At 36.9% G+C, this 57,891-nt stretch overlaps 2 protein-coding genes across 3 annotated transcripts; one reads left to right on the plus strand and one right to left on the minus strand.

The window, feature by feature from the left end:
* The first annotated feature begins 32,417 nt into the window (after positions 1-32,417).
* On the plus strand, positions 32,418-36,155 carry LOC141299307 (uncharacterized). Its single transcript, XM_073829662.1, has one exon. The coding sequence runs from the start codon at positions 32,608-32,610 to the stop codon at positions 33,466-33,468; it is 861 nt and encodes a 286-aa protein (XP_073685763.1). The 5' UTR covers positions 32,418-32,607; the 3' UTR covers positions 33,469-36,155.
* Positions 36,156-42,234: 6,079 nt separating this feature from the next.
* Positions 42,235-56,551, minus strand: LOC141299309 (transcription factor aptf-4). Of its 2 annotated transcripts, none has more exons than XM_073829664.1 (7): positions 56,490-56,551; positions 55,724-55,961; positions 47,324-47,378; positions 46,906-47,096; positions 46,439-46,568; positions 42,922-43,091; positions 42,235-42,406 (listed from the first exon to the last, which is right to left on the minus strand). In XM_073829664.1, exons 2-6 carry the CDS (start codon positions 55,887-55,889, stop codon positions 42,923-42,925), a joined length of 711 nt encoding a protein of 236 aa, XP_073685765.1. In that variant the 5' UTR covers positions 55,890-55,961; positions 56,490-56,551; the 3' UTR covers positions 42,235-42,406; position 42,922. The 2 variants fall into 2 exon arrangements, with proteins under 2 accessions (XP_073685765.1, XP_073685766.1); XM_073829665.1 differs by lacking the exons at positions 42,235-42,406; positions 42,922-43,091 and adding exons at positions 44,301-44,946; positions 45,176-45,245.
* Positions 56,552-57,891: the final 1,340 nt, after the last annotated feature.

Genomic DNA, 57,891 nt, shown 5'->3' on the forward strand with positions numbered 1-57,891 from the left:
GTGTCATATCTAGTCCAAAAATACTTGCTTGGTGAATAAAATTTAAGTTTAAGTCAGAATTTGCCAGGGGTATGAATAATTTTGGGCTTGACTGTAATTGTCACATTACCTCAGTTTCACAGTTTTAATCCTTTTTTTTTTTTTTTTTTTTTTTAGTTTTATCTGTTAAAAGAATGAAACAAAAAAAATACATATTTAAAATCCTGGCTGATATTACTTCTGTTTTTTTTTTTTTTTTTTTACAATGGAAATGAAAGGTCATGTCAAGTGCATTTGATTGTGGGATATTTCATCTGTTCTATACTGCATATTTTAAAAATGTATAAGGTCGTTAAGTTATTTCAAGCAATCCACATACTGTGCACAGCATAAATTCTACATCCAGCAGAAAGAGTAGTATGGTAGTGTGCTATTTGAGTGTTTGCAGTCAGTCTGTGCATCTGAAGGCATACAGCATGAAGTGATGTGCAAACACACACACACACACACACACACACACACACACACACACACACACACACACACACACACACACACACACACACACCCTTCTTTATTTAATGGCAATTCCTCCAGTGCATTTTCCCGTCTTTGTCACCATAGCAACGGAATCTAGCCGGCTGACATTCCCGTCTCCAGAGGACTGGCCTTGTTCTCCAGTTCACATGCAACACAGCTGTTTCATCCCTCAACAAAGCAATTAACACACAGGGTCAAATCGGAATCCCTCCTCCAAATATCAGCCCGGGCTCTGTCTGAGGAAATGTTTTGCACTCTGTGGTAAACACACTCCCTCAGGCCATCCGCTCCCATTAGAGGGCTGGTGGAAGGACATAGACTGTGGGGGTGCAAATGAGATTAAGCAAATTAGGAATATGATCAAATGTTCATATTATCCTGAGCAACAGAACGGCAACAGAAAGGCCATGATACTTAGGAAATCAATACATAATCACCTGTATAACAGTGATAATGGGATCATTTTTCCAATCAAGCACCATTCATCCTTTTTCACGTTATAGTGACCTCTTTTTCCATTGGAATAAATCTAAAGGAGAGCTAATGCAATATTTATCATAATCAGAGCTGATTATGTAATCAGATTCTAAAAAATTAAGTACTTGTAAATAGCATTTTTTTTTAAATAATGTAAATGAAAATGCTTTTTCAAACAGGATCCCCAAACACTTTCCCCTTTTGCCATTGGTCAGCCAATCAGATAACCACGCCCCAAACTCACGCCATTGGTTGGGCAGTCAGTCACTAGTTAGTTACTACTGTTTCTCAAAACTGTAACTTTGTTGCACATTTGAACTACATTGGTTTAACAACAGAACTTTTGTTTTGTTGCAGCATTATGTTAAACTGAATTAAATTAGTTTTTCCCCACATCAATTTACACTTATTTTGTAATAGGTACTCCATCTACATTTTGATTATCATCAATACTTTTTTTAGCTTTTTGTTCAAAATGTTGTTTATAAACAACATTTTGAACAAAAAGCTAAAAAAAGTATTGATGATAATCAAAATGTAGATGGAGTTGATTAACACCCCAAAGCTTAATGATGTTTTATAAACAAGGTTCGGGAGGAGCACGATCAGATAATCAATCCATTCGGCACAGGTGCAACTCGTTTAAACCAATCATTCAATTAGCGCATCACCAATATATTGCCAGCCGTCTTACCTCCATCCAGCGACAGTTTCTTGGCATCAAGCTCCTCTGAAAGCCGAAATGTCCGATACCGAGCTTTCGTCATCCGACAACGAGCAGGACGCTCCACCACAAACCACCAACGCGAAGACACCTATTTCTGCTGGCTCCAATGTACTCCCTCCTCAGCTGAGCCCCAGGCCCCGGCGTGCGGGCGGAGGCCCACGAAGCCGTCTTCCCACACTCTTAGGCCACGAAGACGCCGTTCACCTCCACCATCAAGACCGCAGTCATCATCGTCTTCATACACCTCGGCTTCACCTTCTATCCCTCCCATCGGGAAATGGACAGTTGCAGGGGTTAAGACAAGCATTGGCAAATGCAGAAATTAAGTTTTCCCGAAACATGAGCAAAGCTCAACTCCACGATCTTTACGCGACAATGGGAAAAAACGCCTCACCCTCATCCAAGAAGGTAGTTAAATCCCGCAAGACAAAGCTTCATCATGACTCTACTTCTCTTTCTTCCAAGTCAAATTCTAGCTCTCCTCGGACGACAAGACGCAGCAAACCGTCAGCAAACATGGGCCGCGCTCCAAACTCAGACGCTCTTCTCTCCGCTCCGCCTCCGTCCTGTTCTCATCCAATCACCGAGGCGCCTCCAGCTACCGCGCTACAAGCAACTTTGCCCGCTAGAGTGGTACAATTAAACCCTATCCTTCCTACTCCCTTCTTTCCGTCTCAGGCAGCTGACGCTAGCGTCAGTTAGCGTCAAGCTCAGTTGCCTGTCTATCACTCTTCCTCTGCTCCTTTTCCATACCAGTGGCCAGCAGCCGCCACTGCAGCTGGCCGAACAGAGCATTATCAGCCAACCATGCATTCTCACTTGCTTCCTCCCTCTTTTCCCTCCACTTCTTCTTACGTGCTTCCCCAAGCACCGGAGGCTATTCCGTGCGTGAAAACCGCAAACGGTTACGGCTTCTTCTTCTCTTTCTTCCAACCCTTCTCTCCAAGCAAAATCTCAGTACTCACAGTATTCACAGCAGTCCCTTTAGCCATTCCTTCAAATGCCGCCGTACTGGAACCACCCCCCGTACCGAATTCCATCAAATCCCAGATCCTGGCAGGTGCGGACGTCGATCTTTCATCTCTTCTTTCATTACTCCCTCCCGCAGAAACGCATCGGCAAATAGATTGCGGAGATTTTTCCGTAACCCTGAAAAATCCAGCTTCCAATACATCCCGCATACTCTCATTTTCTGAATTTACCATCGCATTCGGCCGTTACACAGAAATAGTTTGCTCCGTTTTTCCCCATAGACGGCGCAAACTTAATGATTATCTTGCGATCATCGCAGAACTCGCACTGTCTTATGGGGGATCTCATTTCCTCACATATCACAAATTATTTTCAGCCAAATGCGCCGTGCGCATTGCCCAATGGAATCAGTGCCCCTATTGGGGTGCATTAGATCCCGATCTCCACAATCGAGTGTTTTTTAGCTGCCGCAATATTTCTTGCGCCGTTTGCAGGTCAGTAGCTCACTCAACCCTCACATGCCCCCAGATCAATCCCGGCATAATACCCTGCCCAGAGCCATCTCCAATTAAATCTACCAGCTACGTCCCTCGTCCCGCACCATCTAAGCCGACTTCGTTTTCCGAGAAAAGATTCAGCACATTCTCCGGCAAACAACAAGTCTGCGATAATTTCAACAGAGCAAGATGCACGAGGCACCAATGCAAATATCTTCACGTCTGTAATTATTGTGGCGGGGCTCATTCCCGTATTGTATGTCCAGTCTTGAAAGCTAACAATAAAAAATCTGGAAATTACTTATCGACTCCAGTCAATATCTCTCGTCTTTTCTCCGAGCTTTCCCATCACCCAGACTCAAACTTCACCCACTATCTACTTTCCGGCCTCAAATACGGATTTAACCCCGGAAACTCATGTCCACTCTCCCAGACCATTATCTGTAACAATCTCCAGTCTGCGCTCGCTGAGCCTGATACAGTAGACCATCTAATTAAAAAGGAAGTCGAGTCTGGTTTTATGATCGGTCCTTTTGATACTTCCCCCTTCGAAATTTTTCGCATCAGCCCTATCGGAGTGGCTACGAGGAAATTCTCGGGAAAAAAGCGTTTGATAATCGATCTATCAGCTCCACGCAATTCCCCGTTCTCTAGCATAAACAGCATCATACCCCACGAAGAGTATTCTCTGCGCTACCATGATATAGAGCAAGCGATAACCATGATAAAAAACGTAGGTAGCGGCGCATGGCTGGCTAAAGTAGACATCACTTCTGCTTTTAAAGTGATGCCTATCCACCCAGATTCATGGCACTTATTCGGAATTCGCTGGCGCGAAAAATTTTATTTTTCGGTACGCTTAACTTTCGGATGCAAAAGTAGCCCAAAAATCTTCGACATGTTGTCAGAAGCAATTTGCTGGATTCTGTCTAACAATTACTCAATCCCCCACCTAATCCACCTGCTAGACGACTTTCTTATTATTTCACCTCCCGACGCAATTCCAGCCGCAGATATCTCTACAGTACATAGAGTTTTCTCAGAGCTCGGAATCCCCATTGCGCAAGAGAAATCCCTAGGACCAACCCAGTTTATCGAATTCCTCGCCATCAACCTAGACTCAGCCAAATTTCAAGCTTCACTGCCAAAAGAAAAAATTGACAGAATAATCTTAATAGCTTCTTCCTTGGCAGATAGCCAAAATTGCTCAAAACACGATCTCCTATCCTTGCTCGGTCACTTTAATTTTGCAATGCGCATAACTCCTCAAGGCAGCCCTTTTATCGCTCATCTCCTCCTACTCGCATCTTCCGTGCATGCTTTAGACGATCAAATTGTCATAAACCAAACATGCCGTAATGAACTCAATCTATGGATTTCCTTCCTTAAACAATGGAACGGCTTAACCTTCTTCTATAATGATCTCGTTTCTCGCCCCGATGATATCCAACTGTTTACCGACGCAGCTCCATCCGTCGGTTTCGGAGGATTTTATCAAGGGCACTGGTTTGCGTCTTCATGGCCCCCTCAAATGCTCGACTCCTCCCAGTCCTCAGCTTTATTCGAGCTCTACCCCCTGGTCGTTGCGGCTTTTTTGTGGGGAAAAAACTGGACGTCAAGCAGCATTGTAGTTTACTGCGACAACGAAGCAACCGTTCACTGTATAAATAAAGGCCGTTCTCATTCCCCTGCTCTCATGCCATTACTAAGACGTTTAATCTGGATTTCAGCATGCAATCAATTTATAATAACTGCTAGACACGTTCCAGCATCAAAAAACCAAATCTCTCTCGTTTTATGTTTCAGAAATTCAGAACGCTGGCTCCGGAGGCGGACCCATCGCCAACTCCAGTACCTCCCTATTCGCAACTAATATTCCCATAACGCACCCCTTAAAACCTCTCCTCGAGGCGTCACTTGATTCGATCCTCCAAGCAGTCTCACCTAGAACCATCCAGTCATATCTAACAGCCTGGAGATGTTTTAAAACATTTCATGTCTCCTATAACCTACCATTTCCCGATTTTTCTCTCCTCTCAGTCACTTCATTCATTTCCTATCTTAATTCCGTTAAGAGCCTTCAAGCTGGATCTATCAAAGGTTACTTAAGCGGGGTTCAGTTTTTTCACAAACTAATCTTCGGCTTCCCGTCTCCCGAAATAAATAATTCTCAAACCTCTCTTTTAATTAAAGGAATTCAACGCTCTCAACCATCAAGCCCAGATCCTAGACAACCTATAACATTCAATATCCTTTCAAAATGCATCCAATGTCTCCGCACGGGGTACCATTCATCTCACACCGCTCATACCCTCGACGCTATGTTTCTGTTGGCTTTCTTCGGCTTTCTGAGATGCTCAGAAATTGCAATAACTGCTAAATTTAACCCCAAAATTCATCCGACCATCTCTGATTTGTCCATACTCGATAAAGAAACAATTGCTTACTTCATCAAACAAAGCAAAACAGACCAAGAAAGGAAAGGGCACTACATATACGTTTTTAACCTCCCATCTCCTATTCAACCATTTCAGACTCTTCTTTCCTACTTTCAAAGAAGGAATGCCCAAGCTAAAACCTCGCTGGATCCGCTCTTCGTCGATGATTTTAACCAACCCGTGACACGTTTTTGGTTCCAAAAACATCTAAGACTGGTTCTCGCTCAATCAGGCCTACCCGCAGAAAAAATTTCCAGTCACTCATTCCGCATCGGAGAAGCAACCACTGCAGCACAAAAAGGCCTCTCACAACAACAGATTCAAACCCTCGGTCGATGGTCGTCAGGAGCTTTTAAAAGCTACATTAGATGTAACCATATCCACATTAAGGAAGCCCATCTAGCTCTGATCAGCAGGGGTCCCTCCATCAACCGCCTTATACTTTTGCCTATTCAGAGTCGGACAGGGCTCTCCCAGCCGGTGCAGCAGGGCCGTGGCTCCCTTCGGTCGCAGTGTGAGCCCTCCGTCTGTCACACGAGTTACGCTGCGTACTCGATGGCGGACGGGCTCTCCCTCCCGGTGCAGCAGAGTCGCGGCCCCCTTCAGTTGCAGTGGGAGCCCTCCATCCGACGCGCCAACCCTCACCTCGCAAGGGGGACTCTTCCTTCCGGCGCAGCAGAGCCGCAGCTCCCTTCGGAAGCAGCAAGGGTCCCTCCATCAATCGCTTTATTTTTCATATTCAGCATCGGAATGGGCTCCCCCTCCCGGTGCAGCAGGGCCGCGGCTCCCTTCAGTCGCAGTGTGGGCCTTCCGTCTGTCACACGAGTTACGCTGCGTACTCGGCAGCGGACAGACTCTCCCTCCCGGTGCAGCAGAGTCGCGGCTCCCTTCGGTAGTTTGGGGGCTCTCCATCCGACGCACCTCGCAAGGGGGACTCTCCCTTCCGGTGCAGCAGAGCCGCAGCTCCCTTCGGAAGCAGTAAGGATCCCTCCACCAATCGGAGAAAAAAAAAAAAAACCCGCCTCGCAAGGGGGACTCTCCCTTCCGGTGCAGCAGAGCCGCAGCTCCCTTCGGAAGCAGCGAGGGTCCCTCCATCAATCGCCTCATCTTATTGCCTATTCAGCATCGGACTGGGTTCCGGTGCAGCAGGGCCGTGGCTCCCTTCGGTCGCTGTGCGAGCCCTCCGTCCGTCATCCTAGTTACGCTGCGTACTCTACAGCGGACGGGCTCTCCCCACCGGTGCAGCAGAGTCACGGCTCCCTTCGGTCGCAGTGGGAGCCCTCCAGCCGAGGCACCTCGCAAGGGAGACCCTCCCTTCCGGTGCAGCAGAGCCGCAGCTCCCTTCGGAAGCAGTGAGGGTCCCTCCACCAATCGCCTCATATTTTGCCCATTTCAGGGTCGGACTAGGCCCCCCCCCTTCCGGTGCAGCAGAGTCGTGGCTCCCTTCGGTCGCAGTGTGAGCCCTCTATCCGTCGCTTGAGTTACGCTGCGTACTCGACGACGGGTGGGCTTTCCCTCCTGGTGCAGCAGAGTCGCGGCTCCCTTCGGTCGCAGCTGGGGGGGGGCCACATCCGACACATCGAATCGTTTAAAAAAAAAAAAAGATTTCCGGCACTCTCCTCCTTTTCTTTACATAAATTTAGTTCAACGCATATTTTGGGGGGCTACCAAAAATTCTTGCTTCGCGGCAGCTGTCCTATGCATAAAAGCTTCTTTTGGGGAGTTCTCTGGGTCCGGCCTGTATTCCGGCCCGGAGCCTTCCCCAGGACAGCACGCCAAAATATGCTTATTACTCGCTCAAGCAGATTGGATGTAAGGGCGAACTCGTGAAATGATGTTTTATAAACAAGGTTCGGGAGGAGCACAATCAGATAGTCAATCCATTCGGCACAGGTGCAACTCGTTTAAACCAATCATTCAATTAGCGCATCACCAATATATTGCCAGCCGTCTTACCTCCATCCAGCGACAGTTTCTTGGCATCCCTCCTCCACCCCTACTCCCCACTTCTAATCTGTTTCTATCCTAAACTAGCAGGGGGAGTTCTCTGGGTCCGGCCTGTATTCCGGCCCGGAACCCTTCCCCAGGACAGCACGCCAAAATATGCTTATTACTCGCTCAAGCAGATTGGATGTAAGGGCGAACTCGTGAAACAGTCATTATTACCTCTTCATGGGTCGACATTTTATTCCATAATGTTACACAGTTTTCCATATCTATGGTTTTGATGCTGTTTTCTGTCTGACAATTATGTTAGATTATATTTGGACGCATCTGTTGTTTCGGTTTCTTCTTCACTTGTGGTGTGCAATAGTGCCCCTAGCATTTAACAATGAAAACTCAGATTCTCAGAGCACAAGCGGAGCTCAAATATATTTAGACTTTTTCTAGTATAAGTATAAGTTAAGTATACTGAAATGTCATTTAAAGTATATTTCTGAGAAGTATATAAAGCACATTTCCTATATACTTTCCTATTTTTAGTTTAAAAGAAGTATACTGATAGCACACTTGAATGAACTTCTTTATCGTAAGGGATAGCCACAGAACCACAACATTTACACATTTCAGTGAAATCAAATTATGAACATCTTACACATAGTTATCTCTAGATTTTAAGCTGATAGAAAGCATAGAAAAAATACACACTTCGTCTTTGCCTAAAGGGATCAAATTTGAATCCTGTCAGAATCAAATCAGATTCTGCTGGATAAATGGTTTTGGTTATTTTGTCAGATTTTCAGTCGGATTTTATTTAATTTGTATTTGATCTATTAAGGATTGCTTCCAAATGAGAGATATTCCATTTTTAATCCGTTACCATTCCTTGAGGATTTTTTGACTAGACATGATTCAGTTAGTATGTATTAAGATATCAAATAACGATAATATGTTCATTTGGCTACTGAAGTTTGCCTCACCCCCTGTCATGTTTTATCCTAGAGTTTCTTTGATTTCAAGATTTCATGAGATGAAGAAAATGCTGCAATTGCAACACAAGTTTTAGAAATGAAAAAAGACTTTATAACTTTATATTCTCAGAAATCAAGGCAAAAGATACTAATATGTATCATTTGGGTAATAATATGTAACATTGAGGTACTAATATACTAATGAAGTTACTTTTGAAAGTAATGTATTACAGTATTGTGTTAATCCCTAAAAAAGCAACTACTTGTGTTAATTACTTTTGTATGGAAAGTAATGTGTTACATTACTTTGCGTTACTTTTTCTCATCTGGGCTGGGCTTGCTTGTTTGTTTTTAATATAAAAACTCTTTACTCTAAGGACATTGGTTAATAAAATGGGATTAAATGCATAAAGGTTTTGTGTGTTAACATATTTAATTATTGCAGGTTTGCGTCATATTCTGAGATTGCATCTCACTGTTTTTATTTTTTATTATTTTAAGGAACACTGAGTCTGTTTTTGTTCAAGTGAGACATATAGTCTAAAACTATAGTAAAATCATGTTGTCCCTAGTGAACAATAAATATACTAAAATGTATTTAAAATACATTCATTTCATGCTAAGTGTATTACAAAAACATTTACATATTATGTACTTTAATAAAAATACCTTGGAATTGTATTTTTAGTATACTAAACTGGTATATTCGATGTCTGAACAATTTTGTACTTAATGCATTTTAATTGTGTGGAAGTAGTGCTGAAGTTCAACTAAAGATATATTTAGGTATATCTGATTAGGTATATCTGGCTTTGAATTAAGAAGTGTGCATTGTGCACAAGTAGTACTCCAAAATGTAATTATGATTTTTTTTTTTTTTTTAATCAGTAAGTCAGTGAACCTAACACAGTCAAGCTCCAACCACAGAGGAAGAACACTTGTCCCAGTTTTGCTCACTACAAGGTCCATCTTTGTCTAGTGTGCACTATTTCTCTTCAGAAGTTACAACAAATAAAATGTCTTAAAACGCATTTGAACAAGAGTTGCCTGTATGTATACCAATCATAAAACGAGAAAAGTAGAGAAGAGAAAAGAAAGAGAAAACTACTATAGAATACAAATTATTTGTATTATCCAGCAGTATTTGATTTCTTAGCCAATTAAAAGTAGGAGATGCAGTAAAAAGAAGATAAAGAAATTCTGCCCCCCTCACTTCTGAAATAATGGCTATGCCCCTGCAAATCCTTATGATTGTTCACATTCATCATGATAATTTGAACAACTGAACACAACCTTTATGAAAACCTTAATACAATGATGATAAGTAAAAACCACAACAAATAAACTATGCCACGGTTGCATGACTGGTTACGTCACCCCCTGCAGTCCTGTATTGTTGTTGCATTCCCAGCAGTTGTTGCTGTTATTGTTAACTAATTAGTGCTTATTAGTGCAAAAAAGGCCCATGTGGGAGCTAAGAATACAGACCATGCATGGTTAAAACCATCCAGCTGCTCAAGTCTGATGACAAAATTTACTTCACCAGCATTGAAAATCCTAATCTTCCTTTTCTTTTTATTTTTGATGTTTACTTTACAATCCTAGCTGTTGAATTCGTGGCTGTCTTCCTCACCTGTGCTGTCGGCATCTCAGAGATTTCTGAAAGATATCCAAAACAGTTCAGACAGGCTCAGATCAAAGTCTTTTGCTCAAATAAATTATAAGTAGCACATCTTAACGGAGGCCTTGTGGTGAACAAAGTCTTACATCACACTGGCTGAATTATTCAAACATGGTGATTGACAAACGCTCCTTTCTTCCTGAGCTACTACATGTTTTTGAAGGCGGGACACTTTTGAACCTGCAGCCAGAGTGGGTTTGATGACTACATGATACACCTGCGTTGCCAATCCTCAAAAAGAATGTGAAATATGAGGCAAAACATGAGGCTTGAATGTTCATCAGATTGTTTCTCAGAACACTTTTCAACATTATGAGAATAAGGTAATAAGGACGTTCCTTAAAGGAGAACTCCGGTGTGATATTGACCTAAAGTGTATTGAATCATGATACCAAGTGTGAACGTACCTTGCATATTTCATCTCGGTTTGTGTCCAGCTGTCCGAAATCTGGGGTCAGTTAGCCGATGCTCACAACAGCTTGTCAATGAAAGTCAATCGGGCATCGAAGGAGCCATGTAAATAAATCACTGTTTTACGCCATTTACGAGGCACAAAGTAGCTCCACACTTCATCGGTAGACTTCCTAGGGCCCTGACATTTAAAACGAGACATTGAGAACTCAGAAAAAGCACCGGTAGTCTATTTACTAGAAGATTTATACAGACATCTTCCACCAGGAACAGAGCAGTCGCCGCCATCTTAAATGTAGTCACGATAAGTCGAGTGTCGAGCACGAAGGTATCATGATTCAATACACTTTAGGTCAATATCACACCGGAGTTCTCCTTTAACCCATTTAAGCCCACTGGCAACTATAGTTGCTGCAGTTTATAGCTGTCATTTTCCTTTTGTAAGTATTTTTCTAGATGTTTTCAATGATTTATGTCTCAATGACATGCAAGCAAACAGCCAAATACAGGATTTTAAGAAAAAAAAAGGTATTGATTTCTTTCCTGTCACATGAGGCTGACAACTTCCTTCCCCTACTTCCAGGAAGCATGTCAAGGGCAAACCAAGTGCCACCAAAGTCCCTTTAAGGCAAGTCATGTCACTCAGCAGCCATCTTTGAAACGTCTCTCGGGCAGGCAAGTGCAGCTCCTATCTCTTTGAATGGGGAAACATCAAATTCTCCAAAACTGTTAACCAAGCTCACAGTTAAATTTAATATTTTAAATCACCAAAGAAATCCGACAAGAACTGCCTCATAAATATGATTCATGCAGCTGCAGTGACGCGCTGATTTACCAATCAACGATTGGCTCTTTCATTGAGAAGGCGGGGCTTTGCAGCCATAATGAACATTTCATTTTTCCCCATTCAAAACTATACAAGTGACATGTCTTGGGTATTCTATAGTGTTTGGCGCCACTCACATTTTCTTCAGAAAATATATGTATTTATTTTTATGTAGTTATTTTCATTTTAGATTTATTACCTAAGCTGGTTTTAGCTGGTCATAGCTGGTTAGCAGGCTGGTTTTAGAGGGGTTTTGGTCACGTTCTTAGCTGGTCAGACCAGCTGGAACAACCAGCTAAAACTAGCCTGACCAGCCAAAACCAGCTACTTCCAGCTTAAACCAGCTAAGACCAGCCAATCAGTTTAGGCTGGTTTTAGCTGGTCTTCCAGTCTGGTCTTAGCTGGTCAGCAGGCTGATTTTAGAGGGGGTTTGGCCACTTTCTTAGCTGGACTGGCTGGAAGACCAGCTGGAACATCCCGCTAAAACAAGCTACTTCCAGCTTAAACCAGCTAAGACCAGCCAATCAGCTTAGGCTGGTTTTAGCTAATCATCCAGCCTGGTCTTGGCTGGTCAGCAGTCTGGTTTAAGAGGGGGTTTGGCCACTTCCTTAGCTGGTCTGACTGGAAGACCAGCTGGATCAACCCGCTAAAACAAGCTACTTCCAGCTTAAACCAGCTAAGACCAGCCAATCAGCTTAGGCTGGTTTTAGCTAATCATCCAGCCTGGTCTTGGCTGGTCAGCAGTCTGGTTTAAGAGGGGGTTTGGCCACTTCCTTAGCTGGTCTGACTGGAAGACCAGCTGGATCAACCCGCTAAAACAAGCTACTTCCAGCTTAAACCAGCTAAGACCAGCCAATCAGCTTAGGCTGGTTTTAGCTAATCATCCAGCCTGGTCTTGGCTGGTCAGCAGTCTGGTTTAAGAGGGGGTTTGGCCACTTCCTTAGCTGGTCTGACTGGAAGACCAGCTGGATCAACCCGCTAAAACAAGCTACTTCCAGCTTAAACCAGCTAAGACCAGCCAATCAGCTTAGGCTGGTTTTAGCTAATCATCCAGCCTGGTCTTGGCTGGTCAGCAGGCTGGTTTAAGAGGGGGTTTGGCCACTTCCTTAGCTGGTCTGACTGGAAGACCAGCTGGATCAACCCGCTAAAAGCAGCTACTTCCAGTTTAAACCAGCTAAGACCAGCCAACCAGTATAGGCTTTTTTTTTTTTCAACTTTTTTTTTTACTAACATTCATATGGGACACTATTTCTGCAAATTGGTCCACAGCGATGGTTGGTAGAAGGCATAACCGCTGAGCATCTTGTTTTAAACTCACTGAACCGTGATAATGAACAGTAAAACACTGGTTGGACTCAAAAGCTCAGCAAATTACACGCTGTGAATTATTCAGCTATTCATTCATTTATATTTAATCGCACCAATAACAAAAATAAAAATGTGAGATGAAGGGCATTAAAGGTGGCATTCGTTCCTTGGCTGTGAAAAGATTGCTCTGTTTATATGTGCAAACACAATCAAAACAATAAAATATGAGGGTGAAGAAAATGATTCAGCGTGAGAAATTGATTGCACAGAGCGCTCGTGTTTTTTGTGCTGTGATTTGTGCATGCATGCTCATGCTCAGAGCGAACGGACTGATCTGGCCTGCTGGAGTGAAAGAATCAGCTGCGTGATTGTGAGAATCTGGAAAGAAGCAAACGCGACAGTTGGCCCAGAGATGTGTCACACGTGTTGAGATCACACACACATTCTGTCTGTTTTTAGGCTGTAAGCCTCCTGAGATGCACAACATGTAATTCATTATGCTGAATGTCTAACATTGGTTTTATTCATACATTTCATATGGTGTTCTTTCTTGTAAGTCTGAGCTTTGGAATAAATGTTTTATGTAGGCCTGACAAATAGCAATTACAACCCACTAGTTGGTTGCACATAGTGATTATAATACATTTAGCAGGGTTTAGATCATTTGCATCAAACAGTGTGTGGCAGGCCACTATCATCAGTAAAAGTGGATGCTGCTGTATTACACTCAATTCAAGTTTTCAGTTCAGTGCCTGTAATTTGTATAGAAATGCTGCCCTCTGCTGTTGTATTAGCGAGCTTACAAGTAAACCAGGCATGTCTAGATATGAAGGACATTTCTGTAGAGTCTTGATCTAACTGACATATAAGGAATTAATAAATCGAAAGAATAAAAAGAAGACATTTAGGACACAAAGATGTTCTGTTTTTTGACATTATTTCTTTGATAAGCAAACATCCGATACATATTTAATAAATTTGTAAATATATGAATTAATTAATTGCTATTAAATAAAACTTTATTAACAAATATTATTTTAATTGTGAAGCATTTATGTATCAGATTTTGTGTTTATTTAAAAAATAATAATATAAAATTATAATATTTTATTGTAATAATAAAAAAAATACTGTATTAAAGTAATGAGAATCATCTTTAAATTGAAAATAATGTCTGGATGTAATGCAGTAATGAGAATTTGAAAGGCAAATGTATGGAAGCCCATACTTATGTCATAATTACAAGATAAAAAGTTGAAATTATGATTTACTACGTCAAAATGATATCTCTACAAGTAATAACTATGAGATTAAAAAATTGAAATTATGACTCTGAATCATAATTATGAGATAAAAGTCTAAATTATGACTGAAGAAGTCTAAATTATGAGATCAACAGCCTAAGACTAATCCTGGTTTAGTCTAAACCGTCTGTGAAACCGGGCCAAGAAGTCAAAATTACCATTTAAGTCACAATTATGAGATAAAAAGTCAGAATTATGACTTTAAAAGTAATAATTATGAGATCAAAAGTAGAAATTATGACTTTTAGTCATAATTGCAATACAAAAAAGTCCAAATTATGACATAAAATTGAAATTATGACTTAAGAAGTGTAAATTATGATGTAAGAAATCTAAATTATAACTTATAATGTCGAAATTAGGAGATAAAGTAGAAATTATGATTTAAGTCACAATTATGAGATAAAAAGTCAAAATTATGACTTTAAAAGTAATAATTATGAGATCAAAAGTAGAAATTATGACTAAGTCATAATTACAATATAAAAAAGTCAAAATTATGAATTAAAAAGTCGAAATTAGGAGATAAAAGTATAAATTATGACTTTTAAAGTAACACAAAAAAAGTCAAAATTATGACTTATAAAATTGAAATTATGACTTAAGAAGTCTAAATTATGACATGTCGAAATTATGAGATCAAAAGTAGAAATTATTAATTTAAGTCATAATTACAATACAAAAAACTCAATTTTATGACATAAAATTGAAATTATGACTTAAGAAGTTAAAATTATGACTTAAGAAGTGTAAATTATCATGTAAGAAATCTAAATTATAACTTATAATGTCGAAATTAGGAGATAAAGTAGAAATTATGATTTAAGTCACAATTATGAGATAAAAAGTCAAAATTAAGACTTTAAAAGTAATAATTATTAAATCAAAAGTAGAAATTAGAAGTCATAATTACAATATAAAAAAGTCAAAATTATGAATTAAGGAGTCGAAATTATGATTTATAAAGTAGAAATCAGGAGATAAAAGTAAAAATTATGATTTAAGTCACAATTATGAGATAAATAATCAGAATTATGACTTTTAAAGTAATACATTTTGACTTTCAAAATTATGACTAGAAATTATTAGATAAAAAGTAGAAATTATGATTTAAGAAGTCTAAATTATTACTTATAAAGTAGAAATGATGAGATAAAAAGTAGAAATTGTGACTTTACAAGTTGTAATTACAAGATTGAAAAAATATGACTTATAAAAGGCAAAATTATGACTTACTTAGGTCTTATCTCACAATTATAAATTAAGTATGTCACAATCTCAACTTTTTATCTCATAATTATGAATTTTTAAAGTCATATTTCGATTTAGTAAGTTAAAAAAAAATTCTCATAATTATGACATAAAGGCATGATTTTTTTTTTCGTGATGAAAATGAGCTTCCATACAAATGTGCTTAATGTCAATGCAGAAAAATAATATAAAATAAATCCATAAGGCATTTATATAAAACTAGTAAGCAGTCTGAATAATGAAATGTTTAATCATTTATTAGTGAACCATTGCTTTCTTTATCTGCCGCTTTGTAAGTAAAACAGCACTTCCATTTTACAGTCTTTTATTAATGCTATATGAACAGGCTTTGTCTTTGCTACCTCACTGGCAAAAGTCCAGCAAACTTTATTAGTTTCCTGCTGTTCTTAAGAGTTTTAACCACTTCTTGTTGGTCATTAAACTACAGTGTTGAATGAATACCATTTGAAATTGCCTACTGTGACAAATGTAAAGCACTCTAAGCTTTTAACACTGGGAATTATTGATTAACAAGCCAAAGCAATTACAGCTTAAGCCAGGTTTTATTGAGGGGTTTGAAGAACTAGTGTAAATTACATACAAAATAGGTCCACTTAACAATATCCTAAAACAATAGCGTTTAAGCACGTTTAGTACCAAATGGGTAATTTAAAGAGATAGTCTGCCCAAAAATTAAAATTGTGTCATACTAACCCATGTCTGCTGTATATATTCTCTGCCACTCAAAAGTTTGGCATTAGTAGGACTTTGTGTGTGTGTGTGTGTGTGTGTGTGTGTGTGTGTGTGTGTGTGTGTGTGTGTGTGTGTGTGTGTGTGTGTGTGTGTGTGTGTGTGTGTGTGTGTGTGTGTGTGTGTGTGTGTGTGTGTGTGTGTGTGTGCGCGTGTGCGTGTTCGTGTTTAAATATGTCTTTTATGCTCATCCAGGCTGCATTTATTTGATCAAAAATACAGAAAAAATAGCAATATTGCAAAATATTATTCCAATATAAAATAATGGTTTTTATTTTAATATACTTTAAAATATAATTTATTCCTGTAATACAAAGCTGAATTTTTATCAGCTGTTACTCCAGTCTTTAGTGTCACATGATCCTTCAGAAATCTGATATACTGATACTGAATATACTGATTTATTAGTTTCATTATCAATGTTGAAAGAAGTTGTGCTGCCAAATCTTTTTTTGGAACCTGTGATCATTTTTTCAGGATTCTTTGATGAACAAGTTAAAAAGAACAGCTTTTATTCAAAATATAAATCTATTCCAACAACGTAAATCCATGCTATCACTATTTATTCATTTAACACAGCCTTGCTGAATAAAAGTACTAATTTCTTTCAAAAAAGGAAAGAATACAAATTTACTGACCCCAAACTTTTGAACAGTAGTGTAAATTGTTAGAGTCCCTTTCTACTGTAAACAAATTATGTTCTTTTTATTATATTATGTATCAAAGAATCCTTAAAAATGTATCATAGTTTCCAAAAAAAAAAAAAAAAAAAAAAAATTAAGCAGCACAACTGTTTTCAACACTGATAATAAATCAGCATAATGATTTCTGAAGGATCATGTGACACTGAAGACTGGAGTAATGATGCTGAAATTTTAGCTTTGTATCACAGGAATAAATTACATTTTAAAATATATTTACATAGAAGACAGTTATTTTAAATTGAAATAATAATTCACATTTTTTCTGTATTTTTGATCAAATAAATACAGCCTTGATGAGCATCTTTAAAAACCATTAAAACAAAAAAAAATGAGCGGCAGTGTATTCTTTTTGTTGTTGTTGTTGTTTTTGTTTTTTGTCTGGAACATACAAAGCTATATTTTGAGAAATGTGTTTTGAAAGACGATAAGTACCAAAACAGAATTTTCAATTGATAGATTTTGAACTGTCTCTTTAAATTAGGAATTATGTTATGTTATACTGTATTTTTACTAACTTTGCAGATAATGCAACTTAATTTAATAAGTTGAAACAGAAAATATTGTAAAATCACATGAACTTAAATAAAGCAATTCAACACTAGGCAAGATTTAAAGTCGTGAGTTGAAATGACTTGTGCTTTTAAGCTGAAATAACTTAAAATCTTAAGGCAGCCTCAAAACGTATGTTCCTAAGTTGAAACAGCTGATTTTTTTACAGTGTGTATAATGATTATTTCTGTCTTTTAAACTTCACTTTCCAGCTTACAGGGGATGTACTCATAACTTTGACTGATGTTCTAGCAAGGTTTTTTTCAAATGTTATGAACAAACATTCTTACAGTAATGTTAACTAAACATTTCTTTGTTTAATCATTCCTATTCACTAAAGAACATTCAAATTCAAAAGTAGTATTTCCACAATGTCTGCATAATGTTTATGGGATGTTCTTTTAACGTTTACATAACCAAGGGAAAAGTTTAAACTTTTTAAAAACTGGATGCTTTGAACATTCAGAGGATATTCAGAAACAACAGTTTCATAACGTAACGTTAGCAAAACATTCTTAGAACATATTTTTATGCTGTTTTCTTTGAAGAATGAATTAGACACAGATCTAATTTAAAGAGCACTCAAAAATGAAAGTTATGTCATTGATTACTCGCCCTCATGCCGTTCCAAACCCGTAAGACCTTTGTTTTTCTTTAGAACACAAATTAAGATATGTTTGATGAAATCCACACTCTAAAACGTTTTCACCAGTTTCAACTTAAAAACGTAAGTTCAGCAGCTGCCTTAAGATTTTAAGTTAAATCAACTTAAGTCGTTTAAACTTACAAGTTATATCAACTCATTTTTATTGTAATAAGTTAAAATGATGTAGTTTTAAGCTGGTTTAACTTAAAAACTTAAGGCAGCTGCTGAACTTAGGTTTTTAAGTTGAATCTGGTGAAAACTTTTTTACAGCTTTCTGACTCTCCATATAGCACTGCAAAACCCCACAAGTTACGGTAACTCAAACCGTTTGAGGAAACCAATACATATGAGGACTATAAACACATCTACATTGAGTTAAATAAACTTAACTCAATTCAATTCAATTCAATTCAATTCAAGTTTATTTGTATAGCGCTTTTCACAATACGAATCGTTGCAAAGCGCTGTACAAAAGTTTAGGCTACTACAATATATTTAGTAATTTTAGTATTTAGTGGTGAATACTGTATGTCAAGTCGATGTACATATGATATAAATGTTAAAATCAGTAACTGTGTAATCGAACAGATGATGAACACTAATTGCAATGATTATGTGCTGTGATCAAACTTGTAAGAAAATTATGTAGTGCTGTATGTTGTTTCAAGGCTGGCATCATCTGCGGTCCTCTGAGGGGTCGGCATCATCTCTTCTTCTGAATCCAGACTGAATCTTGTGTAAATCCTAGTTACCACGGGATGGAAATCCCGTGGCAGAAACAGAGAAACAAATAGAGAAATAATTAGCGTAGCTGCTGTTCCAACTTCCAACCAAACAAAAATGATGTGTTTAGCCCAAGCTGAAGAATATTAATGTGCATTTGAGCAGATGTAACTGAAGTACAACGTTATGAGATACATTATGTGAATGCTTGGCTAAAGAGATGAGTCTTTAATCTAGATTTAAACATAGAGAGTGTGTCTGAACCCCGAACGTTATCAGGAAGGCTATTCCAGAGTTTGGGACCCAAATGAGAAAAGGCTCTCCCTCCTTTAGTGGACTTTGCTATACTAGGTACTACTAAAAGTCCAGAGTTTTGAGACCTTAGGGAGCGTGAGGGATTGTAGCGTTAGGTATGCAGGAGCTAAACCATTAAGGGCCTTATAGGTAAGAAGTATTATTTTGTAAGTGATACGGAACCTAATAGGTAGCCAGTGTAGAGACTGTAAAACTGGGGTAATATGATCATATTTTCTTGATCTGGTAAGGACTCTAGCAGCTGCATTTTGGACTACCTGTAGCTTATTTATTGAAGAAGCAGGACAACCACCTAGTAGTGCATTACAATAGTCCAGTCTAGACGTCATAAATGCATGAACTAACTTTTCTGCATCAGAAACAGGTAACATGTTCCGTAGCTTGGCAATGTTTCTAAGATGAAAGAATGCTGTTTTAGTAACATAGGAAATATGATTTTCAAAAGACAGGTTGCTGTCTAATATAACACCCAGATTTTTGACTGTAGAGGAAATAACAGTACATCCACCTAGTTGCAAGTTGTAGTTTAAGAGATTCTGTGTACTCTTTTTTGGTCCAATAAGTAATATTTCAGTCTTATCTGAATTTAACAGTAGAAAATTATTGGTCATCCAGTCTTTCACATTTTTAACACACTCTGTTAACTTTGCTAAGTTAGAAGTTTCATCTGGTCTTGTTGAAATATATAGTTGAGTGTCATCAGCATAACAATGGAAACTAATCCCATATTTCCTAATAATATTACCAAGGGGTAACATGTAAATTGAAAATAGCAGAGGACCTAGGACAGATCCTTGTGGCACTCCATACTTTACTGGTGTTAGCTGCGATGACTCCCCATTTAAATAAACAAAGTGATAGCGATCGGACAGGTATGATCTGAACCATCTTAATGCCTGCCCTTGAATACCTGTATAGCTTTGTAATCGATCTATGAGTATTTCATGATCTATAGTGTCGAACGCAGCACTAAGATCAAGTAAAACTAGCAATGAGACGCAGCCTTGATCTGCCGCAAGTAGCAAGTCGTTTGTGATTTTTACAAGTGCAGTTTCTGTGCTATGATGGGGCCTGAAACCTGACTGAAATTCTTCAAAGATATTATTATTTTGCAAGAAGGAGCACAATTGAGCAGACACAACTTTTTCTAGAATTTTAGACATAAATGGAAGATTAGAAATAAGTCTGTAATTTGCCAGTTCACTAGGGTCTAGCTGTGGTTTCTTAATAAGAGGTTTAATAACTGCTAGTTTGAATGGTTTTGGGACATGACCTAAAGATAACGATGAGTTAACAATATTAAGAAGCGGTACTTCTGCTACAGGTAACAACTCTTTTAGTAATTTAGTGGGTACAGGATCTAATAGGCATGTTGTTGGTTTAGATGTGGTGATAAGTTTATTTAATTCTTTCTGTTCTATAGTTGTAAAGCACTGCAGTTTTTCTTCCGGTGTAATGACTAATGTTGAAGTATCAGTTGCAGTAGTAACTATATTTGTTATTGTATTTCTAATGTTGTCTATTTTATCAGTAAAGAAATTCATAAAGACATTACTATTAAACTGTGCAGGAATATTCAGGTCAGGAGGTGTTTGGTTATTTGTTAATCTAGCCACTGTGCTAAATAAAAACCTTGGATTGTTTTGGTTTTTTTCTATGAGTTGGTGGATGTACTCGGCTCTAGCAGCTTTTAAAGCCCGTCTATAGCTGGACTCAATGTAGATGAGTTAATAGTACTCATATTTATTGGTTTTAAAACTTAAATGGTTTAAGGCAATCGGTTTCCTCAAACGGTTTGAGTTACAGTAACTTGTTAGGTTTTACAGTGAGGGCAAGGGTTCTACTACGGTGCAGAAACGGTAACGACATTGTTAAAATAGTCCATGTAACGTCTGCTTTCCTAATATAATTCTACAAATCTACGACAATACTTATGTGCAAAAATAATAAATATATATAAATAAAAATAGATAAAGTATTTTTTTTAGTTTCATTTTATTATTTTATTTAACAATTCTTTAGGTTGAACCACTGATGTCACATGGACTATTTTAATGATGTCCTTACAACTTTCTGGGCCTTGAACATGTCAGTTGTGTTGTTGTCTATACAGTGTTATAAAGATATAAAAATATCTTAATTTGTGTTCTGAAGATGAATTAAGATTTTACGGGTTTGGAGTGACATGAGGGTGAATAATTAAGGACAGAATTTTCATTTCTGGTTGGAATATCCCTTTAAAGCCCTTTAAATTGTCTTGTCTGATGATGTGAAGGCAGTTTGTTATATTTCTGCCACAGTATGTCAAAGAAAGTGCACTCAAAAAAATAAGTCATTGGATGAACTCAATTTAATTGAGGGCAGGATTTCCATCCAATAAATATGTGTGACCCCAACTCATAAAAAACAAATTCATGCAATAAAATGTAATTGAGTTGGGCCAACTCAATTTGATCAAATATAGTTTCAATGAAATTGATACGTTTATGAAGTAATTATTTTATGCTTGTTGAACTCAATCTAAAACATTTAACTGGAAAACAAATAACTAGGCAGAAATTCTTCTACACTCAAAAAATGATACATTGGATTTACTTAACTTTAGGCATTAACCAACTTATTAGGCATTAGCCATAAGATGGCTTTGTTACATCCATGGCATGCCCAAAGTAGTTGTTTATTTTATTATTAAAACAACTTTAACTTATGTTATCAGGTCCTCAACCCAAGCACATGCTCTATGCATTCACCACAATGGTAACCCCCAAAAACACTACCAAACCAGAAACTGTTTTAAATACAAACATAAAAGAACATTAAACATTAACAAGTCTCCCAATTTCATCATTTTATTAAAAAAAATGCATAAAATAAAATTTTATTTCAACATTTACTCTCCTTATCCAGCTGTGTGCAAAGCATGATGGGAAGGGGAAATCCACTTCCTAGTTACACAAGTAAAATAATTTATCTACTCTCAACTCTACTTAATTGAAATACGTTCTTTCAAAATGAAAATATTGAGTTGAACCAAAACGAAACTGTTTCAAATCAGTTTAACACAATGCAATTGTTTAAATGGGAAACCTAACACAATGGTGTTAAATGAAAAAGATTTTTTTAAATTAACTCTACAGTGTGGTAGAATCATTTTTTTGAGTGTGTATTCAGTTGTACCTTGAAATGTTATATCAATGTAGGGGAGACTATTAATGTCCAAAATTCACTCAAGAACGAAGATCTTACATTGGATGATCTACAATACACTACCAGTCAAAAGTTTTTGAACAGTATAATTTTTAATGTTTTGTTTGTTTGTTTGTTTTGTTTTGTTTTGTAAAGAAGTTTCTTCATCTCACCAAGCCTGCATTTATTTGATCCAATGCAAAACAGTAAAAGCTTGAAATATTTTTACTATTTAAAATAACGGTTTTCTATGTGAACATATTTTCAAATGTAATTTATTCCAGTGATCAACGCAACATTTTCAAGCATTATTACACCAGTCTTCATGATCCTTCAGAAATTATTGTAATATGCTGATTCGCTGTTCAAGAAACATTTTTGTAATATTATTATTATCAATATTTAATAATTTCAGGATTCTTTGATTAATAGAAAGATCCAATGATCATTATTTATCTGAAATAAAAAGCTTTTGTAATATTATAAACTATACCATTCAAAAGCTATAATTCAGTATAATAGAAATACATTTTTTGTGCCAAAAATGCTTAATATGCTGTTTTCTACATTAATAATAATAATGTTTTTTAGCAGCAAATCAGAATATGTGAATGATTTCTGTAGGATCATGTGACTGGAGTAATGATGCTAAAAAATCGACTTTGTAAATTACATGTTAAAATATAGAAAATGTAACTGTTTTTTGCTGTACTTTGGATCAAATAAATTCAGGCTTGGTGAACAGAAGAGCCATCCCCTACCAAAAATAAATTTACTTCCAGTTTATTTTATTAAGTATACTTAAATATAAGTATGTAGTAAGTATACAAATATCTGTGTACTAGTAGTATACTTTCAAGTATACTATTTTAATAATCCTTGCGACTACATTGGCCCACTTTCTAGTATATAAAAGTAAGTACACTTTAAGTATAACAGTAGTAAGGTTTGTGTACACAACTATATGTTTTTAGTTTGTACTGCAAGTATACTAAAAGTGAACTTATAGGTATTCTGATAGTTTACTAATTAAATACTTTTTTATGCATTTTAGTGCACTTTGAAGTATAGTTTCAGTTAACTACTAGTTTAGTAGTTTTATACTGCAAGTATGTAAGTTTTCTTTAAGTGAACTTTACATCATACTTTAAGTATACTACTATGTCCGTGTTTAGGTATTATTTATATATATATATATTTTTTTTATTTTATTTAATAAACACTTGAATCTGGCTAAGTCTCATAAATAAAAAAAAAAATAAAAAATAAATAACATGTTGGATAAAAAGCTTAAAAAAAAGACTATTCATGATAATCAAAACGTAGATGAGTTGATCAACACCCCAAAGCTTAACAGTCATTATTACCTCTTCATGGGTCGACATTTTATTCCATAACATTTCACAGTTTTACATATCTATGGTGTTGATGCTGTTTTACGTCTGATGATTGTGTTAGATTACATGTGGAAGCATCTGTTGTTTCGGTTTCTTCTTCTTGTGTTTTGGAAATTCTGTCCAGAAGATGCGTTATAGCGCCCCTATAAAAATTAACACACAGATTCGCAGAACACAAGTATAGCTCAAGTATAAGTCAAGTATACTTGAATGTCATTTTAAGCATATTTCTGAGAAGTACATAAAAAGTAGACTGAAAGTATACTTTCCTATTTTTTAGTTTAAAGGAATTATATTAATAGCACACTTGAATAAACTTATTTTTAATAAGGGATATTTTGTTCAAAAAGTTAAAAAAATAATAACTCTAAATACAAACATGCTATTTAAGTAACAATTAACTAACTACCAGCTGTGTGTACGTAATGAAACCTTATGATTTAGAAAGTTACAGATTACAGTAGTCAACATTTAAAGTGGATCAAAAAAGTTAATCAAAGCTGTCCTAAGACAAGAACGGGTATTTGATGAAAGGTTTTGATCCACTTCAAATATTGATTACTGTATAGCATTTTGATAATTGTATGAAAACATTGTCATATTTACTTTAAATGCATGTTAATAGAGTTTCAGAATAAGTTTGATTTAAAATTATTTTTTTTTCAGGTTTTGAAACCAGCACAGAGAGTGATTCTCTATCTAGATTCTAAATGTGCTGAGACACCACATGGATTTGGTGCCCAGACATACAAGTCACTGTTGAGGTCTTTAGATAAAATCATTAAATGCAGGTTCTGTTGTTTAGAGATGGTCACGTTCTTATGACCTTTCTCTGTTCAAGTTTACTCATTAAGTTAATCTGTTCAATTGTTGTTGCTTTTTTTTTTTTTTTTTTTTTGTATGTTGCATAGAAGCTGTTCTTATTATAAAGCTTGTTTCTCAGACCTTTTGCATCAGGACCCCTCTTTTTTCATTTTAAAGGTACAGATGACAGGAAAAAATTGTAATTCACTCAGCACACACATTACATTCAAATTTATATAATTGATTTTCGTAGGTGTTACAGAACTATTTTTGTCACCTCTGGTGTGTCATTTGTAAGCTTCTGCTTGTGGTCTGAGAACTCTGTAGATCGAGGGTATCAAAACTCAGTTCTGACCCTGCTCCAATACACAAACCATGTAGTTTTCAAATAAGCCAGAAGGGTGTGATTAGCTGGATCAGACGTGTTTAATTAAGTTTGAAGCTAAACACTGCAGAACGTTTGCCCTCTAGGAACTGAGTTTTTCACCCCTGCTGTTGATATTGATTCTGCTGTTGAGAGCTGGTCTTTTTTTGACCAGTCTCTCTTCTGCAAGTTGATTGTAAATTGAGAGTTCAGTTGTTTGCTTGAGCTTGAAAGTTACTTTCTTTTGTGAGGATTTCTAGAGCAGGTTTCTCATACTGGGGTTCTCTTTGTTATTTTGTTGTAAAGCAAATATTAAACAGTTTTCAAAGATTATAGATGTCTGGTCTATCTGAAACAGACCCCAATTTGAGAGACACTGTTGTAGATATTGATGTATGCGGGAAGGTTGTTTTTCTGCAAATATGTTTGTAAGTTATAACCTTGCACATACATAAGCATGTACAGCCTTACGTTTTGACAGCAATTATTATAATGTATTTGTCCTTTGCATTCTTGACAGGGACATTGCATATAGGATAATTCCCAAAACATGGACTGAAAAAACAGGACTTAACTTACAGGTTGGCTATCTAAATCCAATCTATCATCTATCTAAATCGCATCTGTCATCTATCATCTATCTAAATCTAATCTATGTATGAAATTGTGCTTATTCTCTCCTTTTATATTTAAGGGTTTTCCAGGACAACCATATGGAAATGACTGTGGTGTATTTATGTTGATGGTAAGATGTACAATGTGTTTGTGGTTAATTTGTGTTTTTCCCCCTAATACCTACTTGTCTTTCAATTATAGTCTGCATTGTACATAGTTCTGGATGCCCCATTTGACTACACAATTGTAAGTATTATAGTTTCCAATAACATTGAGACTGCGTAACTTCCAAAGGGCATTAACATTTTATGTTTTGAGCAGCTGGACATGGCAGAGCTGAGGAAATGGTGGTGCGGCATGTTAATGGAGAATTTCGGACTGGAACTGTAAAGTTTTTTTTTTTTTTTTTTTTTTTTTTTTTTTGGCTTTTAAATGTATAAATCTTTCGTGAGAGAGAGGAATTATGTAACATGTTCAATCACTATTTTCCAGACATGGGAAATTGTTTGCCCATTATACTGAGGAGTCCAAAGCCTTCCTGAGAGGTGATCAGCAGCCTGTATTTAGGTTGCGAAAAAGGAGGTTTGAAGAAATCTCTCAGGTAAAAGCACATACTGGGGAATTATAAGGTTAAAAATGTTTTCATAACAAACTAGGTAAACTTGTGCTGTATTTTTCCCACTAACAGGAAGAGCCTTTTCATGTACAAGTAACTCGTACATATTACTTTTTAGCTCCTCAGGAAAAGTGCCAGTTATCTTAAAAAGGTAGTAGGCTACTGAAGGTAACAGGCTCAAACTCAAAACTCATGTTTTCTAGGTAGATGAAACCAGTCTCACCCTCGAGTTTGCACCGGAAAAGCCTGTGGTTCAGTCTCCACGAAAAGTAGGTGTTGTTAGAGGGATTGCAGCCATTGTTCAGCATATCTGTATATATCCTCTTTTACATTGTTGTTTCTTAGGTGCGTGTCATGTCGGATCTTAAGACTGCTCGTCAGTGGTGCATGGAGAACTCTGGAGATTTTCTTGGCTCAATTCAGTTTCCTCGTATATTGTGCATGGAAGATGAAGAAGCTGATGAGGCCTTGGAACGGTTCTTCAGTGCAGAGTTCATCCAGGATGATCTTGTTGAGCCACTAATATTTGTTTTTGAATTTATGCAAGACATGCATAAATTTGTATGTGGTGGGCAACTTGAAACTGAGAAGCTTTAGTCGAACACAAAATTGAAGAAGACAATTGTCCATTTTTTTTTTTTTGTAATGTTTTTATATTATAATAGTACCTATAGTCAATAATCTTTTTTTTTTTATCTATGTATTAAAATTGTTGACAACAGCAACTTTAAATTTTTCACAATGCCATGTTTTTATTTACTAAAATTAACAATCACCAACGGCTGTGTGTTGAATTGTTTTCCTGGTGTTTTGGAAGCACTTGAATGTGACAGCAGCAGACTTCAACTTTTAATCTAAGATTTGATAACCCATTATAACATTTTAAATATACAGTAGTCAACATTTGAAGTGGATTAAAAAAGTTAATCAAAGTTGTCCTAAGACAAGAACAGGTATTGCTTTGATTTTAGGATAAATTTGATGAAAGATTTTGGTTTACTTTATATATATACACATAAATGTATCATTCTGTAATGAAGGAATATAAACTTTTAATCAAATATTTAATAATTCATAATACAATTTTTGTATACAGTAGTCAACACTTGAAGTGAATCAAAACCTTTAATCAAAGTTGTCCTAAATTTAAAACAATACTCATTCTTGTCTTACATGACAACTTTAACTTGTTTGACCCACTTCAAATGTTGAATACTGCATAATGTTTAAGTTTTATATAATTGCTTAAGTCAAATATTGTTTTAAGCAGAAGTAATATATAATATGTATAATATATAATATGTGTATAAGAAAAAGTTTAATTTTTTTTTTTTTTTGCCAATATGCGCATCTTTTACATAGGCACATATGAAAAGTAATCTGACATTATTAGAGTAGATTACATGTTTATTATTAGTGTTTGTACTAGCATTTTATATAAATCTGAGAGTGCATGTGTTTTAGTGCGCATGCGCGGCTGAGAGTGCATGTGTTTTAGTGCGCATGCGCGGCTGAGAGTGCATCGTGTCTGCAGCCAGACTCTATTGGATGAATCGGACGTTTATTTTGGGCTGGTGGTGTGAGTGACGTCATTAAGATGCGCTGCGCTCCTCATCTGTTGTGATTTACCTGAAGAAAGGTTCGTGGTTTTTAAATCAATGAAAAAAAATCGTTTTTACAAGCTATGCAAAATAAATGCATCATTCTTAAATATAACATTGTATGTTTATTTAGTGTTAGTTAAAGCGTTAGCCTTTAGTAACAGAGAAGGTGCGTCTCATTTCTCTCTCTATATCATGAATCAATCGTGTGATGATAAGAAGAGATGAGAGAAACTGAGAATCCGAATCATTTGAATCAAATCATTTGTGAAATGATTCAGTGATTCGATTCAGCGGCACGCGGACTACAATTGTTTAAACAACAACAACAACACAAACGAGTGGAATCACAACCGAAAATGATTTCATGAAAGTCTTACATATGATGTACAAATAATAGGGGTTATGCGCAACAGGCTTCCGTTTTCTGCTAAACAGGTCTCGTTGCTTCCGGTTCACGCGTTTTGCATATGCCTCTTTAAATATGAACATGATTTACTCAAGATTCCTTCAAAGTAGACACTAAACATGATCATAACCAATGTCCATCACATATGTGGATTGATATATAAAAGTTTTTAATTTTTATTCTTTTCACTAACATTTATATATAAATATCGAATGAAACGTCCACAATAAAAACAGCTGGCTTGTTTAACTGATTACCTTAAAAGTCCGTCGATATCGCCATTATTTATTACGGCTATTAACACGTTCTCCGACAAGCGGAAGCAATAAGACCTGTTTTCCGGGGTTGGTCAGGTGACGTTCGACATATAGCCTATTGAATACCAAATGTAAGCTACAACTAGCCTAGCTAACTATTTGTGTATATTTATAATCAAATCTATTAACTCTCACTCTGACTACTGAACTAGGAGCTGATTGAGACTCACCCAGAGATTTAGTTTGCATGTTTTTTTTGTTTTTTTTTTTTTCTATTAATTATTCTCATCTTAAACAGGACAAAGTGTTCAAACACACAGAAAAACTTCTGGAGAATCAACTGAGATCCACGTGACACATTATTATAAAGATGGCGTTTATTAAAGAGGAGAGTGAAGACATGAAGATTGAAGAAACATTGAAAGTCAAACATGAAGAAACTGAGGAACAACCAAAGATGGTGTTTATTAAAGAGGAGAGTGAAGACATGAAGACTGAAGAAGCGTTCAGAGTCAAACATGAAGATACTGAGGAACAAACAGGTTGGTTTTTATTCTCAAAGCTGAAATGAATTATATTTATGAATAATGTCACATAAGTGTAGAAATGTTGAGACATTTGACAGAAGTGTTGAGATCACATGACAAATACTAACGCTGCCTTCAAGTGCAGGTGAGAATATCCTGCTTTCACACTGCATTTGTTATTATGAGATCATGCATTTAAATTGTGACAATAATATGGAATTAGCCTAAACAATATTTTAAAATTAGTTTATTTCTGTAAAATTTAACCCCATATCTGCTTCTAATATTAAAAAAAAAAATTGATTTCTAGCACTTCAAGCAAACCTTAATCAAAAGGGAGTAATCACATTCGGCTACTGTATGCGGACTACATTTGTTAAGTAAATAAAATAGCCAGTGGACACTAAGGCTACATCTAAATTAATCCGCATACAACTGAAAAGTTTGTTTTAAAAAAATGTCTCTATCCACACTAGCGTTTTCAAGCATTTTCCAAAAATTTCTCATCCACACTGTAATGTCAGAAAACGTGTGAAACCTCATAAAAGCTCAATGAGACTGTACAAATGGAACGGATGATACTTTATCCAATTCTTCTAGTAAGATAATTTATTTTTGCCGAAATATCTATTTTTGGTTGTTATTTTTAGAACAAGACAATGTAGGCCATACAGAAAAACAGTACAAAATAAAAAAAAAACAGTGCTGTAAATATAAAGCAAGTCTGATAATAAAAAAAGAAAGAGAAAAAAATTAAGCCAAAACAAAAACACAAACATTGAGGTTAAATTTAGATGTAATTATGTGAGGTGTAACGTTGTAATGTATAAGTTGTACACCTCTATGTCTTGTAGGAAGTAGGAAGGGGGAAAATTAGGAAAAGGGGAAAGAAGATAGAACAATATATATAAAATGAATAGATAAAGAGAAGAAATGAAGAAAATAATTTAAATAATATATATATATATATATATATATATAATTAAGTAAATAAATAGAAGACCACTGTTTAAGAGCATCAGATTGTAGCAGTGGGTTATTAAAACTGATGGAGGAGGTACATGAACAACATGCTGTACTTAGGCATTCATTTAACTGTACCCCTAAGCAAGTACTTCTGAGAAGCCAAATTCTACCTTTAGTATAGAAACGGGAACAAACAAAATACAACAAAGTAATTTATAGTTCTAACAAAATCCCCAACAGAACTGGTGTGCGTCTTCAAGAAACAGCAGTGTTTCGTTACTGAAGGAATCTGCAGCTTTAAATGATTCATAGAGTCAGTGATTAATAACCTATTCATAACTACAGCCATTTAATTAAGACAGTTACAAAATGCACATTGGATATCGCATGCAAGATATCATGCAGCCCTAACCTTAACGTTCTTCTTCTTGAGCCACTCCTTTGTTGCCTTAGCCATGTGTTTTGGGTCATTGTCATGCTGGAATACCCATCCACGACCCATTTTCAATTGTTCTCACCAAAGATTTAATGGTACATGTCCCCATCCATCATCCCTTTGATGCGATGTAGTTGTCCTGTCCTCTCCTCTTATAGCAGAAAAACACTCCCAAAAGCATAATTTTCCACCTCCATGTTTCACACCAAAGGTGTTCGGGGATGCCTGAGAAAGTCAGGTTAACGTGCATACTTCTGGTTTGAATATCCAGGATGGTTTCTTTCATAATTTAGTTTTCTTTTATGACCGCATCCATCTGTTCACTGAGTGCTTTGACAGTAGTCCAATGAGAGTTATTGGATTGTTCTAGTTTTTCAATATGGTTGAATGCAGTCTTGACCGAGGTTCTTTTATTTCATCATGTAGCGTAATCTGTAACTCTAGCTTGTTATTTATGGATGCAGGTCTTTTTCTGTTTGCTTGGTTTCGGAGTGCTTTGCTGGTATAGTTGTCGGTATGTAATAATATTTCACAGTATTGCTACAGTTTGTAGAGTTAATACAGTTAGATGCAACTGCCCTTGTCTTCATTAGATCATCTGCGTGCTCGAAACATAACATAGGCAATTTATTTTAAATAATTATTTGATACTTTTGGAGCCTTTGCTGATAGAGCTAATAAAACTGTGATGAGAATATTGCTTGTGAATAAATTACTTTAACAAAAAATACCACACGGAGACATGTTTAGTTGTATACGCGTAATTTTGTATACAAAAATTATGCATTTTGGGAGAGTGAAACTGATTTTTTTTTTTAAACCTGGTCAGCGGTTTACCCAGAGTGGATAAATCTGAAAAAGACGTGTGTATGAATCCGTATATTTTCTGAAACAATGAGGTCATCGGCCAACATCGTGCCCCTAGTTAGACACCACTATATCACGTAACAAAAACATGAACAAATACTGAACAATGTCTTTTTGTTAACTAACAATAACACAGATTAATAAGTATATTGATCCATGTGTTTTTAGTATACTACGCGCAAGGTTTATGGGAATAGCCAAAATTGTCTTTTCCATTTTTAGTGCATCTCTGTGGCAGAATTACAGCGCTACATAATTATCTGGCATTTATACTACATAGTTTTGTGTCGGTTTCATGATTTCGTGTGGATGCAGATATTTCTTGAGACGAAGGGGAAAAAAAGATATGGAAAACTTTGTGTGGATGCAGCCAAACTTTTTACTTGGACAAATGGATGATTGATTTAGTTGTCCAAAGGACAAGCACATATTGAGGCTTAATGTCAAATATATTTTTACTGTTTAATACTTTTGAGATATTGTGTTTACCTCGGTGTATATTCTTCATAAGAATATGTAAATGATAGAAAGTCACACAAACATAATTTTTTTTCTGTCAGAAGTGGACGGGACAGTGGACAGAAACAGGAGAGCAGGCTGTCTTAAAGGTTGTATCAGCGATTTCAAGCCTGAAACATAAAGTGTCAAATTCAGCTTACCTTTCTTCACGATCCGCTCGCTGCCTGCCCCATAAATCGACTGTAAAAAGAACCGCGTCTCTCTGGTCAGCCTAGGGTCCGAGATATGCCAAAAAAACAATCGGTGCTACCAACCTTTCCACAGGAAAACAAACAGTGTTCCAGCCAATCACCGTCTTTCGACGTTAAATCATTACATGGAAACGTGATTTGTGTCATCGTGACGTTCTGTAACACATCCTGTACTTACTATGTATGTTTGAAAAAACGACTGTAATCGTCCTCAGCTTTTTTCTAGGGTGCATTTTACCCCAGACAGCCATACAGTAAAGTGGATGAACAAGCTAAAATTCACAAGAGCAACAACATTTGAAGCTCATGGCAGACGCCCAAGAGATTTGTGCTGTGATTGGCTAAATGTTCACTCAAATCTAAGTAACAAATCAGAGAACATGGGGTGCAAATATTAGCGCTAGGTCAAAAAAAAGTGCGGGGGATGTGAGATCAGTCTATATAGATTTCCTAGATTTAATTAATTGTGTAATGGCCAACTTATTCTCTGTAGGGTACCCGCCAACCAGGATCAGGTTTGGACACTCTGGTATAAGATACATGGTACATGTTGTGATGTTAATTGATTTGTGCCATTAAACTGGGGTTAACTTTTATCTCTCTGTTTTTCCACCTTAGACCGAACAGCGCAGAAAGAGGAGAGAGAAGAACTGAATGAAAATGAAGTGAAAGATAAGTTTGAGAGTCTTCATGATTTCGTAACTGGAGAAAAATCTTTTTGTTCCTTAGAGTCTGAAAAGAATTCAAAACACAAAAGAGCTCAAAAGACAGGAACTAGGAGTTATTTCACTTGCTTTCAGTGTGGAAACAGTTTCACTCTAAAAGAAAACCTTAAAAGGCACATGAGAATTCACACTGAAGAGAAGCCTTACACCTGCAAACAATTTGGAAAGAGTTTCTGCACAAAATTAAAACTTAAATACCACATGAAAGTTCACACTGGAAAGAAACCCTTCACCTGCCATATGTGTGGGAAAAGTTTCAAGCAAAAACGATACCTTTATGTCCACAGGCAAATTCACACTTTGGAGAGCCTTTTTACCTGCAGACATTGTGGAAAGAGTTTCACTCAAAAAGGAAGCCTTAACATACACATGAGAATTCACTCTGGAGAGAAGCCTTACACATGCAAACAATGTGGAAAGAGTTTCAGTCAAAAAGGAGGCCTTAACAGACACATGAGATTTCACACTGGAGAGAAGCCTTACACATGCAAACAGTGTGAAAAGAGTTTCAGTCAAAAAGGTGGCCTTAACAGTCACATGAGATTTCACACTGGAGAGAAGCCTTACACATGCAAACAGTGTGAAAAGAGTTTCACTCGTAAAGGATGCCTTAACAGACACATGAGAGTTCACACTGGAGAGAAACCTTACACATGCAAGCAGTGTGGGAAGAGTTTCAGTCAACGACGACACCTTAAAGTCCACCAGAAAATTCACACTAAGGAGAGTCCTTTTACCTGCCAACAGTGTGGAAACAGTTTCACTGTAAAAGGAAACCTTAAAAGGCACATGAGAATTCACACTGGAGAGAAGCCTTACACATGCAAACAGTGTGGAAAGAGTTTCAGTCAACGAGGACACCTTAAAGTCCACCAGAAAATTCACTCAACAGAGAGCCCTTTTACCTGCCAACAGTGTGGAAAGTGTTTCACTGTCAAAGGAAACCTTAACAGACACATGAGAGTTCACAATGGATAGAAGCCTTACACATGTAAACAATGTGGAAAGAGTTTCAAACTAAGTGGAAACCTTGAAGTCCACCAGAAAATCCACACAACAGAGAGCCCTTTGACCTGCCAACAGTGTGGAAAGAGTTTTAAACAAAAAGGAAGCCTTGCCTGGTGTGGGAAACCAGCTTATATTTTCCTCTCATGACGTGGTGTCAGAATCGTACATTAAACCCACAAGCAAGTTTGCTGTTCTGTAAGTGATAACATCCAAGTTCAACCCACCAGAGGCCTTTGATTTTGCACAGCCTGCTACCTGGCCTACATGGATCCAGCAGTTCTCCCGAATGCCTCTATGAACTGGCTGAATACTGCGAGTTTGGTGCGAGCAAAGAGGAACAAATACGGGACGGAGTTGTCATTGGGATTGCAGATTGGACGTTTTCCAGAAGTTAAAAATGGAAACCAAATTAACATTGGACAAAGAGGTCCAGATCGCCCAACAGTTGGAGCTCATCTAGACGCAAAATGCAAGTGGTGGGGCAGCCGCTGATGTGAGCGCTGTACAGTACGGACATTACAAAAGCTCAAAGCGCTTTTCGGGTCCACCGAAAAAGGAGAGGTGGAGAGAGAAAACTAATTGTGAACTGCACACGCTGTAATCACACACACAATGAGAATAATTGCCCTGCACAAAACAAGAGGTGTAGGAAATGCAAAAAGCTGGGACATTTTGCAATTGCATGTAAAACTAAAAATGTCAAAGAGCTTGTAGTGTGTGATAGTGAAACTAGTGATTAATTTTTCCTAGCGTTAGTAATGAATGAGTCTGCTGCAGAAGACAGGTGGTGTGTTACTCTGCCTATTCAGAGCAGGTCGGTCAAATTCAAGATTCAAGCTTACAAGAGTGCCCCCTGCTGGTTAAAACAAGTATAAATATGCGAAGTCCTGGGGGGAAAGTAAATTGCATGGCAAAAATTTCTAGCAAACACTTAAAGAAAAGGGCAAAGTTTATCGTAATTGAGGGGCCATTTGCCAACAATTTGCTCAGCCGTAGCACTGCTTGTAAGATGGACCTAGTAGATGAAATTACAGACCAAGATGATGTCTATGGAGACATTGGCTTGCTTAATTGTGAACCTGTGAAAATTAAGCTAAAGTCAGATGTTACTTCTTATAGTTTGTCAACTCCTCACAGAATTCCCTTTCCTCTGTTACCCAAGGTTGAAAAGGAGCTTGAACATATGCAGTCCTTAGAGATAATTTCTGCAGTCACAGAACTGACTGAATGGTGTGCCCGTAGTGAAAAAGAATGGTTCATTCAGGATTTGTGTAGACCTGAAACGGTTGAATCAGGCTGTAAAGCATGAGCGTTACAGTCTCCCAACATTGGAGGACATTGCCCCCAAACTCTCAGGTGCCTGCATCTTTTCCACTCTAAACGCGGCCTCAGGGTTTTGGCAAATTCCTTTGGACCCAAGCTGTGTGAATTTGATTACATTCATAACCCCAGTAGGACGGTTCTGTTTTAATAGATTACCATTTGGGGTCATGTCGGCACTTGAACTTTTTCAAAGAAAAATTAGTAAACTTCTAATTGGGCACAAAGGCACTGTAGTTGTCATAGTTGTAGTTGTACGACATACTTGTCTGGGGCAAGGACCAAAATGAGCATGATGAGAATCTTGAGGCGGTTCTGAAAACTATCAGAGAGTCAGGTCTGAAATTGAACCATGATAAATGTTACTTCAACAAATCTGAGCTGCAGTGTTTCGGGCACACCATCAGTCAGGACGGCATCAAGCCTGATGCAACAAAGGAAATGGCAATTACTGATATCCCTAGTCCCTCTAATGTGACTGAGCTAAGGCAAATTCTAGGAACGATCAATTATTTAACAAATTTGTGCCAAGGCTTTCAACAGAGCTGCAACCAGTTACAGCTCTGCTGAAGAAAGATGAAGTCTGGATTCGGACGGAGGTCCATGAGCAGGCTCTGAGTAAGGTAAAACGCATGTTGGCCACAGCTCCTGCCCTTGCATATTATGACCCTGAGAAACCCACAATGGTTACCGCTGAGACAAGCAGTTTTGGGTTGGGAGCTGCTCTGCTTCAAGTCCATGGTGATGTAACACGTGCAGTTGCATTCTGTTCCAGAACTTTGACTGAAGCAGAGCGCATGTACTCCCAAATTGAAAAGGAGTGTGGGCCTGTGAGCGTTTTGCCGTTACCTTTAAGTGTTGGAGGAATTTTGCCTGCAGACAGATCATAAACCATTAGTGCCACTCATCAACTCTGCGATATTTATTGTGCTTTGTTAAGGTGCGTTTACTAATGCACCTGATGCGCTTCAATCCAAAGGCAGTGCATGTTCCTGGAAAATGTTTGGTGGTGGCGGACACGCTGTAAGAAAAAGTGATGATGACGTAGAAGATCTTTATGAAGATGTTTATTGCAGCAAAGCAGTGACAAAGTACATGTTGTACCTTGGGTTCAACGGAGTCGGAATGAACCCAGAACATCCTTAGCTCAAACTTTTTGTACCATTACAGTTTACTACCCTTAATGCAAATGAAGTTGCTCCTGTCGTAAGAGCTGAGGTCTGTATGTTAATTAAGTTCTGACACCCCTTTGTCCAAGATGGTTCTCAGTGTCTCACACCTGCTCCCATTGTCCATTAGTCACCTATTGCTGGAGATGAGATTATCCCAAATGGTCTACACTGTTGACTTTCTTCTTCTCTATAATAATAAATGAGCATGATCAAACATATATTGTGGAGTGTAATCTGGGTCGAGGCAGACTATAATTCTTACAACGCTTTCTCAAAAAAACCTTTGAGCGAGCACTGCCACTCAAGAGTTGGAAGAGGAGGTGAAGGCATATGTTGAAGCAGTTGTCGCATCTAAAGAGGTTTCACAATCCAAGCTTAATTCCATTAGGGAGGCCACAGAGGGAGATGTAGATCTCCAGCCGGTGAGGGTGGTTGTGTACACAAAGTGCCAACACACATTAATGTTCAAACAACTTGGAAAAGTTAGTTTTACACCCGATGACCCCTTTAATTTCATGGTGTTTATGTGTCACCAAAGGCTTAGGGGGCCGTGTACATGCAGCGCATTTTGCGCACGCAAGCTCTTTATTTTCAATGGAGCCACACAGTTTAAACCCAAAGCAGAAATGTTTTTGTAACTGACAGCGCCTTCATGGTTGCCTAGTAACAGTAGACACTACAGAAGCGCGAGTGCCCAAGCGAAATTTGTGGATGAAGCGACGCACCTCGCATTTTCCACGCGTTTTTAGACGCTTCATGTGAACGTACCCTTAAGAGAGTAAGTTACATTTAATGCTAAAGTATCGCTAACACTAATACAAACATTATTTTTGCAGTATGAGTGTGTTAGGGCAGAATGATGCAGCTCTATTTCATATGTCTTTAGACAGATGTCAATACAGTATTTTTTCAGAACCCGTGCTTGGCTTATTATTCCATTCAACTTATTTGGCTACTGTAAAATTGGCAAAGGGAAACTTTTATCAAACTTTTTTTTTTTTTTTTTTTTTTTTTTTTCTGGCATGCTCTGTCTGCAATAGCAAATAGCATTCGTGGTTGATGGTATGTTTTTTGATAATGGTAGAAAACACTTATTAGGTTGTTTTCTTTGCCCCCCAAAAAACTTGGCTGTCAATCATGATGGAAGAATAAACAAGTTAAGTTACAGCATGTCCCCTAATGAGGCTGTAATATTTATTCTGTGGGAGTCCCCCCAGCTCCTGGCCCCATCAGAGGCCACATCACCCCTCGAGCACCCTTCTCACCTTTTTCACCCCTGACCCCAGTTAGTTGTTATAGCGACATTATGTTGCACTTTAATTTGTTTATTCTGTTTTGTAGAAAACAAATGTAATGTGGTGTTAAAATTGTTAATGTGTTAAAAGGGGACACAAAATGCTTATTTCAAAAGAGGGAAGATGTGGGAAACCAGCTTTATTATGTAGACCAATCAAATTGTACCCAATTGGTGGGACTCCACTTCAATGGAGATTGTGAACCCTGTAGTATTGTTAGACTACTTTAGACGTGTATTAAAGTATTCAGTGTGTGTGTATATATAGTATTGCTATCTTTAAAATAATCACTAATATAAAGTTCTGGACCCAGTCATAATTGTGTTGAATGATCGTGATTACAAATATTAAACGAAATAATCGTGATTTGCCAAAATCGTGCAGCCCTAGTACAGCTAAATTAAAAACATTCTCACACACAATAACTATAGGTTAAATTATTAAAGCAGTTGCAGTACATAGCTGTCCACAAGGTGGCGTCGTGAACTCACACATGGCATTAGATATGAAAGGTAAAGAAATTACAGATAAAGAATACATTACAGATAAAGAAATTGTGCATAACATAAAATATTCACAAATATAAACAGATGATAATAAAAATCACCATGAAGAGATGCTATTCACCTTATAATGACACTCAAACGTAGTTGTAACAGGCAAACTTTGGCAAACGCATGGGTGCTAACGCGGATTGCTGCGATGCTAAGTAAACAACTCAATAACTAAAGAATGCCCATCTTACGGTGTACATTTTAGGACATCCTCAGACCTCAGCCATACAACGAAAAGGTGTCATGCCTCAGACTAAAAGTCGTAAGTCACAGGACAAAACGGCATCGTGCCTCAGACTGAAAGGCTTCAGGTCTGAGGACAAACGACATCAGGTGTCAGGTGTCATTGATTGAAACAGATTCAGATTAAAAGGCATCAGACAAAAAGTCATCAAGCAAAACGGACTCAGATTAAAAGGCATCAGACAAAAAGACATCAAACGAAACGGACTCAGAATAAAAGGCATCAAACAAAAAGACATCAAACGAAACGGACTCAGAATAAAAGGCATCAAACGAAACGGACTCAGATTAAAAGGCATCAAACGAAACAGACTCAGAATAAAAGGCATCAGACGAAACGGACTCAGATGAAAAGGCATCAAACAAAAAGACATCAGGTTTAACAGACTCAGGACAGACAAAGTTAACCTTATAAAAATTAACCATGGTTTTACTATAGTGAAAGTATAGAATCTTTTTTTTATGTATTGATTATCATTTGCATAACCACAGTTTTATTTGAAGCTAAACCATGGGTATTTTAAGTAAGGGTAACTAGTACTATTTGGCAACATGCAATATTATACACGTTTTAAACATACACTGTACAATTTAATTAGTTTACCATTTAATGAAACAATGAAATAGTTCTTCTTGCTTTCTTAAATAGTGTTTAGATAATTGTTTAATTCTTAAAAAAAAAACAAGAAACTTTGGTTTGTTAAAATTTACAAAGAAAAAAATAAGTTTATAACAAAACAACCATTGCTTTTAGTGGAGTCAGAATCACAATGTGCTAAAATAATGCATTTTAAAGTAATGGATACATCTTGCTGGATATTATTATTCAACCAACATTTTCACAGAATTATTCAGTATAGTGAAAAGTCCAGAAAAAAAAAATGACGTTCCACACCATTTTGCTTGTTCCTAACCGTGTGCGTGTTGCCACATCTGAGTCTGTTTCGTCTGATGGCTTTTTGTCTGATGCCTTTTAATCTGAGTCCTTTTTGCTTGATGACTTTTTATCTGATGCCTTTTAATCTGAGTCCGTTTCATCTGATGCCTTTTTGTCTGATGCCTTTTAATCTGAGTCTGTTTCGTCTGATGCCTTTTTATCTGATGCCTTTTAATCTGAGTCCGTTTCGTCTGATGCCTTTTTGTCTGATGCCTTTTAATCTGAGTCTGTTTCGTCTGATGCCTTTTTATCTGATGCCTTTTAATCTGAGTCCGTTTCGTCTGATGCCTTTTTGTCTGATGCCTTTTAATCTGAGTCCTTTTTGCTTGATTACTTTTTATCTGATGCCTTTTAATCTGAGTCTGTTTCGTCTGATGGCTTTTTGTCTGATGCCTTTTAATCTGAGTCCTTTTTGCTTGATTACTTTTTATCTGATGCCTTTTAATCCGAGTCTGTTTCGTTTGATGGCTTTTTGTCTGATGCCTTTTAATCTGAGTCTGTTTCGTCTGTTGGCTTTTTGTCTGATGCCTTTTAATCTGAGTCTGTTTCGTCTGATGCCTTTTTGTCTGATGCCTTTTAATCTGAGTCTGTTTCGTCTGTTGGCTTTTTGTCTGATGCCTTTTAATCTGAGTCTGTTTTTCCTGATGACTTTTTATCTGATGCCTTTTAATCCGAGTCCGTTTCATCCGATGTCTAATTGTACGAGACCTGACACCTGATGTCCTTTTTCCTAAAACCTGAAGCCTTTCAGTCTGAGGCACGATGCCGTTTTGTCCTGTGACTGACGCCTTTTAGTCTGAGGCATGACACCTTTTCGTTGTATGGCTGAGGTCTGAGGATGTCCTAAAATGTACACCGTACCATCTGCTTTCAAACACAGCGAGATGATCACAGTCACAGGGAACAAACAACTTACTTTCTAGCACATAATTGACCAAGCAAGGAAAGGGAGAGATTAGTTCATGATTTCTCTCTATTTAATGGATATGTACAGTAGATATAAAAAGACTACACACCCCTGTTAAAATGCAAGGTTTCTGTGTTGTAAACAAGAATCGAACCACAATAAATAATTTCAGAACTTTTTCCACCTTTAATGAAAACAAACTATAACCTGTACAATTTCATATAAAACAAAGTTTTTGGTGTGGGGAACTAAAACTGAAAAACTAAAATAATATGGTTGGACAAGTGTACACACCCTCTTGTAACTGTTCAAATTAAGCAATCTCATTGAAACTCATTTTAAATAGGAGTCAGTACACACTTGACATCATTTAAAGCACCTTTGATTAAACCAGAATACAGTTCAGCTGTTCTAGTAGGCTTTTCCTGGTATTTTCTTACCTGGTATTTTCTTTATAGAAAATAAAGGAGATACATAAAACCATTTTATCTTAATAAAAGAGACTAGAAAATAAATATGGATGGTCATTAAAGCATTGCTAAAACAACAAAGCAAGTAGTGGCTTATGATTTTTGCACAGTACTGTATGCATATCGATAGATAGATCAAATCTATTTTAAAATGTTTGTTCTTTATGTAAACCAAATGTGTAAATGATCAGAACATGCTTTTATTTTACAATTTATTTAATTCATTTTTTGTGAGAGCCTCAAGGAGGCGAAGGAATCTTTCCTCCCTTTCCTTTGCCTCCCTCTCTCTACTTTCTCTCACTTGTTTCCTGCCGCCATCGCTCTTCTGTTTCTCTTGCTTCTCTTTGTCGTCTCTCCTCTCTCTCCTGTCTCTCTCGTTCCCTTCTGTCTTCCTTCTCCTCCATTTCTCGCCATCTTCTTTCCTCCCTCTCAGATGCTTCCTGCTCTCTTTCCGCTTCCCGTTCCCTCATCAGATCGGCAAGATCCCCTTTTCTTTTTGTTTTTACAGGCGCTGCCATCACTGAGGATGAAGAGGCCACAGCAACACCTGGCCCAGATGATTTTGAACATAATACAAAAACAGTCAGTTTAACAGCCCAGTGCGATTTGATTTCTGTATTAGAGGTAACAATATGATCTTACTTTATACTTTTGTTTCAAGTTTTCCCATTTTTTTAATAATGAATGAAGCCCTGACCTTGCCTTGCAGGCCCTGCTCCACCACAAAAGCTCTGCAGCAAAGGCACAAAATCAAGAACCAGAAAAGTGCTGTAATAACTATTTGAAATTACAATAATTAAAATAAACTACAGCTTAAATTTTAAAAAGATGTTTTATTAATTTCTGTTGTATACTTACTAAAAGCCTTTGATGGCAGCATTTCGCTTTCCGGTGAAGAGGGCTTCATTAGCCGGTCTCCACCGGATAAGCAGATGCGTCTGCTCATCTGTCCCTGCAACATTCAAATAGATTCCCTTAGTAATGTTCTCAATACTACATTCATAGTTACTGATGTGGTAAGCTTTTTATTAGGGATGCTCATTTCGGTTAATTTTCCTGACCGACAACATACTTCGTGTTCAATCTTGCATATCCAAGACATCTGAAGAACACTCTGATGTTTCTCCAAAGGTACATTGCCAAAATGGTTGTGGATGGTGACCAGCCATCCATAGCTACAACACTGAGCAACAGACACCAGTTCAGACAGTGCTGGGAGTTTTGTGGGAGTATGCTGGGTGAATTTGAGAAAGTCCTGGTAAAAAGTGCGACCACTCCATTTTTATCTTTACCTGTGGAGCTGCAGAGAGCCCTGATGGACAATCACAACCTCTGTGATGTAGATTTAACAGAGAAAGCTATCCAACGTGTGTCTGAAGTAACAGTCAACAATGTGAAGTATGCGGTCAGAGATGTATTTGTCATAGATGTACTGCATTCTGAGCGTATTCCATTGTTTTGGCAAATCAAGTACATTTCAACATAGACACTATGTGGATCCTTTCTGGAAAAATGTTCATTCCTCTGTTCTATGACCATCACTTTCATGCATGCAGTGTCAAAGTTGATAAAGAATGGACTTTACGGCATATGACACTTACTCAGTTGACGACAAGTTATATGTCACAGTTAGACATTGTGTTTAAAATGAAATGTAAAACAAAAAGGACTTAATAAATTCTGATATTAATACAGCGTGTGTGTGTGTGTGTGTTTGTAATATATATATATATATATATATATATATATATATATATTGTTACAGCCGGCTCTAGGCTGCAACAAAGAGAAGTCCAGACGCATCAATACTTGACGAAAGCATTTATTTTAACACAACAAAAATAAGATAAATATAACATGAAACGTGTCAGGGCCGGGCAGGAGGCTCAACATCACGCAGCTGGTCAAACTCCATGCTGGAGGTGATCACCGAAAACCGGACGCCAGGCATCATTATATCTGCATTCAACAAGTCTCAGGTGCACGAGCCACACCCCTTCCAAGCAGCACCTAAAACACACACACCCCCACAACACACGCACAGCCTAAGCTGAGACGTCACAATATATATATCATAGTCAACGATTGTACCCTGTCAAAGCCATTTTTGTACCCTTTTTGAAGGGTCCGTTTTTGTACTGTTAAATAAAGGTACAAAATTGTCACCACAGGTACAAGACTGGTCTCTTAATGTACAAATCACAAGGGTACAAATATGTACCCTATGCCAAGGGTACAAAAGCTGTACCCTTGAGGGTACAGCCCCAGTGACAAGCCATTGTACCTCTAAAGGTACAATTATGTACTTTATTTTCTGAGAGTGTATTGAGTGTCTATTAAAAGGCATAAACAGGCTATTTGTTGTCATTTGTAGTGAGGTTTCAATAATCTATGAATGTAAGCAGATCAAAATAAACCATGAAATTGTAATGTCTTTATTTTTCTTATTCTGCAGAACAAAAACAAACAAACAAGCATTTTAACAAATGATATTTTTCTCAAAGTGAAGAAAAGTGAAGACCAACCTTACTCATCTTTGGATTTTTTTGATTTCAGTGCCTTCATTTTCTCTTTAAGACATTCATCAATCAAAGAAAAAGTGCCCTTTATAACTGCAGGCCCAAGACCATGTGTTGCCAGCTCAAATGGTGCCCAATGAGCCTCTAACGCATTTTTCACAGCTGTCAAGGTCTTCCTGAAATTAAAAACACCAAAAACTATTTAGTTCCCCAGTTCAGCTGACCACTGAATAATTAATGTTAAAGGTGCCATAGAATGTAAAACTGTATTTACCTTGGCATAGTTAACAGTTCAGTACATGGACATGATATACCATGAGTCTCAAACACCATCGTTTCCTCCTTCTTATATAAATCTAGTGTTTGCAAAAGACCACCGAAAAGTAGGATAATTCCAACACAACACAGACTATTACACAAAAGTGGTGATCGTTAATAGTTACGCCCCCAACATTTGCATCGCCCAATCATCAGACGATCTGCAGGTAGGCTATTGTAAAAAAAAAAAACAAACAAAAAAAAACAAAGCAATGTTATGTTCCAGGTTGTGCAGGAGATGTTAAGTGAAGGGATGGTTGGTGTTTGTACTCAGAAAGCAACGAAAAAAAATAAAATAAGGCATTCTAATAAAATAAGGGAAGCCACTGAAGGGACACTTACCACATGAACAGAATAAGCAGAGATGACTAAGCGGACAATGGCAAATGATTGGCAGATCCTGATCACCGCTGACAGCATCTTAACTTGTCTAATGTGTTGTAAGTACTGCCTGTAGTATAACGTTACACAGAGCATGTGCGATCGCCGATCTCAAAAGTGAACCAAAAAAGTTATCGTGCATTCAAAACTGCAGTTTCAATGCCCCACATATTAATAGCGGCTTGAGCTCAGTATTTAAATATATATATTAAATATATCCTCCATGTGTTTCCGTACAGCTGTGTGAGAGCAAGCCACTCTGTAAGACAGCCAATCAGAGCAGAGCTCCTTATTATTATTCATGAAGCTTCCAAATAAGGCAATAACAGAGCATTTCATTCTAGGGACAAATCCTAGGGTTGTAAATGGACCTGTAAAACCATTTCTGGAGAATTTTTGTCCTTTCCTATGCCATATACACACTAAAAAATGCTGGGTTAAAAGTAACCCAACGAGTAACCCAACTATGGGTTGGTAAAGCACCTTCCCATCTGTGGGTTATTTTAACCCAATGAATTGGGTTAAAATCCAGTTGGGTTAAAAGTGACCCAACAGTTGGGTTAATTATTTATATTCATTTATATCAGTATTTTCTTATAAAATTACTTAATAAAACTACACTATAACACTACTTTGTTTTCAGATACACATTTTGTTTATTCAAATATGCAAAACAATACATTTTTACGAAATACGTTTTGAAATGTAAATGTTTTAATAAGTACAGCAAATTAATAAAATAAGTGTACAAGAATGTGTAAAAATATAACATTCAAAAAACACAAATGTGCACATACAACTGACATTTTCAATTTGTACACTGAATTCAAAACCGACAAATGTGACTCTACATAATACATTTTGACCCATACAATGTATTTTTGCCATGCTACTTACGATGTGGATCAATTCATATTCATTTATATCAAAACATACACAAATGTGGACATACAGTACACAAATAAGACAAACATAGACCTTTAACAAAAAACAAAACACCATAAACACAAGTAATAATCAAATAATAATAAAAATGCTTAAATCTGCTGGCTGCTGGACTAAAACGTTTTTACTGATCACTAAATACAACATTTTTAATGAAGAGGTTTTAAAACTGTGTCGAAAGACTGTGTTCTAATGGGTGCAGATGTCTTCGGGTAGTTGATGTCATACATGTAGAAATGTTTGAAACACAGGTCCACTGCTTGTAGTCAGGTCTTCTGTTCCATTGCCTCCCCGTTGAAAATGCTACAAACTTGGGAGGAGTTCTTGGAATTAGTGCAGCAATGCTGGTGGCATCCAGTAGTGTACTTCTTTCATTCACTCCTTCCTCTGTGATAAGAAGCAGAAGATGAAACATTTTACAGGAAAATTGCATTTTAAATTGTATTCAAATAGAAAGCAGTAAAAATATTTCACAATGTTACTGCATAGTATTTGGATCAAATAATTTCAGGCTTAGTGAGCAGAAAATAATTCTACATAAAACATAAAAAGTGCTACTGTCCAAAAACTTTGACTGGTAGTGTATATGGAACATTAATTTAAATAGTTTACTTACATTGAAATGTTTCCGTTAATTGGCATCGATTCCACTGTTGTAGTTTTTCCTTCTCTGAAGAATCCAATGTCTAAACATAAGAATAAACACATTTAGTACAACATTTAAAAAAAAAAAAAACACATGCAAATCTGTTATAGCTTTATAAGAGAAACTGCTGTAATTAAAGGCTGTTCTGAAATATGCACAATAATATTCAATATGAATAAATCATAAAAGTTTTAATGTTATTACAGTTGGTGCTGGTCGCTTTCCAAACATTGACGCTGGCCCTGTTTTGACCAGCAGGTGTCACGAACATTTGTAAGCAGTAAATCAATTTGCGAAATGATTCGTTTAGATTCAAATCTTTTAAAAAGATTCGTTTCTGCCGCCATCATGTCCTTCTTATGGGAGAATTCTTTTTGGATAGACGCGACAGTTTGGAGAATTTGAGCACATCTCTCTGAGTTGCCTGAGTTAATGTTAACGTTACACACTGGACCATCAAGACAAATGGTTCGTGTGGCACGGTATAAATGAACACCACTGTCTCATTTAACATTAGCCGTTTTATATATAAATGTGATAATCAGTAGTGCGACCAAACAAACTGTAACGTTAGTTACAATAGGTGTGGAACCCTCTTTTAATTGTAAAAAATACCGCCAAAAATTTAAACCTTAAGCAATGGTAGATGGTGATTTCAGTAAGTTAGCTACATTTCGCCACTGATTGTTAACTTTAGGTCTTTCTGGTAATTTTTATTGACTTTATTACTGCTAACGAGCTAACAGGTAATAACGTTAGGTTATTCCTTTACAAACGAGCTCATTCTCCGGAGTAGTTACAATAAAACGCTGACAAAAGGGAACTATAACTTTGTAAAAAAAAAAAAAAAAAAAAAAACATTAAATTTTGCATTTCACGTTTCTTTTTATAAGTATAATGTTACAACAGTTATCAAAAGCCTTACCTCATACTGATGCAGCAAGTGACTGTCAGTCACTTGTCGTCCGTTAAAATTTGAATCGTCGCCGCAGGAACCAATTTAACCCAAGGCTGGTTTATTATTAAAAATAACCCAACGATGTTTAAAAAAATAACCCAACATAGTGACCCAATATGTGCAACCCATCTATTGGGTTAAACAAATAACCCAACGTTTTTTCCTGTGTACATTCTATGTAGATATCAAAGAACAATTTAAAATATTGTATAAATGCATTCTATGGCACCTTTAAAATTCAGTGTAGTAGTAGTAGTAAATTGTTATTAACTTACCTGCAGTCTTCTGTTCTGGCCAAGGCAGCATGGACATCCCCCTCTTCCAGCAAGTCTTGAGCCACTCTTTTCTGGGGGATGAACTTGGCTGCTAGGTGCATTACGTCACCAGCCAGATCACTGCATTCATCTAAATATATATTAATGTTACAAATTTATTTGTAATAATGTCCAACTTTCAAGCAGTACAAGTACACTCACTATTTTATACAACTTGTCAATGCTTATAAGAAACTTTAAGTGTATAACAATAAAGTTACAATCAAATTTAGTTTCTGTAATTTGTTAGAACCACTCTAAACATGCTATTACAGAAATTCAATTAATGCCTGGGCAACACTTAGAAATTCGAATTGCAATAATGTTATTATAAACTCTTACCATTATAACAATTTAAAAAACATGTAAAAACATAATGCTGGTCTCAGAATTCTCTTAAAATACTTCTGCCGCTTCTACATTATTACCTTCACAAAGTTTTGAGCACTGTGAAGTGAGCTTTGTGCGCTTTGAGGGTGTCACGTCCAGCTCTGCCAACCTCTCAGATATTTTATTTTTTTGTCCTTTGGCTTTTCTTAGATAGGCCACTACCGAATTTGCGGAGTAGCTTTCCGGTGGAGAGCACCTCCTTTGTAGCTCCTCTGATGTCACCAGGTATCTGAAATATTAATTGATTATGTATATTATAATGTTCTTGAATAGGCTGAGGTTCTTTATAAAATGGCGCATTATAATCTTTAAAAATTCTCCTTTAAATGCTTATGAATACAAAAGAAAGAATGATTTGAACCATGGCAATAAGATAATTTAATAACACTCTTTAAAATACAAAGTTGTTCAGCATATTTTCTTTAACTTAAAAAAACTGTTTTATTTAGTTTTTACCTCTTTGTTTGGTGAAAGTCTGAAATTTTCAAGACACTTTCCACCAGGAATCCCCCTGGAATTGTGAGTAAAAAAAATAGTAATAGTACTAATAAATGGAAGAGGCATTATATCTTTTAATGTAGATTAATGTTCATTGATCAATATATGAGCAATATCACACGAGTAGACTTGAGAAATGGCTGTATATCGGCACGGTTGTGGTAATCACAGAGTGCCGATATACAGCCATATCTCAAGTCATCGAGTGTGATATTGCGTTTATACAACAGTTCAACGGCACGAGTGTGTAAATACATAAACAAAATAGCAACGGAGTGTCTTTAAAAGCCCTCTTTTGTGCAAACTATTCCTTCCGCCACAAATTTAAACCAAAGTTTGACGGTTGATCAGCTGAGCATAAGGGGATCGCACACCGAACGCGCAACGCAGCGCCGCGTCGCGTCGCGCCACGTCTTTAAAATTCGAACACATAGTTTTCTATGAGCATACGCACACCGGCGGCGCCATTCGGCGTCTGTCCGCGGCGCCCAGCTACGACTCAGGAAGCTGTTCAAATTTCTGCCGCGCCACAGAGCGCCATCTGCATAGTTTTATATTAAATAACATCATATTTGTCTCAAATCGTCCTATTAGATTAAAAAAACAAGATACCACTGCTGCAAAATACTACTTACATTAGGTTTACAGCTTGAAAAAAATGTAAACCTATATAATTAATTCAAATTTTATTTTCTCGAGACATTTTTACATAGGCTACGCAAAATCTAAAGTCCTATGTAACATTTGCCTGTCATTATTATATTCACTGTCTTTGACTGCCATCTATTGGATTTACAAGGTCACAACCGTCATTCAGGTCATTTAAATAACGGTGTAGCGGAGCGCGATGGACGACGAAAAACTGATCAAGGAAGTAGGGAAATAGAAATAGCCAGAATTATTTGCAACAAATCATAGATTCAACATAAGGAATTCATCAGCTTGGAGGAAGATTGCCGATGTCATCGGTTTTTCAGGTAAGAATGTTCAATTTTGTTTACGTACGATCTGAGGTAAAATGTATAGTGAGCAACTGTATGTAATTGTACAGTACAATCATAAAATAATGTACAGTACAGGCATTGTCATTTCATGTCCTTAAAAATATCAATACTGTTGACCACAAAATGACAATTATTTTATTTTAAATACAAACCCTCATGTTGAATTTAGACTCCAATAAACTGCCTCAACAACAATACGATTATAATTGAAGTTTACAAAGAAATAAGTATACCTTACACAACAAAATAGCATGTAGTTTTTTATTGAGCAAACAAATCATATTACTAGCTACAGCATAAGGAATGTTGAAATTGCTTGTAATAATACAAAATGCTACTAATTGATGAATGGGAATCTAGCCTAAAAATGAGCTGGCGCGTATAGAATGTGCGCGTCCGGTGTGCGATACCTCCAGCTGTCCTCGACGCGACGCGACGCGACGCTGCGCGTTCGGTGTGCGACCCCCTTAAAGCTTCTGGTTACTAATTCCAAAACGTCACTTTAGAACTAGTAACAAAGGAATGTTGAGTTGCTTCATTGAAAGCCTATTGTATTAGGGGCCGTTCACATGTCGCGCCTAAAAACGCGTAGAAAACGCTAGGCGCGCCGCATTCTTCCTTATCAACAAAGCGCTCGGGCGCTTGCGCTCCGGAAGCGTCTGCCGTTTCTAAGCAACCATCAGCTGCGCTCTAGCTCCAAGCCTATGCGTCTCCGTGCATTGTTTCTTCTATTAGCGTCAAAATAATGGGGGCTTGACAAATCATAAAGTTCAGGAAATCCCTGGACCACAATGATGAGCTGCTCCTCCATGTTTCTGCTGAGGTTTCAATGTAACGGAAAAACGTGAGGAAGCTGATTGGTTTGTTCATGTCACATGACCTGCGGTGCGCTTGCGAAATTCTGAAAAGTTGAGATGTTTTTAAATCGATGCGGCGCGAACGCGCCTGGAAAAAACGAGCGTGTCGCGACCGCGTCGCTTCCAATATGCGCGCGCAAGCCGTGCGTCTCCATTTGAAATAACGAACTTGCGCGCGCAAAAGACGCTTCATGTGAACGGCCCCTTACTGTATTAAAACCTCACTGTATCATGTTTGAGTATTATCAGAGAGATGGACTGAGCGAGTAATTAACGTACCTGCATCTGATAGAGCATTCATTATTCATATTCATGATGATATGACATTAGCTTGAATGTTTACTGAAGAAAGCGTTAATATCTGTTCATCTATTAAGGGTGATTTTGCTGCTCAGTGCATTTATTTGCTGTGGCAAACTGTTGTTGAAGCTAAAAATAACTTCCGCTTAACTTCAGTTTAAAAGTCCCAAAGTCACTATTAACTGCTCACTCATAACACGGTCTCTTGTCGCCATCTAAAGGCGGAACAATGTAACGTTAACTAAAATCACCATCACGAATATACGCACACTTCTCAATACTAAATACCAGCCGCCGCGTTGTGGGTGGGCCTACTGGGCCTGGGCCCACCCTGAGTAACTACCAGCTACACACACACACACACACACACACACACACACACACACACACACACACACACACACACATACATACATATATATACACACATACATATCTGCTTGTATACACACATACATATAACATTGTCGTGAGAACTTTGTCCAATCACAACAGGACAATTTGCGTTAACCAATACATTCATTTTGTTTATCGACGTCAAGTGTTTGTACTGTAGCCTGTGCCCAGAAGTGTTAGATGATATGGCACAACAGCCATCAATTCATAAACATCTTAAGAAAATTACTAAGGAGCGATCAGAGTCTTCCTCGCTCTGTGATCGGTCATCGCAGGGATCTGCACCACCGCCTCCTAAAGTTAGCAAAAAGCTAACAGCTGGCATGGAGCATTTTCAAAAGTCAAAATGTCTCGTTAGGACACGGATGTTTAGCTACTCTGTTCGATATGCAGGTTTTGGTTATTAGCCTGTTTTTTCCTTATTCTAAATGCTTAAAGTCCGTTATATGATTTTAATATTAATGTACTTCACCTGTGTTTTAACAATGTGGCATCTACTTCCCACAATAGTTCAGTTTTTCACGCATGTTATTGAACTTTGAACATTCATTCCATTCAAAAATGTTCATGTTAGTTTCATTCAGCGCTATACAGCGAATACATTTTTTTTCATGATCAAAAGAAGCAGATAGACGATTAATCACAACCTGCCTCTTAACATGTTCCAAGTGTTTAAAATGCAAATTCATTCACTGTCTCATTGGATTGTTTTAAATGCATTTTGTACTGAAAGCTGGGAAAAAAAATAAACAACGTTGAGAAGTGGATCTGAAATTTTCTTCCCGTTTCATTTTATTCCGGTAAAGAATAACGTGTTCCGAATGGAACGGTCAGGGAATTAACAGTGCGTGCGCCACTGCTGTAAATGGAGTTTACCAAATATTCTCAATCGCTCTGCCCACAATATTCACAATCCAAAGATCGGGAAAAGGAGTTTAACTTTGGTATAGTTTGTGTATACCTGCTTGTTATATACATTTTATATTGAAGATATTGTCTCGTTAAATTAAGGCCCACCCAAAATTACTACGGCCCATCCGAAGATTAAATCCTGGCGCCGTGCCTGCTAAATACTACTATTATTAAATACATTATTTAAAATAAGTTTATATACATTTTTATTTATTGAATAATATTTAATAAACAACAACAACAACAACAAAAACAGGCATCAAAAAGTTGCTAGGCAATTCAGTCAACAGTAAAGGCAGCATTCAGCATTGAATTTACATAAACATGCTACATGAACTATCTTCTTCTCTGGAAAAAATAATAAATTAATGGGACCAAAGACTGCCCGTTAGATTTACCCACAATGAATTACATGTCATGTGTAACCACTACAGAGACATCAGAGCCAGCGGTAAATTCCTGAAGATCTGGCCGTGGTGAGAGCGCTCTCGAGCGGATTGATGAGTGCAGAACGCCCCCTGACGTTATGGCTCTCGCACGTCCGAAAACGACGAAGCAAATTTTCAAACAGACGTTATCTTTATTAACAAACTGCATATTTGAACTATAAACAAGTACATTATCGCCTGAAAACCTCTTAAAACTACAGTCCATGACACAAAAAGTGTCATATTTGTAAAATGATACGGGATTTGGACGTCTGCCATGACACTCGGAAATGACGGTCCCGGCTAGAACACGCGGAGTGAAAAAAAATTGTGAAAGGGCGTTCCTATAGCGATACCAGTAGAATATCTCACGGTTCTCAACCAATCAGATTTGAGAACCAGAACGAACTGTTGTATAAATATGTATAAATATTAGGGGTGGGCATAGATTAATTTTTTTAATCTAGATTAAATTTTGGAATTAATCTAGATTAATCTAGATTAAAATGGCTAATTTGAATTCTGCTGAAGGCATTCAGAATATGTGTGCTACCCAAATAATGACTAAACATGTTACACCGTACTTTTATTTTGACAGGTTGCCATGAAGTTTCTGTGTATACAGTATGACATGATGCGAGTTTTCTCAAATGAAACGGTATAAGTGACACTCACAGCAGTTTTGGAGATTGAGTTTATCTGTTCATGTGAGATGCAAATGCCAAAAATTACCGGGAGCGTCACGTGTGTTTCAGTATGCGTGTAGTAAAAGCGCGTCTCCACCATTCATAGTATGAATTTCATACATACAGCTAGGCAAACGGAACATAACTGTTACCGGATTCATATTAAAACGGTCTTTTTGCATTTCAGTTTTCACAGACACTAGTCCATATCGCGATTTGAATTAAGTGACAGACCATATTTGATTTATGAATCCAAAAAACGACGAATTTACGTGGCATTTCGCGCTATAGTAGATTCGGTTTTTATGAATGGAGGACGACGTGATCCCGTCTGTGTTTTGGCGGAGGAGACATAAACGCGCGACCATATTCTATAGTCTTTGGTATACATCCGCGTTAAACTATCAAGGTGAAAGTCATCATAGCTTGCGTAGTTTAGACCCAGCTCCCAACCCAATTTTGAGAATAGATTAACGGCGATATTTTTTTTATCGCCCGATAAAAGTCTCACGTTAACGCAGCACGTTTACGCCGATAACGGCCCACCACTAATAAATATATATATATATAGACATTTTTTAGGCTAATTCCATATTATTGTTACAACTAAAATGCATGACATCATAATAACAAATAGACAATTTCTCAGCTGCACTTGAAGGCTAGCCTGAGAAGCCAGACCCACATAAATGTAGGGTCTGGGCACTCTCCATAGACAGGGCTCAACCGGAGGGGTGGGATAAACGGTTGTCTTTCAAACTCCCTCTCCACGCAATAGGATAGCGCTACAACCAATCAGAGCAACGAAGAAAGTGACGTAGTCAACTCCAAATACATCCTTCTTTTGTAAGAACGACCTCTCAAAAACAGTGAAGAAGTGGAGGGTGTTATTAACTGTATAGATTAATTTTCTGAGGTCTCTGGATTGAAGATGAATAAGAGCAAATCCGTTTTATTCTCTCTTAAAGGTTGTATCAGCGATTTCTAGCCTGAAACATAAAGCGTCAAATTCAGCTGACCTTTCATCACGATCCGCTCGCTGCCTGCCCCATAAATTGTCTGTGAAAAAACCGCGTCTCTCTGGTCAGCCTAGGGTCCGAGATATGCCAAAAAAACAATCGGCACTACCAACCTTTCCACAGATAAACAAACAGTGTTCCAACCAATCAGCGTCAGGGGTTTGGTGTTGTGGACTTTCGCTCCGCCTTTTTTTTCGCCATCTAAAGGCGGAACAATGTAACGTTAACTAAAATCACCATCACGAATATACGCACACTTCTCAATACTAAATACCAGCCGCCGCGTTGTGGGTGGGCCTACTGGGCCTGGGCCCACCCTGAGTAACTACCAGCTAACTGACGCATTTTTTTCACAGACAATTTATGGGGCAGGCAGCGAGCGGATCGTGAAGAAAGGTCAGCTGAAATTGACACTTTATGTTTTAGGCTAGAAATCGCTGATACAACCTTTAAAGACTGTCCTTTGAAAGTAATTAATGGAATACCCATTAAAGATACCATCACATATCTTAGTATAATAGTATGTTAAGATTTGAACCAAAGAAATGCGTTAAATTTTAAGCCTATTGTTGAGAAGATTAAAAACAGATATAACATGTGGTTAATGAGGGACTTTATCCTTATTGGGTCGAATTTTCCTGTCAAAGGCCGAAGGGATTTCGAGGTCTGTATATGTATCAATGTCAATGGAAGTTCCAAAGAATATTGTTAAGGATTTGGATCAAATTCTTTATGATTTCATTTGGAAAAAGAAACCTCATTACTTACGAAAATATATTTCAAATAACTAAAGAATTTGGGGGCCTTGAAGTGTTCAATTTTACAGATCTCAATGAGGTTTTTAAGATAAAATGGATAATTGAAAATAAAGAAACTGTGTGGCATTTATTCCCCAATTTTATGTTTAATTCTTTAGGTGGTATTAACTTTATTTTAAAATGCTATTTTTCTATTGATAAAATCCCAATTAAATTGGCAAGTTTTCATAAGCAGGCATTGTTGGCTTGGCAATTAATCTACAAGCACAATTTCACACCACATCGATATTTTCTGTGGAATAATAAAGATATCTTGTATAAAAAAAAAAAAAATTTTATCAGTTATGGTATGACAATGAAATATTTACTGTTAGTCAGCTGCTTAATGAACATGGCTTGCTTTTGACATACACAGAATTCCTTACAAAATTTAAAATTCCTGTGAAACCAAAAGACTACGCTGTTATTTTTGATGCGATTCCAAGTAAAGTTGTTTCATTATTACATAATTCTGTACATTCAATTAATACTGACCAACAACCATTTACTTGTGGTATATTTATTGGTGGTATTAATATTGTTAAAGATAAATGCAGTAATAAATATATTAGAAATGTGTTGAAGACAAATTATCTGCAATGCTCAACATCTTTTTGGTCATCTAAATTTGAAAATATTGAATGGAAGAAAGTGTGCTTGATAACAAATACGTTTTTTTTAATAAATAATAAAGTAAAAGAGGTATCTTTTAAGATATTACCCAGAGTTTATCATGTTAAAGAATTATTTGAACGTTTCAAACTGGATCTGGAAAACTCTTGTGAATTGTGTGGTGTTAAAGAATCTGTGACTCATCTCTTCTTTCAATGTATGCATTCAAGATTATTTTGGATAGATGTTTCTAACTTTCTTTCTCCGATGTTTGGTTCGTTAATACAAATAGAAATGTATGATGTTTTTTTTGTTTTTTTATACAAGACACTATTGATTCTAAAAGTACAATTTCATTTCTTACGCAATTATTTATTTTACTTGGAAAATATCATATTCATGTTAAGAAATGGGCTAAAGCTAAGCCAAATTGTGAACAGTTTATTAAAGAAATTAAACAGTATGGCACTACTTTAAAAAAATATTAGAAACAGAAAAGCTGAGAAAACCTATGATGCACTATGTCGTTTTAATTTGATTAATTGAATATCCATATTATGCAATTTTGTATTTTTTGCTTCTATCTATCCCTTTTTTTATATTCTGTCGTGAGATGTATTTGTATTAATGTGTACATAATTGTTTAATGGAAGGAAAAAATAGATAAACAAATGTGGGAGCGTGGCTCGCCAGTCTCTGGCACTTTAGACAACAACAGGTTATAGAAATGTAAATGTGCTAGTTTTAGAAAAAGATAACAGAATATATATATATATATTTTTTTTTTAATTAATGTTTTATTATGCTATTAAATGGAAAAGATTGCAGCAAAAAAAGAAAAAGAAAAAAAGGATGTTTTATTCACTGTCATTGTTTTTGTTTTTTTTCATAGCATGAAGCATGAAGTTACGTTCATTCCTTGAGAAAGTACAACAATCATTCAGTATTAAACTAATTTTGTATGATGTATTAAAAAAAATTGTAAGAACGACCTCAGTGCAGTTTATTGTTCTTTTCTCAGAGAAAAACTTAACTTCAAGTCTTTCAGAGTGGCGGCCAAAGCCGATTCGAAAGAAAGTTGTTCGCTAGCAGCAGCCATGTTAAACCCTCCGGTCGATTTTGGATTTTTAGAAATCTCAAGTGAACGGAGAGTAACTAGACTGCCTTTGGAAGCAAATGTAATTTGCTGCCGCTATGGGCTGGTCTAGATTCTAGGCTACTTGAAGGCAGCGTTAGTATGTGATCTCAACACTTGTCAAATGTCAAAACATTTCTACACTCGTGTGACATTATTCATAAATATCATTCATTTCTGTAATGAGTTCAACTTAGAGAATAAAAACCAACCTGTTTGTTCCTCAGTATCTTCATGTTTGACTCCGAATGCTTCTTCAATCCCCATGTCTTCATGCTCCTCTTTAATAAACTCCATCTTTATTTGTTCCTCAGTATCTTCATGTTTCAATGTTTCTTCAATCTTCATGTCTTCACTCTCCTCTTTAATAAACACCATCTTTATAATAGTGTGTCACGTGGATCTCTGTTGATTCTCCAGGAGTTTTTCTGTGTGTTTGAACACTTTGTCCTGTTTAAGATGAGAATAATTAATAGAGAGAAATATATGCAACGTAAATCTCTTCACTAGTCAGTGCACTATAAGACAGTCAGAGTTAATATAAAAATATACATTTTACACAAGGTTCAGATTTAGGCAGGCTGTTTTTTATTTACATTAGGTATTCAATTATTTGTTCATATCTAATATATTACACTTGAATGAAAACATTCTCGGTTGTGATTCACTCGTTTGTGTTTGTTGTTGTCGTTTGTAGTCCGCGTGCCGCTGAATCGAATCACTGAATCACTTCACAAATTATTTGATTCAAATGATTCGGATTCTCAGTTTCTCTCATCACTTCTTATCATCACACGATTGATTCATGATATAGAGAGCGAACTGAGACGCGCTTCTCTGTTAATAAAGGCTAACGCTTTATTTAAGTAACACAAAATAAAGCATTACAACGTTATATTTAACAATAATCCATTGGTAAATGTAAATGTAAAAGCATTCATTGATGTAACAGTGTGCATTGATTTAAAAACAACAAACCTTTCTTCCCGTGACTCACAACAGATGAGGAGCGCAGCGCAGCTTTATGACGTCACATCACCAGAGCAAAATAAAGGTCTCTTTCGTGCACTGCTCTCTAGAATCACAAATACATCATAGAAATGTTGTATATAGAATAGAATTTCGCATCCATATGATGATGCATTTCTAAAGTTATTAGCATTGTAAATATATTAGTTTTTGTCTATTTTTAAATGTACATTTATAACACTATGCTTTCTTTTTACATACCTTGCCATTAAATTCACATAAAACTAGTCAATGCTGCTGTGTAACTGTTACAAAGGGCAAACGAGGCCAGAAAAAAAATATATTTGTCGCAGTTTCTATTTACCACTACAGAAGTTTATTTATTGTGAATGTTAATGAAATATGATTTACATTTCCCCAGATTATCTTTTTTATTTTTTATTTGGTACATTATCTGTAGTAAAATATGATTAGGCTATAATATAAACAAGTTACATGTTAAGTTTTCAGTTGTTGGAAATTTCAGATCCACGCTGATAATGAACAAATCTTCTGTAAGGATTGGATGGAAATGATAATATGGTCTGTATTTGATCTTTTTTATTTCAGTGGTAATGTTCTTTTATGTAAGCAATTGTATCTTAATACAGTTTTTGTAGTGTAAAGGTATATGATTCATTGATTATTACCTTTTCAGTTTGGTTAATTGGCACAAACATGCACACATATTTGGTTGTTACTCAATATTTTATTTTATTAACAGTGAAAAGTTTGGGTAATAAACACAAGACACACTAAATAGTTTATTAGAAACTTTAACTAGAAGTACATCTTTCCGAAAGAAAGAAAAAGTGTGTCATGTTGTATTAGTTTTATGATTTTAGAGAAGTTAAATTAAAATACCTTTAATACACCTGCAGGAAAATGAAGATCAGGAGACTTGGTTGAGATGCTACTGTGTGTCGCTGTAGACCAGGCACATGCAGAGAGGGGGGCATCTCAACCAAGATCTGATGAAGATTCACTCAGTCTCCTGATCTTCTCTTCTGAGTTTCTTACAGGTGTAACTGGATATTGCAGCATTTTGTTTGCAAAACTTGTAACTTCACTAAAGTCATGAGATTAATATAACATAAATACTTTTTAATGAATGCACTTCTAGAGTTTGAGTTTCCAGTAAACTAGGTATTGTATCTTGTATTTATTAACTGAACTGTTCACTGTTAAAAAGGGAAGATGAGGAGAAACAAGTGAATATGTTTACATGGTTTTTGCCAATTAAAGATGCTGAAAAGGTCATAATCAAGTTTACTAAAGGAATGGCAGAGAGGATGGGAAAAGGAAATCAAGACACATTTTTCTGTTAAATCTAAAGTTAGAAACAAATGTTTTTGTACTTGTCCATCCTGTA

Source organism: Garra rufa, chromosome 23, assembly GCF_049309525.1.
Source record: "Garra rufa chromosome 23, GarRuf1.0, whole genome shotgun sequence".
NCBI classification, from domain to species: Eukaryota; Metazoa; Chordata; class Actinopteri; order Cypriniformes; family Cyprinidae; genus Garra; species Garra rufa.

Excerpts from the sequence above, each read along its gene's own strand:
- LOC141299307 (XM_073829662.1), top strand. The coding sequence starts at position 32,608 with ATGAGAATTCACACTGAAGAGAAGCCTTACACCTGCAAACAATTTGGA.
- LOC141299309 (XM_073829664.1), bottom strand. The coding sequence starts at position 55,889 with ATGGTGTTTATTAAAGAGGAGAGTGAAGACATGAAGATTGAAGAAACA. Across the intron at positions 47,097-47,323 it reads GACTTTCACCAAACAAAGAG|ATACCTGGTGACATCAGAGG; the intron begins GTAAAAACTAAA and ends TTAATATTTCAG. Across the intron at positions 46,569-46,905 it reads GTGCTCAAAACTTTGTGAAG|ATGAATGCAGTGATCTGGCT; the intron begins GTAATAATGTAG and ends ATATATATTTAG.